Source organism: Diadema antillarum, unplaced genomic scaffold, assembly GCF_040938485.1.
Source record: "Diadema antillarum isolate AM-2024a unplaced genomic scaffold, OU_Dant_1.0 seq00000723_RagTag, whole genome shotgun sequence".
NCBI classification, from domain to species: Eukaryota; Metazoa; Echinodermata; class Echinoidea; order Diadematoida; family Diadematidae; genus Diadema; species Diadema antillarum.
This window is the reverse complement of record NW_027271626.1, coordinates 679,027-731,445: the sequence shown is the minus strand read 5'-3', so window position 1 is coordinate 731,445 and position 52,419 is coordinate 679,027. Positions and strand designations below refer to the sequence as shown.

The following is a 52,419-nucleotide window of genomic DNA, read 5'->3' as shown; positions in this document are numbered from 1 at the left end:
CTCCACCCCAAAGGGTGCCGGGTGTCATGTTTTCGGGTTGTCCGTACGTCCGTTCACACAGTTATATCATTACTATGATATATAAAGAATGTCTTCATGGGTTTTCATCAAATCTGGCTCATGAACACTCCATGATATGTAGATGATGTGATCATTTTTTTTATTCAATAATTTTATTAAGTTCCCACTTTAAAAAACAAATGTCCCCACTCTAAACACTGCATACAGCGTGTTGTCTCTGGAATGTATACACCGTCCTGTTATCAGGTGTGATGAAAGGGGACATTTTGTTAAGAATGTGAGACTACATTTTCTATGTCTGTTAGATTAAATGATTATATCAAGTCTCCACTTTACACCCCTCGTACAGGGTCATTTCCTCAGAATGTACAGTGTGGTGTGTTTAACAGTCACATTTGTTATATGATCTACACTATAGAAGTAAAAGGTGGTAGAAGTCCGGAGCTGCGCACCGTCTCCGGGCATTCTTGGTTCGAATCATGATGAGAAATGTCGTCTGTGCGCAGCTACGGACTGTTACCTTGTACTTCTGTTGAGGATATAATATATAATGAAATGAACTGTTGAACATACTAACATTCCGGGGACATGATCCTGCATTAGGGGTGTTGAGTGGATACATTTTCTGTTAAAAGAAGGACCGTAATTACCAAATAAGACAGACACCGAAAAGTATGTAGTTCATTATTTCAAAACAAAATGCCTCCTTTCCGCACACCTCATTTTACAGAACTTTTACAATTACTGAAAAAGACTCAACTATAAAACTCCTGGGGGTGGGGGGGGGGGGGACAAATGGCTCCAGGACTTTAAGCTCTCAAAATAGCTCTGGTAAGTTTGGGTTAAAATTAAAGTTTTCAGTTTTGCAAGCTTTACCAATAAAAGGAACCACATGCATGCTTTCAAGCAGGCAAAGAAACCAAATTCTCGATTGCTCTTTGGATGAAATCTTCTCCTAATTTACATATTTTGGGACTGCACGCTAGTTTCTAGCTTGCAGCAAGCTAGTTACTAGCATGCATGCTTGTTGCAAGCTAGCAACTCGCTTACAAAATTTTCTGTAAGGGTATAAGGCTGTGTACACTCCTTAAATATCTATTCAAAAATACTTTATCTTAATGGGTGTGTACAGTTCTGGTCGAAGCGAGGATTTAGCTTTTAACGTTTTGCGAGATATTCAGAAACCACTCTATGAGATGTCACAGAGCGTGCAATTCTTAGGGGTATCAAAAGTTTATTTTACGAAAATAGGTTTCGAAATGGCTGAGATATCAAAAAACAAGGTAAAACAAAGAGATCCTAATAAAATTATGGCCTGTCGCCTTTTATCATTATCACTTTTTTGGATACATTCCAGTACATTCCAGAGACAACAATCTGTAGGCCTATGTTGTGTGCGGAATAGGGATATTTCGTTATTGAAATTGGGTATGGGTATTGGGATGTGGAGATAGGGCACATTGCTTTTTTTAAAGTGGGAACTTAACACACTTGTAAAATTAGACTTCATAAATGAAATGAAAGTAAAACACACTGGAAATCTGTAAATAACTGGACAAAAAAGATTGAACATTGTTCCACTATACTCCTGCAGAAACTTATGCATGCTGCAAGCGAGCGACTAGCTGGCGGCTCGCTTAATAAGCAATCATAAGCTAGCGAACAGAACATACTTGCTAAATATTTGCTTATAACTAGCTTAAAATTTGGGCATGTCCTGTTGCATGCTTGCGAAGACCAATGCTGCAAACTGGCAAGCTTGCAAGCTATCAAAAATGTTATCTGCATGCCTGCAAGCTATCAAAAAATGTTTGCCGCATGCTTTCAAGCTATCTTAATATTAACTGTAGTGTAAGCTTTCAGGCTTGCAAGATTTGTCACTACATGGAGCCACTTGCATGCTTGTAAGCTTGCAAGCACCCGAAGAAACCAAATTCTCGATTGCTCTTTGGATGAAATATAACCCTAATTTACATATTTCGGGACTTGCACTTCTTTCTAGCTTGTAGCAAGCTAGTTACTAGCATGCATGCTTGTTGCAAGCTGGCAACTCGCTTAGAAAATTTTCTGCAAGGGTATAAGGCTGTTTACACTCCTTTAATATCTATTTAAAAATACTTTATAAATCTTAACTATGATTCTGCATCATACGAACCGTCTCTGACACCCGGATAGCAGTGATCACGCAGGGAGTGAGGCTTCAGTTGTCAGAGACGGTTCGTATGATGCAGAATCAGAGTTTAATCAGCCTTTTATACTGTAAAAATGTTCAATCCTTTTTATTCAGACAGAGTTGTGTGCACTCTTCTAGTGCATGTTTAATTTGATTTTAACTTATGAAGTCTAATTTTACAAGGGTGTTCCCACTTAAAAAAAAAAAGAAAGTAATGTCCCCTCCCTTCACATCTCATACAGAATGGTGACTCGGAAGTGTACACTCTCTCAGCATGTGTTTAGGTTGCGCAGGTCTAATTCAGTACACATACTGCAATTGTATTCTGTTCCTACGTTCAAAAAAGGAATGCCCCTCCCCCCCCCCCCCCCCCACCTCACAAAGAGTCATGTCCCCAGCTGCGAATATACACTTTCCAGCTGTGTGTTCAGTTGAATGTCAGGACTAATTCAATAATTTTTATTAAGTTCCTAATTCTAATGAGGAAATATCCCCATTCCGCACACAACATACAGATTGTTGTCTCCGGAATGTACACTTTCAAGGTTTGCATGTTTAATTTTATATCAGGTATCGTACAAAAATTGCATGAAGTTCCCAATTTTTTAAACGAATTGTCGCCACTGCACACATGTCATACAAAATGTTGTCCCCGAAATGAGCTCTATATAGTTTGAGTTAGTTTAATAGTTGGTCTTATCTTTTTCAATTATTGTAAAAGTGTGCTTTCTGGAGACACTCTCCTGTATGAAGTGTGTTGAAAGAGGACATTTTGTTTGAAATGTCGGACTACATTCTTTTCAGTGTTTGTTCAAATGATTAAATAATTGTATTATGTCTCGACTTTACACCCCTCGTACACAGTTATGCACTTGAAATGTACAGTTTATGTGTAATTAACAATTCGTTACGTTATGTCATGTCATATGCACTACACTACAGAAGTAAAAGGTGGTAGAAGTCCGGAGCTGTGCACAGATGATGTTTCTACCCACGATCCGGAACTAGAAAGACCGGATTATAGTAGAAGTCCGGAGCTGTGCACAGATGATGTTTCTACCCACGATCCGGAACTAGAAAGACCGGATTATAGTAGAAGTCCGGAGCTGTGCACAGATGATGTTTCTACCCACGATCCGGAACTAGAAAGACCGGATGATAGTAGAAGTCCGGAGCAGTGCACAGATGATGTTTCTACCCACGATCCGGAACTAGAAAGACCGGATTATAGTAGAAGTCCGGAGCTGTGCACAGATGATGTTTCTACCCACGATCCGGAACTAGAAAGACCGGATTATAGTGATGATACAGGGAGTGAATATGTTCCTGACTCCACACCATCTGAACCTGAGTCTGAATCAGACGACCCTATCACAATTCCAAGTCAAGTAGAACATCACGAAATCATTGTAGTTCAAGTCACTAAAACTAAAAAGGGGAAAAGGACATACGATAAGAAGTACTATTGCTACTACTGTCATAAGGCCAATGCCAAAATAGCAAGGCACCTAAGAAATGTGCATCCAGACGAAACTGAAGTCATTGAGTACTTAAGTGAATGTGATGCAAAGAAAAAAGAAAGCAAGCTCACAGTTCTTAGGAATATGGGGAATTACATTCACAATCGCGAGGTAGTCCTAAAAGGCAAGGGTGAATTTATTGTCTCTCACCGTCCTTCAGGAGAGAGTCGGCACAGTGATTACGACTACTGCAAATTTTGCTATGCCACGCTTTCGAAAAGTAGTCTCTGGAAACATTCCTGTCCTGTGGGGCCAAGTGGTCAGGGAGAAGAAGAGTGCGCAAGCAAAAAGAAGAAGAGAGTAAGAAAGGCGAGTAAAGTCCTACGCACATACTCTAAGGACATGCAAGATATGTCAGCCTTGTTAGATGGCATGAGACAAGATAAATGTGGACAAGAAGCACTAGGAGATGATCTGATCCTCCGTTTTGGTAGCCATTGGTTGGCAAAAGCCGGGGCAGATAAAGAACAGTTTTCAAACATTAGGGGGAAGATGAGACAATTGGGCAGAATCATGATCTGTGTGAAGGAAAAAGATGCATCCTGTCGCAAGTTGTCAGAATGCATGAAACCAGGAAAGTTTTCAGTTCTTCTTGATGCAGCAAAAGAAATTGCTGGGTTTAACCCAACAACTCATACGTACAAGACACCCAGTCACATTCTAAGATCAGGACAAAACTTAAAGAAAGCAGCCGAAATCCACCTTGCCCATTCGCTAGAAAGTGGAGATGGAACCAAAGCAAGTGAATGCAGTGGCTTGATGAAAATCATAGAAGTGAGATGGCCGGAATTGTCTTCAAATGCACTGAGAAACCTGAACGAGAGAAAGAGGAACGGGGTGGAACTCATTCCACTGACGAAAGACATTGTGAATCTCAATCAGCATATAGATCACAAGATTCAACAGTGCTCTTCGAAATTGGCTGAAGACCCGTTAGATGAAGATGCATTCTTTGGCCTTGAAGAGGTCGTATTGTCGAAGCTCATAACGATCAATAGGAAGAGGCAAGGAGAAGCATCGAAATTGAAGCTCCGTGACTGGGAAAAGAAGAAATGTGCCCAAGCATCGGAAGAAGTTCTCTCTTCACTGGATGAATGTGAAAAGCATCTTGTCAATACCCTAAAACGACTGGAAATCAGAGGGAAAAAAGGTAGAACAGTGCCCATCCTAATAACAAAAGACATCGAGAACAGCATGGACCTTGTATTGAGTTCAAGACATCATCACGTTCCAGAGTCCAACCCTTATCTCTTTGCAAGTGCAACCCATGGATCCTACATACGAGGCTCAGATTCTCTGCGCAAACATGCCATTGATTGTGGTGCCGAGAGGCCACATTTGCTGACATCCACCAGGCTCCGAAAAAGCTTGGGTACAATGACTCAAGTTTTGAACCTTAAAGATAATGAACTGGACCAAGTCGCTGACTTTCTTGGCCACGATATCCGAGTCCATCGCCAATTCTACCGCATGCCTCTTGATGTACTGCAGGCTGCGCGTGTATCAAAGGTCCTTCTTGCAGCTAATAAGGGACGCATCGGCGAATACGCGGGTAAAGGCTTAGATGACATTCACGTTTCGCCCGATGATCTAGTGGAGTTCGATGAAGAAGATGAAGAAGGGGAATTTGATGAGGAGCAACATGAAGAAAATGATGTTACCGGTGAAGAAAAAGAAGAAGACGTCAGCGTACCAACTGATGAACTCGAGGAAGAGATGTCCACCACACCAAGAAGCTCATCAGCAACTAAACGTCCCGCAAATTGTAATACTAAGAAAGCCGGGCTAAGTACAGACATACTAGTGACTTCAGAGCAGGATCAACCAAACAAGAAACGGCGTAAACTTACAAAAGTAACTAAATGGAAAGAGGCAGAAAAAAGAGCAGTGAGAATGCACTTTGGAACCCAGATAGCCAGAAATGAGTTACCTGGAAAGAATCAGATTGAAGAATTCATTAAACAAACAAACATGACTCGCACCTGGAGGAATGTGAAAGACCACATCCGAAATACATACATCTCTAAGCAGAGATAAGTGATTGGGTTTTATTTGATTTTCCATTTTTTTGAATGGATCAAGTTTACTTTTGCTGCATGTGAGATGACAATTAGCCAAAAAAAAAAAAAAGGTATGTGAATTCGTGAGACCATGAATGATATTTTCAAATGTTTTTATAGAACAACATTTTATGTTTTCAAAACGTCGTATTTAGTGAGAAAAATGTGTATGAAGTCATGATTAAGAAAAAGAAATATCGAAACCTGTATTAAGTTGGAACACAGGAGATCACTTAGCAAAAACTGAGGGGCAAACATCACATATATTGTTAAGAACTGATTTTGCTTTCTTAGTGTATTTGTGAGTCCTACCACTGTAATATTTCACAACAATGTTTTGCTTTCATACATACATATTTATCCAAAGGAGCATGACGAAATGATTTTTGTGTACTTTGAGTTACATTCAATGTCCTACAAGTTTCTTCATTTAGAAAAAATTAACATTTTGATACCTAAATATTTATCTGTTTACACAAAGTGAAAAAAAGAAAGTTGCACGAAATGACACAGACAAAAGGTTGAAAGGATAAAAAAACAAGTCTCCATTTTTCACAATTGTGGTCAAAATATTCTTAGGCAGATCTTCTTTACGTTTTGCTTTGTGAACGCAAATGATTGTTTTAACATTTAACGATCACAGGTTATCAAGCGTTAAATCATAAATATGCTAAGAGAGATTGAGTTACTTCATATTAGTCTCTCGAAATGAAAAATAAATCAAATGTCAATGTAAAAGTTGGACATAGAAGTGTTTTGAACATGTAAATTCCATGTTTTTCAAAAGATTGTGACTAAACTTACAAATCTAGTCCATATCACTTTCTCGAAATAAAAAAAAAATGGGTCAGCGGTCAAGATTTTGCAAAGAACAGAGTCAATATAAATTATTTCAACGGATTCAGATTTTTACCTGGCAAACGGGATACTACGTTTTGCGCTGTCCTTGTTACGTATAACTGAGGACGTTAGAAAATATTCAAATGGATGATGTGACACTAACTGGTAAAAATAAATTTTACTTACTTGTCATGTAAGAAGAGAGAAGAAAATTATGTACAGGACATTTGTTGTGGTCCTAATATCATAAGTCTGACATTGAGATGCACGATGTTTGTGTCATCGATTTTGCCTTGCCTATGCGTGTATATACAGTTATCGAAATTATTCATACCCTTGCCAGTTGAAAAAAAAATATTTCTGCTGTTTGGAAAACCTTTTTTTTTTTTCTCCTTAATATTATTCAAGTGCTTGAAAAACACATACAGAAATTATTACTCAAGACAATTTATGGAATTCCAATGTTCAGGGGTATTTCTTTAATCGTTTTATCAAAGATGACTAATCTATAATTATCCATACCCTTTCTTGATATACTTCAAGTCACAGTAATCTATGGGAAAGCCCTTGTTGGTGACGACGGCCTCCAAACGGTTCTAGTACTTGCCGACAAGGCTTTGGCACATCTCTACAGGAATCTTTGCCCCTTCTTCCTTGGCGTAGGTCTCCAGGTCTTTGAGGTTGCAAAGGCTTTGGGCATGAACTTTGGTCTTCAGCACTTTCCACAGATTCTCAATGGAATGAGGTCGTGGCTTTGGCTTGGCCACTCCAGGACATCCACATTGCTGTCCTCGAACCATTTCTTGACTGCCTTCACAGTATGTTTGGTGTAATTGTCTTGTTGGTACCCCCTTCTGACCCAAGCTGAAGACTCTCTGCAGATGGTTTGATGTGTTTTATTTTTTGTTTCTTAAAAGAATCTTAGGATGTATTTGTTCATGATGCCTTCCACCTTGGCCAGGTTGCCAGTCACACTAGTGGGAAGCACCCCATAGCATGATGCTTTCTCCTTCAGATTTCACAGTTGGGACAGTATTCTTTGGGTTGAAGGCTTAACACTTTTTGCGTCAGGCGAACGAGACATCCCTATGCCCGAACAACTTAATTTTGGTCTCGTCTGACCATAGAACTGATGACTAGAAGATTGGATCCTGGTCCTCATGTTTTATGTTATTGTTGTTGTTGTTGTTTGTTTGTTTGTTTTTTCTTTTTCTAAATGCCAGCCAAGCTTCCTGATGCTTACACAGGGTTACCCAGGTCTTTTCGACGCACTCTCCAAGCAAGATGAGGGGAAATCTTGAGCTTCTGACCACGCTTCCCAACATTCTTCACAGTGTGGAACTTCTTGTGTTTCTTGATGATGCTCTGTATTGTGGCAACATAAACTCTAAGAAGCTTGGACGTGGCTTCATAACCCTTCACATCGTTGTGAGCAAGTACAATGCGTTTTCGTTTTCTTCCCCGAGTTCTTTAATCTTTGCCATATCGACATTAACTAAGAAAAGCTGCAATACCTGAATTTCTTAAGTGCATGTATTCCAAAAGTAGAGCCCTTAACCATGACTTACCTAATTTCTTCCGGCTTTCACAATGACAGGAAGCATCACTGAATAGTTGCTAAACACATACAAAATATTAGGAATATCAAAACATATGTATCTTTGAAACATATTACTAAAAATGTCATGAATGGAGCAGGGTATGAATAATTCAGGAGATGTCAGGAAGTTAACATGTGGGCATGTCTATTGTTATCCAAATTAGGTGGAACTGCAACACCTGACCACTGGAAGCATTCAACAAAAGATAAATGTTTGCCATTTCACATTTTATGCAGTAAAAAGGACAATAAACTTAAAATTTACAAGGGGTATGAATAATGTTGTTGTTAACTGTATAGTATTGACTAATACCGATATGCATATTATATATGACTCTTAAAACCTGTACAGTATTAGCATGAGTATTAAGTCTGGCATTGTCAGAGTGTATCATGCACGCTTTTCTAAATTACAACTTTTGAAAGTGTTACCATAGTAGCCAATACAACCTCAACACAAATGAGGCTGTTCAATATGTTTCTCTTCATCATGTCCGTGTTTTGAATGTTATGATAGATTAATATTTCCTTGTCTTGTGAGAAGAGAGTTATGGACAAGACGCTTTGTTGAAATGTACACAAGAATTAAATCATTGAGATGTATAATGTTTAGTTTGTACTGTTACGAGTTTTGCTTTGTATGTTTTACTGGACAGTTCAAACATATACTGTTCTGGATAGTTTACTTGTTATGACAGTTTGAAATGTTATTCTGTCAAACTTCATATTTAGTGTGCTTTTTCTGTGCTACTGTACTGATAACACTTGCATCATTAAAATTTAAGGGACTAGTGCTTCTAGGCGGAGTGTATGATAGGGGTATTTTGTATTTCAGGGGATGATATTACATGATCATTTGATTTCAGAATTTTTATGTATAGGATTTCTGAAGAACATCATTTCCAGTAATAATAACGTGCTCCACTGAGTCTGATTTTCTCACATAATAGTAGGTTGTTGCTGTATCAACAATATCAAACTTTTTGTAGACATTCCGCTTAGAAGATAATGTGTTAGTATGAGAAAAAGGTGTTGCCATGGTAACCACTGATTATTGTATTTTACGTGTAAGTTTTGAAATTGGTCCATAACTTTGCACTGTAATGGCTTTTCAAAATCATTCCTGGGTGGTCTATGACCATTAATAATCTTAATCTTTTATGGGATCAAAGGTCAAGTACATAGGTCAGAGGTATTTTATGTTGTCAGTTCCATAACTATGCACCCTTTTGCCTTTTTGAAATCAAACTTACGTGGTAAAGCAAAACAAAAAGGAAGAGAGGGAGACTCATTACGGCTATCGCCTTGACTGTTCTACTTGTTATTGTTCTTGTTTTAAATACATATTTTCCAGTTGGAAAAATATATATAAATGACTTCTCCCTTTGATTTTTTTCTGCAGTTTATTTTTTTATCTTGTGATAAGAAACAATTGTACCTTAAAGGTAGGGGATCACATTTGCAAGTCACTGCAAATTGTCAACCAAAATTCTTCTACAGATGCCTTCCTACTTCAGAACAACACATGTAAAGTTTTAATTGCCAGTATTTCACAGATCAGGAATAAGAAGCAAAACTGCATCCTGAGGATAGATATGCCTTTGTTTTTCTTTACTCTGAATTTCGTGTTGGCCTAACATGAAATTCAAAATGAATCAATTTGCATAAATGATGTTACCAATACAACAGCTTAAGCTAAGGGATTTCTATAACAGTTCTCTGTCAATATTATCTTCAAAATGCTGCTAAGTTCAAACAAAATCAGGTTTCAGGCCTGCCAATGAGATCCTCTACCATTACGGCAAAACTTGTGTGTTTGTTGTGAAAATATGTTCCCAGTCAACTTTCAAATATATAAATCTTCCACTTTGCACACAATTATATACAAAGTGCACTCTAAAAATTGTACAATCTTCAATTCGTGTGTTTTGGGTGAAATACAGGTCCCCAATAAATCGTAAAACAAAATACCCAAATTTCACACCCCCCATACAGGGTGTATTTCCTCGGATTGCACATTTTACCAATGCGTGTGAAAAAAAGGGTCCCCAGTCAAATATCAAGAATGAATAATGTCCACCTTACATAATTTATGATTGATGCACATTCACAGAATATACACCTTCAGTGTGTGTGTGTTTTGTGAATCAGGTCCCGGCTCAGTTAAAGAATGTAAGATGTTTCCATTAGACACACCCTGAAATGCACTTTGTTATTAGTGTGTTTTTGAAAGGCCATCCAGATTCAAAATATGAATATAAATTATCCCTGCATTTTCACATTTCATCCATGAAATACGTCCCCAGATTGCACACTTTTTAGTCTGTATTCGAGTGAAATTCCCCAGTCTTGTCCCCAGTCAGCTGTTAAAAAGGCACACTTTACAGTGTGTACGACAGTGTTTGAAGTTAGGTCCCCAATCAGTACCAAAATATCAGACGATCCCTTTTTGAATTATAAGTCCCCAGTTGGATGTAAAAGTAAAATCATCCTCACTTTTTCACCTTTCATCCAAGATGCACGTCCCGAGAATGTACACTTTATGTGTGTGTGTTTGGGTGAAATTTGGTCCCCAGTCAACTGTTACAAAACAAGTTGTCCTCTTATGGCCCATTACAGGACACATATCCACGATGCACATCCCCAGAATGTACATTTTTCAAAAGATGTGTCGGTGTGAAATTTGTTCCTCAGTCAATTTGAAATAATCAGAATGTCCCCTTATAACACACACTCCCAGTTTGTGTACACGTGTATTTGTGTGAAATCAGGTCTCCAATCAGTCATAAAATATCAGGCGTCCCCATTTGACACACCCCAAATGTTGGGTGACTGTCCCCATATTGCACATTTTTACGAATGTGTGTTTTTGAAGTATAAGTTCCCAGATGGATGTAAAAATAAAATCGTCCCCACTTTTTCACATTTCATCCAAGATGCACGTCCCCAGAATGTACACTTTCTGTTCGTGTATCTGTGTGAAAATTGGTCGCTAGTCAACTGTAAAAGATAAACTGTCCCCTTATGGCCCATTACAGGACACATATCAACATATCAACGATGCATATCCCAAAAATGTACATTTTCAGAAGATGTGTTTGTGTGAAATTTGTTCCTCAGTCAACTTGAAAAAAATCACAATGTCCCCTTATAACACACACTTCCAGTTTGTGTACACGTGTATTTGTGTGAAATCAGGTCTCCAATCAGTCATAAAATATCAGGCGTCCCCATTTGACACACCCCAAATGTTGGGTGACTGTCCCCATATTGCACATTTTTACGAATGTGTGTTTTTGAAGTATAAGTCCCCAGTTGGATGTAAAAATATAATCGTCCTCACTTTTTCACATTTTATCCAAGATGCACGTCTCCCGAACGTACACTGTCTGTGTGTGTATTTGGGTGAAATTTGGTCCCCAGTCAACAGTACAAAACAAGTTGTCCTCTTATGGCCCATTACAGGACACATATCCACGATGCACATCCCCAGAATGTACATTTTCAGAAGATGTGTCGGTGTGAAATTTGTTCCTCAGTCAACTTGAAAGAATCACAATGTCCCCTTATAACACACACTTCCAGTTTGTGTACACGTGTATTTGTGTGAAATCAGGTCTCCAATCAGTCATAAAATATCAGGCGTCCCCATTTGACACACCCCAAATGTTGGGTGACTGTCCCCATATTGCACATTTTTACGAATGTGTGTTTTTAAAGTATAAGTTCCCAGATGGATGTAAAAATAAAATCGTCCCCACTCTTTCACATTTCATCCAAGATGCACGTCCCCAGAATGCACACTTTCTGTGTGTGTTTCTGAGTGAAAATTGGTCCCCAGTCAACTGTAAAAGATAAACTGTCCCCTTATGGCCCATTACAGGACACATATCAACGATGCATATCCCAAAAATGTACATTTTTCAGAAGATGTGTTGGTGTGAAATTTGTTCCTCAGTCAACTTAAAAAAATCACAATGTCCCCTTATAACACACACTTCCAGTTTGTGTACACGTGTATTTGTGTGAAATCAGGTCTCCAATCAGTCATAAAATATCAGGCGTCCCCATTTGACACACCCCAAATGTTGGGTGACTGTCCCCATATTGCACATTTTTACGAATGTGTGTTTTTGAAGTATAAGTTCCCAGATGGGTGTAAAAAATAAAATCGTCCCCACTTTTTCACATTTTATCCAAGATGCACGTCCCCAGAATGTACACTTTCTGTGTGTGTATCTGTGTGAAAATTGGTCCCCAGTCAACTGTAAAAGATAAACTGTCCCCTTATGGCCCATTACAGGACACATATCAACATAATATGTTGATGTTGATATGTGTCCTGTAATGGGCCATAAGGGGACAGTTTATCTTTTACAGTTGACTGGCGACCAATTTTCACACAGATACACACACAGAAAGTGTACATTCTGGGGACGTGCATCTTGGATGAAATGTGAAAAAGTGGGGACGATTTTATTTTTTACATCCATCTGGGAACTTATACTTCAAAAACACACATTCGTAAAAATGTACATTTTTGGGATAAAGTACATTTTTGGGATATGCATCGTTGATATTATCAACGATGCATATCCCAAAAATGTACATTTTCAGAAGATGTGTTTGTGTGAAATTTGTTCCTCAGTCAACTTGAAAAAAATCACAATGTCCCCTTATAACACACACTTCCAGTTTGTGTACACGTGTATTTGTGTGAAATCAGGTCTCCAATCAGTCATAAAATATCAGGCGTCCCCATTTGACACACCCCAAATGTTGGGTGACTGTCCCCATATTGCACATTTTTACGAATGTGTGTTTTTGAAGTATAAGTCCCCAGTTGGATGTAAAAATATAATCGTCCTCACTTTTTCACATTTTATCCAAGATGCACGTCTCCCGAACGTACACTGTCTGTGTGTGTATTTGGGTGAAATTTGGTCCCCAGTCAACAGTACAAAACAAGTTGTCCTCTTATGGCCCATTACAGGACACATATCCACGATGCACATCCCCAGAATGTACATTTTCAGAAGATGTGTCGGTGTGAAATTTGTTCCTCAGTCAACTTGAAAGAATCACAATGTCCCCTTATAACACACACTTCCAGTTTGTGTACACGTGTATTTGTGTGAAATCAGGTCTCCAATCAGTCATAAAATATCAGGCGTCCCCATTTGACACACCCCAAATGTTGGGTGACTGTCCCCATATTGCACATTTTTACGAATGTGTGTTTTTGAATTATAAGTCCCCAGTTGGATGTAAAAGTAAAATCATCCTCACTTTTTCACCTTTCATCCAAGATGCACGTCCCCAGAATGTACACTTTATGTGTGTGTGTTTGGGTGAAATTTGGTCCCCAGTCAACAGTACAAAACAAGTTGTCCTCTTATGGCCCATTACAGGACACATATCCACGATGCACATCCCCAGAATGTACATTTTCAGAAGATGTGTCGGTGTGAAATTTGTTCCTCAGTCAACTTGAAAGAATCACAATGTCCCCTTATAACACACACTTCCAGTTTGTGTACACGTGTATTTGTGTGAAATCAGGTCTCCAATCAGTCATAAAAGATCAGGCGTCCCCATTTGACACACCCCAAATGTTGGGTGACTGTCCCCATATTGCACATTTTTACGAATGTGTGTTTTTGAAGTATAAGTTCCCAGATGGATGTAAAAATAAAATCGTCCCCACTTTTTCACATTTCATCCAAGATGCACGTCCCCAGAATGTACACTTTCTGTGTGTGTATCTGTGTGAAAATCGGTCCCCAGTCAACCGTAAAAGATAAACTGTCCCCTTATGGTCGATTACAGGAGTGTGTGTGTGTGTGTGTGTTTATAAAGTAGGATCTCATAATTCATAAGAAACCAGAGAATTAAAATCTTGTAACACAAACGTTTCATCAATTTTTTTCTGTGATTTTCAAAACTTTGCATAATTCTCCTTTTTAAAAATCTCAGGAGTCCAAAGAGATAAAGAAAAAGAAAAAAAAATACCCCCTTTTCAAAAGGAAGCTCTAGCTACTGTAAAAAGTCAAATACAACAATTTCTTTTACAGTTCTTCGGCCAGATTTCGTCCTGAAAAAAAAGTATCCCTTTATCAGAAATTTAGGGAGCGCGCACGCAGTCCCTCATATCTATTCTCTCAACTGTATTTTCACCCTACAGAAAAAAACAAACACGAAAGGAATTAGAACATTAATTTCAGGACTGATATTTCCACATGGGTAAAAAATCATTCTTCTGTTGTAAAATGATGCAAGTACAATGCATAGTTCTTATGTGTCTCTGCACTTGGTCCATCCTATTCAAAGGCTATACTAGATTTCACGACCTGATAACAAGCAACAATTCAGGAGCAGGGGGTGTATCCTCTACTCCCTGTCAGGTGGTGTTATTTGGGTTAGATATCAGTTCAAGAGTGTATGGTGGCCTTAAAGTGCACTGTGCTGTAACATGGAGAAAGAGCTGACATACTTCAGTTCACATGTCATCACAAGGAACTTGTCCAGGTGCAATTCCAAAAGAAAATAAAGGTGAAATTACACATTAAAGATCTACCTTGAAGTACGATTTGCCCTAGTAAACTCTGAAAAAAAGAATTATAATTTGAATAATGGCAGTAAAGCAAAAGCATCATCTGAAATTCTACCCACATCACATACAAATTGGGAATGTGAATAAAGAAAATTAACTAACAAACGAAAATACTCGAGCTGAAATTTTCCATGTTACACAACTTTAATTGTTTTCGTCCCTTTTTGTAATAATACATAAAACATAATTGCTTTAGATTTCCCGAAAGAAATACACATGTCTGAAGACCACATTCTATTCGATCTCACAAATGATACGAAGTCAAGAAAATCATGACAATTTGCCAATAATCGTACTTTCCATCACAGATTGCATGGGCTCATCATTGAAAGATATTCCGGCCAGAATCAACGTACAAGACTTTAATTGTGAACAGTATAAACGATGCATAATTAGATAATAAACAAGCATTCAAACATCTACAAGTTTGATGTCATGTTTTCTTTGCAGGGTGGTCCATGAGGGGTTTGAGCATGTCGCTGCAACATCATGCTCAAATTCTTGTGCAACATCCTCAAGAACTGGCGACATGCTTAAAATAAAATGTAATCAAAACATGAGAAAAGCATGTGCAAAAACTTGAGAAATGTTACACTACTTAGAAAATTTGTGTGCAAAACATGACACAGAACATCAGACGTAAGCAGCACAACAGGAAGTAAGCCGCAAAATATTGCATGCGCTCCATGCACATACAGTTTCTGCAATATTCTCAAATTCAGACTTTGCAACACACTAAAATTTTAAGTTGTGGAACACCCTGCTGTTTGGCTAAAATTTCATCTGAGCTGCAACTTTGATATGATTATTTAAACTGGAAACATATTTTCCTTTGTGGTAGATGCATCTGGAAGCACCAATATAACAAAGGCCCAGACATTCAAAGGAAGTTCCATTTTTCTTTCAAGAGAGAAAACTTCAGCTGAGGAACAAGCTACGAACTCTCGACAACCACTTGACATCAACTGCATACAGGTTTTAGAAATGAGGGCTACTCCCTGAAACAAAACAGAAAATTACTGTGCCGTAGTGTGATTCATCCTCTTTTTAGCAACGACAATTGAACTTTAAAAAAGGGTCAGTGTTAAAAGGTCAAATTGCGACAAAGGCACATTTTGTACGTCTGTGCATCTCTAGGGTGTGTGGATCCGCGATGCAGTGAAGGCACAGAACCAATACTGCCCCACGAACGTCATGAAATTCGATTGAGTTTGGGACAAAATATCGCGTGATACGTCGAGACACCAGAATGATAAAGCGTCTCGACACGAAACATTTCACCTGACTAGGCCGACGAGTGATTGCCACGCTAGACGGATGAATTGCGGGCACTGAAAATAATTCTAACGCAGAACACGAATCCTCGGCTACTGTTTCCCCCCTCCACGATGGAAATAAACAAAGCGTCATCCGTGGACATGAATCACCTCACTTACTTTTTTTTCACGAATAGAAAGAGTAAGGTTACAAAGATTACAAAGATTACAATGTCAGATGCTTGAAAGGTTTCCATCATGTGAAGTCAATCCCCCCCCAAAAAAAAAAAAAAAAATGAGAAAAAAAAAATATTAGGCTTAGAATGGGATCAGATGCCATGCATTAATCAATAAAATCAATAGCATTCAAACAGCATTTTAGCTTGGCATATTCAAAATCAACAAGTGATTCTTTTTTTTTTTTTTTTTACTTAGCATCAGAAAGATAAGAAAATGACTTCCAGTGTATACTGACATAAGAACTAGGTCACATATATGAAATCTGGTGCAGAGGAAGAAAAAAAATTAATGTAGGGCTACAATGGGTAAATGGGCAGAATACTTGGGAGTGACGGTGATGTACGTGTATTGACTGTAAAGTAGGACCGCGAAACAGAGCAGAGCGAATATCTACGATCCTGCACGTACATCCAATCATGCCGAACGCGCCTATCAACAATCAGGGCATTGTTTGCATCTCTTCTTTTACCTCTAAACAGGCACATTATGACAAATTAGTGGCTCCTGCTATGGGATCACTCTGACTACAGATGTAATTTTCCACAGTGTGACTGCAATTCACAAACCTAGGAACAGTTTGGATAGATAAGAATCCATACACAGAGAGAGGAGTTTATATTGAATTGTAAGGGAGAATTTTTTTTAAATGTTTTGTTTCTGTATGGAGACCATAAGAGCTCCAGCATGGTGTTTGAACAAAGCTGACTGAGATAGAAACATGCTGAAGTTGATGCTATGATGCTTTTCCCATTTATTCATGGATTAGATAGTAGACTAGAAGCAGCTTTAATCACAATCGTCTATGCTGATAAGCATCAACTCGACATTAAGGATGCCAGCCTTGCGTTTTCCTCAAAGAAAACAGCGTATGTTAATACTTGTATGGTCTTCAAGTGCGCTTCTCTCACAACGAAGTCCACACTCAAAGACACGAAGTATGATATTTGACACAACTTGCAGGGGATGTGCGCATTTTTTTGTGGAAGTGACACCTTCGTCATTTTTGCATACGGTCTTCTATGATTGGGGGAAAACTACACCTGTACCAGCTCCAAAATTGGTGAGCGGGGGGGGGGGGGGGGGGGGGGGGGGGGGGTGAAAAAACAGGCATTTGAATGAAATCATAACGTAGCAGAAGAAATCTACCTTCCTCTTTGTCACACACAGTGCTGGCAAGCATGGAACCTTTCACCTATTATCAATCAGCCCCCCTTTGGCATCGTGCAGGGAGGGCTAGGTGGCGGTGTACAATAACCCCTCGTTGAACTTCCGCCCCGCGCCGGTGTTGAATGCATCTCACTATTGTTGGGAGATTAATGGCGTTAGTGAAGATCAACACATTTTGTCCTCACCTTTTTTTTTTTTACCCTATTCATTTTTTTTTTTTCTCTTGAAATCACTTCATATGGTTTTCCTCAGACTACTACAAGCTGGAATCATATCTGGCTTGGTTGTATGTTGCACGTAGCTCCATCCAGACGATCATTAGCGTCTTGGAGGTGTGATAAGGCCCAAAATATATTTCACAGCAAGGACATTATGTCAAACTGTGGCGGCAAATTGATTTTTCACCTGAATAAGATGATCAGTTTTCAGCTACACACTTGGGGTAACACTAAACAAAAGAATGGTGTCTGATGTATTGCATGAAATAGGTTCCAGAGCAGGTGGGTGCAGTCTGGGTGCGTATGACTATATGTAGTGCATGCTAGATTGGCAAAGCGGTTTACGAAAGGGCTTTTGAGAGGTACACTCATAGTTGTATAAAAAAAATGTGAATGATGCATAACGCAATTTCTCCCATTAGGAATACTGCCTCTCAGGAGTAATTCTTTGAACAAACTTTCAGTTAACCTGCATCATCGTAATAACGAATAAGTGCATACATTGTATATCCCTGCTATGTGTACACCCTTCACTTTAATAAGCCTCATCTGCACTGGGTATTCTGTCTCAAATGTTAATGGGCTATGGAACATTGACTTACGCAAGCAACTTCACTTTCCTTTCTACCAATCCTATCAAAATATAATCTACGGTGACTTTGAGTGAAGGAATGAAGTGATTAAGCTTCACTCCATTTGGAAAATTTGTGAATAAACCCAAACAAATGTAACATCCTTGATATCACTTCTACAGAATTGTAAAGTCAATGTTTTATTTGAGAAGATCAATAAATGACATCTTTCTCTGTGCATTCTATCTCGAGGTGTTTATAGAATGATGTTAGTGTTCAAATGATCTAAACTTTGTATCTTTATTCTTTATTTCAGTGGAAAATTCCATTCCATTTCTTGCATTGATTTCGTGGCTTTTATCTTCCTGCTTTTCATTCAAAGATAAGACATAATGGCACAATGACATCTCTCACTTATCAAAATTTGTTTACTCTTCGGACCTCTGGTGACATCTAACATCTCCGGAGGGACAAACACATGGGAGCCGTGAGCGTGGGATAGACAGGGAATGTACAAGGGTCAGAGGTTGAGAGGGCAAAGGTCATCTTTGCAGTGACATCAAACATGCCTTCATCTCCATGAGTTCAATGACATCCTCGTGGCTGTTGCCATAGTGACGTCTGAACAGCTCCAAGGCCCTGTTGGTAGCTGATAATGCTGGCTGGACTTCTTTCCTGTCATGTATGGATGAAAAGATATTTTAAAAAAATAATTTTAAATCTGACCCTTGCCAGATGGCCAAGTACTGATATGATAGGACTAGAAAATATGTTTTCACTTTGCCAACTGAATACAAGAATCTGTCTGTCCTTCAAGTTAGGAACAGTAAACTTATTCAATGCTTAAAAAGTGATGAAACAACTCTAGATGTCATATCCACACAAGTTATTGCCCCATGTACAAACCCTGATATGAATGGGATAAAACATAAATATCTATGCAGTATACCACATAATTTTCAATTTAAAGTACACTCAGCCTGATTCGATGCTAAGATGCAGGAAATCTAGAATACTTACAAACAAACAAAAATTACATATACAGCTGTATGCAGCATTTCATCAAATGTGTGTGTGTGTGTGCATTAAAATTCCATGATTGCTGTTAGACCGATCGTAAACAGTAACTGCTCTTGACTGCATTCGAGTATTCATCAAAGGTGTACATCTATATCTGACTCTCTTTTTTCATGAAACAGCATTCTCCTGGCAGTTATTCTTCAATTTTAGGGCCCAATTATGGGTAAAAATGAGCAAAGCTAAGACCTAGGCATTAAAACAGTATCACCATGATGGCTGTGTGAGGCGCCTGAACAACCATGAAAACATGAGCGCTATGCATGCCCTGTTCCGTGGGGTCACTTATTCACAGCATGGGACAGGATGGTGCAATTTCACATCCGATATCAGCACATGTGTAACGCCATCATGCCACTTTACGACCAACATCAAATGCGGCACGCACTTTTCACGACCTTGCCAGGACCCGCCCTTCTCATTTTGGATTAATGCGCATCGTTTCAGACCGAAATCAATTACTTTTTGCATGGCCGGGCTCAATTCGAAATGCTTTGCTCTGACAAAGGGAAGAATGCCACAAAGGAGGAAAAGAGGCGCAGATGATAAACAGATACACATAAACATATTTTACTACCACAAACACAAAAGGGCAAAGTGCCATGAGCGGAGCACGATGAACCAAGACAAATCTGTTTGTGTAAGAGAGATTAATGTCTGGACCAACCAAACTACAATATGTGCTTGTTTAACCTCCTGACTTTGATCCAACCATTCCACTAAAAGTCCTCTGGAATATGGTGCAGCATTTCTAAAAATCTGACAAAGTGAACCTAATGAGTCATAGCAGATATGTATTCTTGTGACAGTTAGTGGAAAAAGTTTTCATCAGTTGGGGTCGAGCAGCTAGGTCCAGAAAATCACTTCAGTTTAGAGTCTGGAACATAAATGAACAAAACAAACACTCTAAGGTTTTGCTTTAATAGTGTTCATCAAATGATGTGTCAAACATACATACTATGTATGAAACGAACTGGCCTTACTCCCCACTCTGAACACATTTCTATTTTCATTCGTAACTTCCTGGTTGACCAAACTGCACAGTGCCCTCCATCCTATCCGAGACGGCACAAATCAGATAATGTTTCTCTGTTGGCAGATTAAAAGACTTTGTTTGGAACTACGATTATATGACAATTACAGGGCAAATTATTATCATTATCTTATATTTTTAAGGGGGAGGCACCATGGATAGATACCCATCCATGTTTGATTCTATACAGTTTTAATGTATAATTGTGACTTGCCAAACACCCCAATGTAAAAAACATGCCTTCAGTTGTCCTTACCCGTTGAAGTGGATTTGAGCCAGTTTGAAAAGCTCATGGGCCAGCTCCACAGACTCACTGCCGTAAACTCTCTCCACAATAGGAAGAGAGCGAGACAACCATGTGCCGGCCTCGTGGAACTCACCTGTGGTTCAAGAAATGACGTCAGATAATGTGTGGGGAATTGCAACAATGTGGTTTCCACATAGAGAATGCTATCCAGACTTTCAGGATATCACAAGAATCAAACTACTGCACAGATAGTTTCATTGAAATCAGATTTCACGAGATAAGCCTGAGATATGTTTTGTGCAGACACTGAATGAAGAAATTCAGATTTGTGCGATGTCACCCCTCTGAATTAATAACTCTTTCTTTCATTCCAACTCAATTCCATTGTACCTTGTACAGGCATCATATATCTATATCTTTGTTTTTCAGGACATTGTGCATGGGTACACCACAGATTTTTCAGGGTGAATCTGCTTGTATAAGTCCTTGACAAATCAGAACTGCACAAGTAAATGTGAAATTTCCAGCAACATTTTGGCTGCCTATTCACACTTTGTAAGTACTTCAGTATGTCTCTAATTTGATTGATGGAGTAGTGGAGTGCCTAATTGTGCCCACTCACTGGACCATATCACTATCGCTGAATGGAATGTTTTCCTCAACTTACTGAGTGTTTTTTTGTTTTGTTTTGTTTTGTTTTTTCACAATAGCTGTGCAGAACCATATATATCTGATCATAGGAAAGAGAGCGTAGAGTAGGAAACATTTGGGGGTAGTAACCCTCATTTACCAGGCACATCTATGTCTTACCGAGGGCTGCATGGCATTTGCCGATGAAGTCGTAGGCCGTGGCAAGGGACATGTGATGGGGTACCAGGATGCCTTCCAACACTCCCAGGCAGGACCGTGCCTTGGAGATGAGATCTGCATCACCCATCAACCAACAGAAATATTAGAATAACAAAAGTAATAATGATAATAGTAGTGATGATATCAGTGATGAGGATTACATTGAGAACAAACAAACAAACAAACAAACAAACAAACAAACAAACAAACAAACAAACAATCCCAGTCAGCCACAAACTCACAGCCAACCAGATTATCACTACCAGGCATCAGAGATGTTTTGTTGAAACAAGAAAGTTGAAAAACTACAAACATCACTTCGCTTCGTAAATACACACACAGTTCTTAAAAGACACAATATGCATTACAGTTTGGAACAGACAAGACAAAAAAAAAATCATAATCAAACAATCCTTAGGATTCTTGCAGGACAGCAAACAGCAGAGCAGTGATGAAAGTGTTGCATTGATTCATTTACTAATCAAAGAAGGACATACATGTATGTTTCTAATATCATTCCACGATACACTGGACTGAGACAAATCTTTCAACAACAAAAAAAGAAACAAAAAAAGGAGGAGAAGAGCATCAAGACATGATGATAATTTACCTGAGGCTGTGCTTCAATGTTCAGTTTATAGGATGTATAAAATAAGCTTGGAGGTAGTTGATTTTTTTTTTTCCTTTTCATGACAACAGTACAGCAATAAAACAGAATAAGAGAAGAAATGACAGTGAAATAGTTTGACCATGTGATTCATCTTGAGGGTGATTTTGGAGACAGTCGCTTGTCATTTCAAGTGAAGTATGGCTGTTACAAGCTTACTCACCATGGATATGAGGTGGGTCTACACCAGACGAGCTGAAAATCTCGTCCAGTCTTGACAGGAGGGCAACGGCTCTATCTTCCTCCTGCCGATCATAAGGGCACAAAGACATCACAACTTTTGGTAGTCACTATTAGGACATATTTCATGCAAAGCATACAATGTATTACATTTACTGTTACTGTTGGCAACATGTGTGTGTGCATGTGAGTGAGTGTGTCTATAATAACCATGAGTGCACAGAGGTTTAATACATGCTTTGTCTTTGCATGAGTGTTATTGTTGTTGTTCTTCTTCTTTAGCGTGAGAAATCTTTCTGTTTGTTTGTTTGTTTGTTTTCATTTGAAATGACTTGATACCAGATTGTGCACTAGGCACAGCCTATTGTCTGATTCAGAAGAAACCTTTCATTGTGTAGCATCAGGCAAGGTTCAGTTAATTACAGTTATGGTAGAAACATGTGAATGTGAAATGTTGTTCTCTTCTACAATTTAGAATTACACTAGAAAAATAGCGATATATTTAGAACATGTAAATAGAATCAAAAGAAAATATTGAAATTAGTCAAATATCACATTTACACTTTAGAAATATGATATCTTTAGCATATATGATGCATGCACACAACCATATAACACTTACGTGCAGCATGAAGATGGTAGGTGTTGTTCTGGTTGTAAGCAGTACCTTGCTTTAATGCACGCATGACTTTCACTTTATCATACAATTGTAAGTTTTATGTGCTCAGCTTTAATAGCTTCAACAGTGGTCAGGCCTTGTTTTGCTTGATGTTGTGAAGCAATTATTATACAGGCTTATCAAACAGAAAGAACTTCCAAAATATTGCATGCATATTCTTAAATGATACTGGGACTTGCCCGAATTGAATATCTAATGATTTGATTCACACGCTTTGACCTCATCTTTCAAATTTGCAAACACTGCAGTAAAGATGGGGACTTATAATCTTGAATACCTCCATGGCTCTTTCGAGGGAAACCTCCTTCCCACAGGCCTCAGCTGTACACAGACCCAGCCTGGAGTGAGCCGTGGCATCAACGTACAAGGGGTGCCCGCAGCCGGGACACTTGTACAGTGTCTCCATCTCCTGGCTGAGAGGTTGCTGGTCCTTGGAACAAGCCTTGCAGTCGCAGCGGAAGCCGTACTGATCAATCAACGCCCACTGCCTTTCAGCTGTGGGCATGCGACGAGCGTGCGGTCCTGGTCAACATTTCATGGAAAGAATGCGGGGATAAAAAGTTTCAAAGGCTTTTGATAACACTGGCTTTGAAAGCTTGCCTCTTCATTGAAAGGCAGTGTTTGCAAGGGGTGACACTCTTTTGACCTTGCCTCATTCTGTGGTTTTTCAGACGCAAATATTTATTTCCTTGCATGCATTTGTCATCCAGTAACTTGACTTCACGAGTTAAGAAAAGAGATATATGATTTTTCACTATTTCTGGTCCATGACTTACTACCTACATTTGTACATACCATCAACTCATGTCAAATGGCTTTGAATGTACAATATTCAAATAATTCACATGAATGTCATGGTCAAAACTTGAGTTGAGGAAGAGGTAACCACAACTTTTTGAACTCTGCATAACCTACGAAAACACTTGCAGGAGCGTTCTTTCAACAGGATTTATTCAACTGCACTGAAAGTCAAGGTAAAAAGGGGAGACTGACGCTTCCCTTTTGAATAAAACCACTGAGATCTACTGATGATAATTAATGATTGTAAAAGCTTTCTCTATCATCAAAAGACAGAAAGCAACAATCATTTCAGTATGGCGCTTCATGTGTTTAACAGTCAAGGTAATGTGGACCTAGACAAAGTCACAGAGATGTAAAGATTGTGAGCAATGACATTGAAAGGTTTCGCCATCACAAAAATATCAGACAAGAAGTAAATGGGAATAAAAATCACTGTGGCTCGTCATTTGTCTAACGGCCAAGGTTGCCGTGGGACTACTAGACACAGGCTCATTGCAGCAGGATAAATTCCTCGGAGCAGTATCAAAGGAGAGGTAATGATGGAGAACAGAATGGAATGCAGTTCTTTCAAAAAAAAGGGATTTTGACTACGAGTCTTTCTTCTGTTGCACGTAGTGCACGAAAAATTCTACGAAACACAGTCTGGGGGTCAATAAACTGTCAAAGAGTCAAAGTTCATGTTTTACCGTTAAGTTGTTGAGGACGGGCAGACTTTACAACAACACACATTTTCCATAGACCCCTGCCCGAGTATACTCGGGACTCATCCTCAATGAGTTTGAATTGGAATTCACTCTATACGTTACGGCATGTATGCGCTGGGAAAAGTACCATATAGTTCAAATACTTCTTGGGTCATCAGAAAATATTGCACTTGCACGAACTAAACTGCCCTTTTCTGCAGTTGGGGCAATATGGTCTTTGATTTTGACCAAGGAATATATGGTTATACTGTCCCCGATATGCCAATATAATATAAACATCTTTTTCTCTCACCATAGCAGTGCTGAATCTCTTCCCCTCTTGAGATGTCTCTGGTTGTACGGATGGAGACTATCCCCCTGTGAAAGCTGGGATAGAAAACATAGATGACAAATCACCTCCATGGACTCCTGTAGAAAACATTTATGTTATCAAACCTGGTAAAACTCATATCTTGAAATAATCACTTGGATGTCTTCTTATTTTTTCTCTTCTTTGTTCTTTTTTTTTTTTGCTTTTACTGAAAGTGAAAATAAAAGTATTTTGTTGGCAAAATGCCTAAAATGAGACACAGAAGGCTCCATACATGTATCTATGTAAAATGGCATTGTCAAGTTACACCTTTGATTGCAAATTGAGAGTGCATGCATGGGCTCAGTTTTCTCAATGTATTTCTCTGTGCAACTGCAGACGACAACATAAATACATAGACATAATGACCCCTTTTATGCATTAAAGGGGCATTCCAGGCAATTTTCATAATTTCACATCATGTAGTACATAAATCAACAGCTCCATGTATAGATTTGTGGAAATTAGCATGGTCCTTGAGCAGAGAAACAATACTTAAAAAAACCTTAGATGAATTACACTGAACAAGGATGATGACATAGAAGGTTCACATATTCCTGAAATGTAGCGGTGTAATTCCATTACAATCCCGCTTGCTTGCGAGTTCACCTGTGTATAATCTATGCATGTCTTCTTCTTTTGTTCTGCTTCCTTGAGCCCCAACTCATGCATTCTTATGGTGACCCTGCCATGTCATCATCCTTGTTCATTGCAATTTGTTATAATGTAAATTTCGAAAATTTTCTTATTTTTCATCCCAATTATCATAAATTCTGAAACTCTGTCCTCAGTATAACTAATTTATAGTGGTTCAGGTGTAAAAATCTGAAAATCATCCAAAGGTCTCCTTTAAAGGCATACAATCGTGGCGAGTGGTTTGTGCGGCGCGGAGACGAACGCAACACGCTGCCTCCACCATTCTGTATCAAATGTAGAGACACCGAATGAGAATAGCGCTGGCTCAATGGGTCAGCAAACAACATTCTAGACTACAAAAGTTCTGTGCTACAAATCTCCTGACCCAAAATGGCTGTCCGAGTGAGCCACGAGAGCTTCCGAATGGACGCATACTCTCAGTGCGCATGCGCATGAAGAGAGGCCAAAAGAGCCACGCGTCTTCTGGCCTCTTTCCTCCAATCACCGCAGCTCGCGGTCACAATGTTTGTGTATGATGCGTACACACACACGTGTCTCAGTGGAAGCATTGTTCCACACATTTATGGATATATAGCACCGAGTCTGGCATTGCGCAATTGCATGCACAAACTTCGGTCGTTCGGAGTTCACGTACCATTAGGGATGACGATCGTCCGCCTTTAACATCAGTTACAATAAATGATTATTAGTTACAATAAATGATCATTAAAAATTTCTAAATGAAACACTTTCAGAATAGGAATTAATGATAAAGGAGCATAACTAAATGATAAATAAATGACCCCATTTATGTATAATGATGGTCCGAATTAGAAGTCGATGATATGGATCACTAGATATAGTTGTCAGTCTATGATAGTTGATAAAGAAGTCCTGATAAACGTCACTATAAGCAGGGAGGTGTTAGAAAAGGAGAGACAACTCTTCGTAATTCATGCAAACACATGTTTTGGTTCAAAGCGTTACAATGGGATGTCTAGCATTCCACTATACGCTTTGAAGTCATGCTCTGCACCGCTCTAGTTGCAAGGCAGGTTCGGAGACGAAGAACGCATTTCACCTTTCGTTGAATTACATTGTACAAGCTTTATTTCCCCATAAAATTTTAAATGAAATACTCGAATTGATTAAGAGTAGTTTAGGAAAGAATTCATTATTATAAGCATGTATTTCTAGTTTCTTCGTAATGCGCAAATTGAAATGAAATGAAAATTAGGCCATCTTAAAAACCTAATATTTTTCTATAATGTGCACATTTCCGCATGTTAGTTTTCTATCCTTTAATCTGGGATAATTTGATCTTTCAAATAAAGTACTCCGCTAAAGCGAGTATCAGCGCGCTTTTAACTATTTGCTGTTAAAATTGTCAATTTTACACTGCATTTTGATTTGCTGCTCCAATTCAAGGTACACAAATTCATTGTTGCCATCACATTGAAAGAGAGAGAGAGAACGAAATGCAGTAGGGGCAAGTATTTCTAGATGTGAGAGCGCTAGTCCCGATTATTGATGCTCTCTTTTGTCAAAGCACCTGATTTCCACCTGTAGTTAAGCGCATAACTTCTCTGTGGTGCCGCGCATGACTTCAAAGGAGAGCAGGAGTTGTCTCTCCTTTTCTAACACCTCCCTGCTATAAGTTTGGACATATCAATTTGCCAAGTTGCCTTGGGCAATTAGAACTTGGTCTCTGGAAAGTACAGTATGATGTGAAGGCACTTCCCTGCAAAATGGGCTGCAGGTAGACAATTGCCTGATTGCCCCACCAAATCAAATGGGAAGAATATAATTTTGTAATGTCCTGCTCTTCACACAAAACATGCATCTGCAGTGTCCTGTCACTGTTTGTTGAAAAGACTGTGGTCCACTTTAACCTTTGAACACTGGAGAGTATAATGACCAGTTCCATGACATTTACTTCTGTGACAATTACTCCCATGAAATATCTGCATGCTAAGCCAGACACAAATACATTTTTGAACTACCCACAAACATCATTGTAACCCTAACTCTAACCCTAATCCTAATCCTAATCCTAATCCTCACATCAAACTAAACCATAAACCCTATCCCAACTCTAACGCTAAGTCCTGGGAGAAAATACGATTGAAGCCATTGTCGCAGGAGCAAATGTGTACGTGTCACCATACATTGTAATAACCATGCTCTTCTAGTAAGGCTAGAAGTCTGGCATTGAAGGTGTAAAGACAGACTTAACACCCACCTGGCAATGACATTTGGCTCACAGGCATGGTTCATAAGGCTTGCCGTCGGGTAGACCGCGGTGCCGACGCGGACCTGGGAGGTCTCCTGCACAGTCCCACCCACAGACTTTCCTGCTGGGTTGCTGCCCTTGCCTGACACCACCTCTGTGATGGCATGGGAATTTATCTTCAGCTGCCTTGCATGGAGGAAAAGGAGCTGAGCCAGTCTGCTGATGAGGTCATCCTCTGACAGGGTTTCCATGGCAACAGGAGAGATAAGTTTCTGATGAAAACATTTTGCCAAGACGATTGATGTCTGCAGGGGAAAAAATGTACCATCGTACCGGTATATATGAAGAAAGGAAATGTCCTGCTGGGTTTCAGTTTCAGATCTACAGCAAGAACCTTGTCTTACCACAAGACAACAATAAGAGGCAGCAAAAATTCACATAATGATTGCATCCATCACTCTACCAGATGTCCTAAGTTTAATAGAAAGGGGAAAAAACGGATTTTATGAAAAATGCATCAATTTATAAACAAATTACAGTTGAACCTCTGGTATCCGGACAAGTCGGGACCGGGGCTCATCCGGATAAGGGATTTGGCCGGATACGGGAGACTCAATGCTTTATACATGTACATATACATACACATGTACTGATGTAGCCCATTGTAGTACCACATGTAGTAATGTGTATACCGCAACCTTTTCATTGTTACACTCAGTAACAGACCCCAAAATAGAGGTTCGTGTTTGCAAGAATGAAATCATTTTCTTTTATAAATTCTTGGGATGATTTACCTAAATAATTATTAAGAAATGTATCAAGTATATGTAATTCATGTGTGTTTGTGTAGGAGTTCTCAAGGAGTTGTGAATCCCCCTTTCCTCCCGTAATTCTTAAAAAAAGATAAAAAAATCACGGCGAGATTGCGTCCGGATAATAGAGATATCCGGATAAAGGGAGGCCGGATAATAGAGGTTCAACTGTAATAGCAAACTGACAAAATTATCCACCCTGAAAATACATACATTGGACACAAATGATGCACCAAATGATAAAATATACAAGAAGTAAAAAACAAGAAAGTTTCATTATGCAGGTGTTTTGTATCAAACAAGATACACAAAGACTTGTGACACTTGCAGTGACAACTTGAATTTCAGAAACTCATCCTTTCTAGACGGAACCATTTCATAAATTTTACACTAACACACTAAGAATACACACCCAAGTGGAAGCAAAAAACAAATAAACAAACAAACAAGAAACAGTTCTCACCATTGCATGATGGCACAGCTCAGCAGGTTTGTGATTGGCTGATCGGGCCTCAAGGTGACACACTGAGTGATAGTCGGCCAGGTAAATGCCATCTGGACTTAGCCCCAACATTTGTGTCGATGAAGGTGACGATGATGAAACAGACAATGATGATGACGATGATGAAATGGATGACGATGTCGATGATGGCTGTGGGGGGTCAGCTAATGATTGCACTTGCCGTGATGCCTCGTTCTCTGCACACGATGAAGTCGACGACGACGACAGGGACGCAGAGGATGAAGGTGAAGAAACATTTCCAACAGTGACCTGCCGCATTACCTCTGCCTTCCCAGCCACTAGGAGAATGCGAAGACTCAACCGACTAAATTCATCTAGCTGGCCATGGAAAAGACAAAAACAAAACCCCTAAATACTCAAATGGGAATCTGCTTTCAATCAAAACAAAAGAAAATAAAGAGGAAAAAAAATAAGAGGAAGAGATTGAGCTTATGAACATATGCTGAAAAATCACGCAATTGAAGTCATAGAAATATCCTGTAATTGATTTCTACTTTGCTACTGAAATATATAGCAGAGATTACAAAATTGAGTGATAAATCCTTTAAATTAAAAGACACCAGACTGCCCTGTTTGACAATGTATCAGTGAGCTGAAGCAGACACACAATTGCCACAACCTTTTATAAAGGTAATTCACAGCTGTCAGTTTGCTATCCCTGATGATGATATTGATGTTTAGTGAGTACTCGTATGAAAAACATAGTGGCATGATATTGTCTCTGAAAGATAACTGTTCAAGCGGCAGTTTGACATCTGCTTTTTTTAATGATACAAACCCTTTCTGCACTTTGCAAACCTGATTAACAATAGGTACATGCAAAGTGCAACCTGGTGTAATTATGTCACACAATGTAACTTCATATAGTTTGGAACACATCAAATTATGCTATGATCTCAGGCAAGAAAGGAAATGAGTGATACCATAAGGGTATGATTTACACCTGACAGGATGGTTTCAAGTTAAAGAAAGTGAGAGAATGAAGATTGTTTGAGTTTGTGAGAACATTGCAAAAGAGGGTCTTATGTGATGCAACTAATGTTTTAAGATATGGGTCTCCATACCTGTTCCAGTAGATCTTGTGCCGCACATTCAGAGGAGTGGTAGCTATCCCATGCCTCTGTTCTACACTCATTACAGCAATACCTTGCCCGTGTGCACTGCAAGCATCTAAGAAATAAAAAGAAAACAAACTAAATTGAGACAGTTTAATATTTTAGCAATTAAATGAACATAGGAATAAATAAATCAAGAATTGAAGTAACAGATGAATGAATGCATTAATGATAAGTCAATTAATCAATTAATCCGTGTTCACAGGTACAGAACCATTAAACAAATTGCCTATAAAGTCATTCCATACAGCAAATTTACAAAGAGGCATTCTGTACACAGAAGAATCAAGCTCTGTTTAGGTGGCAGTTTCTAGATAGATATTTTCTTCAAAGAGCAGTGCTTTGATTTCTATCATGATCATACATAAAGATCAACACAGCATTATAATGACAATCAGGATATAAACCTGATCATCTCTTGAACTCTTCTGTATACAATTCATATATATTTCACCTAACCCAATTTATGTTTGAAGCATCAGCTTCATAATTTGTTCCACAGATATTTGACCTTTTTCCAAATATTGTAAAGCTACAAATTCTAATACTGGAATAGATTTTATTCCACATTAATTGCCACATTAAATCTATAATGAATACGATCAAATCATGTTTTTATTAAAGGCAAAACAATGAGTTTACGTTCATATCATGAAGTATAGTGTGAAAGTATAGTGTGCACTGCTGAAAGCTTTGTAAACTAAAAAGAAAATTTGGCTCCTGCACACTCACTGCAACACCTTGGGGAACTATAAGTTGTATGTATTTCGTAAACTTTCTTTTCCCTGCAAAGTTGTTAAGAGTTGACTCCCGTACACTGCTACTTTAGGTATTCACAGAAAAAAACAAAAACAACTTAAACCATACATACGGAATCGGTGACAAACATCGCACATAGCAGCTGTGACAGTGAAAGTCTGCCTGGTCCTTCAGCACAACAGATGCAAAGGGTTTCTCTCTGATGATCAGTCTACCAGCTGGTATGGCCGACTCTGCCTGGTACGGTTGGGATAGAAGAACATATCGCACTGTTTGAAGTTTGTGATTCAGGAAAAATTCAGTTTTGGACCAGTCAATGTATATTTGAACGATAAATGTAGCAAAAAAATATAAGACCATGAGAGATATTCACTAAGGCATACATGTGGAAAGCCGATGGTCAGTTGACATTCTCTTTCAGTCTCTTTACACACCCAAGAGGGATTTGCCGGGAAAGATTCACTTACAAGTCTTTAAAATTTGCTCATTTGTAATAGTCTAGTTTTTTCAAGACAAAGTACCAATGGATTAGCTCATTTCAGTATGCAAGGAAGAGAAAGAATATGATTGCAGAACTCATTAGAGTAAACACATAAACATTTGAAAAATTTTGACCGACAAACAATTTCAAGGAACACTACAGTCACAATGAACAGCTTCCATAGTATTTAAAACACAATGAGACATAGACATTGTGTTCTTTAAAAACATGTTCCGCAGTGCTCCCCGTTTCAAAGTAAGACACACTTGCTCTAGTATTCAGAAGACCTTATCGGTAAAAGAGAATATACAGGTTGTATATTTACATATAAAGATATCTTGAGGTTTTCATACATTTTTGGCTTGATATGGGTTAGTGATAACTAAGCTGTCATTAGAGTGGGCAGAGGAATTCAAACTGACATGTTCATATAAATGCCTGGTCATTAAAAAAAAAGTAATGGAGAGAAATTCAAATGTTGACTTTACCACAAGGTATCTCCCTCTTTCCTTCTGGTATCTGATTCCTACAGCTGCTGAAGCATTCACAAGTTTTGAGGAACACTCGGCAATTTTCTCTGTCATAGACTCATTAGGCTCATAGTATGGAGGTTCAAAATCCAGCATGTTACTGTCATGAGTTTGAAAGAGTGAAATACATTGGCCATTACCAGAAGCCGCACTTATATCATAGCAATGAACACATTTCCTTATTGTTTTTTTAATGTACTGAAATGAAACACGTAACAAAAACACCACTTGAATCACACATGGAAGTATGTCATCTATTTTACACACTAAAATAGGAATGTTTCATGTTTTCATAAATTTGTCCTTATGCAAGTTCCACACTTATGATTGAGCATGATTTGTGGTAATTACATTACTTGATAGGAACACTTGTAATTGTTACATGGTTTGACGCAGTTCTATATGTGAAAAGCACAAGCATTAATCTTAGAATTGCTTTGATACACTACTTTATGTGAAAAGCACAAGCACTAGTCTTAGAATTGCTTTGATTCTAAATATCTGCAAACTACACAAACAAACATATTTGCCAATGAAAAGAATTCCACAAACCTTGCTTTATTGCATTCCTCCAATAGTGACTTGATTTCTGCAATTGCAAATAAAAAGAATTTATTACTTAGTATGATTATTTCGACTGTGAGAGTAAATACCAGGCATAAATATTCTTCTTTTAGTGAGACAGGGGGATGATAGACAAGGATAGGTCGAAAGACTGAATACTACTTCAGCATCGGGCACAAACAATGAATGCATGGAATCATTGTGTGCATACACAAGTAAAATGTTTGAGGAAGTTCAAAAAGAAAGTGAGTGAAAATTGATAAAAGAAGTACATGTACCATGTAATAGATATTTCTGTGACAATACACACCCTGCTTTGATGTATCAAACTCTATAATAGCGATGACTTGATGAAAAGAAAAGAAGAAATTTGTAGAGGGTTTTTTTAACAGGGGTACCTGATTTCTTTTTATCAGCAGTGGGGCCATGTTCTGGCAGACAAAGCATCGCTCTTTCAAACTCTGTGAATGAAGGAGAGAGAAGAAAAGGTCATCACACAATGCAAACAAAATAATCCATTAATAATATGTCATCTCCACATGAGGAAACATTCTATTGGCAGTACCTGGCATTCAGTTTCTAAAATTTGATTCAGAAATCAGAAGGAAAAAGCCAGCTTGAAGGAAAAAAAAAAACTGAAATGTGCAAGTATGGTTCAGGAGCAGTAATATTTTTCAAGATCAAGACTCTTACAAATCAGTCCATAAAACTTTGTTTCACATCTCTGAATGCCAGTTTGTCACTTCGTCACTCTATTTGCATGCATGTATTGATCACGTTGAGAAGATCTAGGGTACAGAAGTGTGTATGCTATAGAAACATTTCCATTGTAGAGAAACAAGAGTGTTCTTTATGTAATACCCACTCTACCAAGAAGGTATGGCATTTATTCAGCAGGTCGTACACACAAAAATAATGACATTTCTTTAGTCATAAATGAATGTAAGATTGATGTGTCCTCACATAAAGTGGAATCCTAAGTGTAATCTTGAAAGGACTGGAGAATTGCATGAAGTTAATGTATCTGGCAAGATAACATTTGGGGAGAATAACTTTTGGCTGGTCAAGAAGGTGATCTGGTCAGAGTCTCTGTCTGGTGAGCTTGTCAAAATAGACACAGTGCTCAATTCATCTCCTTCACTGCTGCAGACTCAGAAGCATGACACCATTGTTGGGAGTATTAACAGATTCCTTTAGTCTGGATATCAACAAGATTTACAGAATAATCATTGTGTTTTGCCTTAGCATGCTGACAGGCTGGAATAAATGACAAGTATAAATGCCTGGCCTCTTCAATAAGATGAACACATATCGCCAAAATTGAAACTTTTAACAATAGCGCATGTGAGTATTTAAACAAAAATTCAAAATCAAATAATTCTTCCTGAAAGCAATGCTTAAGGAACATTCTGATCCCATCATTACTTCTAAGGCTACATTCATATATAACAAATAAAAAATGTTTTGTTCATCATAGAGAAGATAAGAAGTAAATCCTCACTGTTTTACAGACAATTAGAGATGAGGAGCTTGCATACCTTGCTTGGCTTTCGAGTATCTGCCAAGCTTCATGAAGCACTGTCCCTTGCGTGAGAGAACCTTAAAGCGCTTGTTGGTCGGATAGCAGTGTGCTAGGGACTCATCAATGTCGTTAACGCATGGCTAAATAAAATAATACAGAAGGAGAAAAGTTCAACCTGAAACTGCTTTGTAAATGCAACTAGGAAGTTAAAATAAAGGTTTCTAATACTGAGTATGAGCAGATTTCCACTCTATTCTGAAAGCAATACAATGCACTCCCATTATAACAAACACAGTTATAACAAATTTTTCAACATAATCAAGTACAAAATCAGGTCCCAAATCATCATTTGTACATCTTTATACAAATTCTATTGTTTGGCTATAAGAAATTTTGATATAATGACGTTTTGATATAATGAAAGAAAAATATTCATTTCCACTAGCACAGAGGTACCTTATTTGTAGTGTGTCATCTTAGGTGATGATCACTGCTTCTGCAGGGTTTATTCTTCCTGGAATGCTAAAAGGAAATGAGTGTGTTCCATTGCAAATGCTTGAATGGGCTGAGATGGACAGGCATAGTACAGACAAGCCTAGAGATACCACTCGGACTAAATCTTAATCATGAAATGAACTTCATGCCAACATAAACTGGAGAAACTCCGCTCTTCATCCTCGTATTATTATATAACGATACCCACTTTGTACTCCCCGAGGTGATAGAGGGCAGCAGAACGATTGGCGTGAGCCAGAGCGAGACTCTGCGACCCCTCAGACTGGTGACATGGTGCATGCTGCACACTCTGCAATGCAATGCACACACAACAATATAAAAAATAGAAACACATGAAATGCACCATTATCCAGTAGATCAAGGATACACTTGTAATAGATTGCATTATTGCTATCAGTTAGATAGAAAAGTCAATAGATGACAATGACTATAATAAAAAATGAAAAGATATGTTTGTTACAAGTTAGTCAAAACTTCAACTTGGTTAGTATGTACACTCAAAAGAACACTTTTTGAAGCTATTTTCAATTTTCTCAAACTGCTAAGTAATGCAGTACAGTTGAACCTCTATTATCCGGCCTCCCTTTATCCGGATCTCTCTATTATACGGACGCACTCGCCGTGATTTTTTTAAAAAAATAATTACGGGAGGAAAGGGGGGATTCCCAACTCCTTGAGAACTCCTACCCAAACACACATGAATTACATATTACTTCCAATATGATTAACATACATTACATCAAATTTCCTTCCAAATTGCTTACCTTCAGACATTTCAACATCCCCAAACATCCCCAAATGTAACAATGAAAAGGTTGCAGTATACATATTACTACATGTGGTACTACAATGGGCTACATCAGTACATGTGTATGTATATGTACATGTATAAAGCATTGAGTCTCCCGTATCCGGCCAAATCCCTTATCCGGATGAGCCCCGGTCCCGACTTGTCCGGATACGAGAGGTTCAACTGTAATTTGAAGATAGGGGTAAATAAGTGTAAGAGAGTAAATCATAAACAAACAGAAATGATAATAGGTTTCCAAGCATTATCATAAATAAAAAGAACTTTTCTGAACAGCAAAACATTAATTTCATGAATTTCAATCAGGCAGACTAGAGTGATATAACTTGAGAATCATTTTCACACAATTCACTGCCACAGGAAAGCATATTTTTTTCATACCAATTGATACTAAACTAGTGCTATCTGGACAGTACAATATGCCACATGATGTAGTTAATGCATTGCTGCTCTTTGCTGCTTCTGTTATGGCGAAACAAAACTAGATAAACTTTCATTGGCCTCAGTGAAGAATGCACTAATAATTTCAGTAGGTTTGATGAGACCATTTTCTACAGATTCCCAAGAGCAGACTTGAAATGACAAAGTATATTCATTTCCATAAAAATTATCCTTGTACTTCCACCTGGAATACATTTCATTATGCTCTACGGTAACCCTGTGAAATTTCACACAATCTCTATTTCAATTTGATAGTATCTACCGAGACATGGCGATATGAGAACTAGGAGTGCCCAGTACATTTTACTTTCTTTCTATCAGGGTCCACCTACCCAATTCTCTTGCTTGCATACTTGCTTTCTTTTTCTCTTTTACTTTTCCCCTCCCCCTCTTTTTCTTCCATTTGACCTCTTTTATATGCCTGTAATGTACATGTGTGAGTGCCTGTACGTGTGTGGGTGTGCATTGTATGTTGGATGCGTGTGCATTGATGTTCATCATAACTTCTTTACCCTTGTATACTGCTGCAGAGCCCCGAGGTAATCCTTCTTCTGAAAGAGTCGGTTGCCCTCATTCCGTGCTGCTTCAGAAGATGCTGCTGATTTGAAGGGAGATGAATGTGTAGGATCTGTGATGGAACCATTGCAAAGGCTTATCATCTGAGTGATTCTCTCCTCTCTGTAGAAAAAGAAAAAAAATATCTATACTCTTATATTTACATTCATTTTTCAATGTTTCAATGCTATTATGAACTGGGAGAGATATGCATTTTAAAGCAGTGGCGGATCCAGAGGAGGGCGCAACCGGTGCACACCAGTCGCGCCCCTCCCCCTTATTTTTTGTTTAAAAAAAAAGAAAAAAAGAAAGAAATGAAACCCTAAAGTGGCACCAGAAATATTAGTTGCATCCCCCCCCCCCCCCCCCTTTACAGAATTCCTGGATCCGTACTGTAAAGTAAAAGTCATCTGCACAGCATCTCTTACCATGCACATAAAATGAGCCTAAGAGGTGCTTCAATACAATACAGTTCGGGAAACCCACTCACAAGGGGGGCCCCTCCTTATAAGTAACCCGTCCCCCTTATAAGTAACCCGGTCCCCCTTATAAGTAACCCCCGGGGCACCCCTTATAAGGAGTCTCCACGCTTTTTTGCAATGCAACGCGAAAATGAAAGGACTGCGGCAATTCGCTTGATTATGTCCATAAAGCTTCACGAGTTTCCTAGTTACTCACGAAATTTGAGCAAAATCGGTTTGAGGCATCATATCTAAAATCATGGATTTAAATGCGATGTCAAACGACCCATGCGAATGCTGAAATGCGAGCGATTACTGGCATGAGTGTCGCCAGGCGCGGCGGCGCGGCAATGCTCGAGTGCAGACGTGGCGACTGAGTACGAAAGTCTCCGTACTCTGTCGCCACGTCTGCACTCAAGCATTGCCGCGCCGCCGCGCCTGGCGACACTCACGCCAGTAATCGCTCGCATTTCAGCATTCGCATGGGTCGTTTGACATCGCATTTAAATCCATGATTTTAGATATGATGCCTCAAACCGATTTTGCTCAAATTTCGTGAGTAACTAGGAAACTTGTGAAGCTTTATGGACATAATCAAGCGAATTGCCGCAGTCCTTTCATTTTCGCGTTGCATTGCAAAAAAGCGTGGAGACTCCTTATAAGGGGTGCCCCGGGGGTTACTTATAAGGGGGACGGGGTTACTTATAAGGGGGACGGGTTACTTATAAGGAGGGGCCCCCCTTGTGAGTGGGTTTCCCGAACTGAATAAGAAACTGCAAAGAGGCAGTTTCTTACTTACACCACCAGTTGCCTGGTCTATATACACACTCTGTCATATAACTTTCTCCATGGCCCTTCTGTTGCTCTACGTGCCGCTTGCAAAAAAAAACCAACAACATCACAACAACAACAACAACAATAATAATGATAATAATAATGATAATGATAATAACAGTGGACATTTATATTGTGCAGCTACTATGACAGTATACTCTACCGTGCATTACAAAGTAGTTGTCAAAGAAACAAAGAAACAAACATGAATTAAACATACAAATTAACCCTCTGGGGATCACTACCTCAAAAATTTCATTATTATTGTACACATCAGTCTTGTATTTCTAGTATGATGAATTGGAAGAATCTTGAGGTAAAATCATTGGAAAGACACAGGTTTTTTTGTGTTATACAAATATAATTTCAATTAATTCTAATGAGTCCAAGAGTCAAAAGTGTGGAGGATTCCTGTTAAATTTAATCCCCCAACTGCCCGAACTGCTGCTTGTTGGGGCAGCAGTTCTCAGGATCGTGCCATCACTCAGCTTAATGCCAATAGTCAGCAAAAAAAGAATTGATAAAAAGTTCAGAACTAGACTAAAGGCTCTCCAGCCTACGGCTGGCGGTTCGCGCGAATTGCAGTGGCAACGTGACGGTGAAGGATAGATGGAGACATTAAAATACCGGTACCCTATTTGCATATCATGATTTTATTCACTTTCTAAATAAATTACAGCTGAAACTGACATTTCCAGAATGTTCACAGAAAACCACTGTGCACAAACATATTGATACAAGATAGGACAATCCTGGTTTTAGGGGGCTAAATCATCTTAGGCTTCTATCATATTAGTTCTAACTTCTTCAGCTCAGCACAGCCATAGCCATAGGGCCTAAATATTATAGCTATATGCAGCCCCACGCTAATAAATTGCATACACAATATAGAGTATGTGGGACTGGATTTGACCACCTATTTGGGTGATTGGATTGGCAGCTTGATAGTGGGTAGATATTCCGGAAACTTTCACCGATTCTGACAAATACTCACTTTAATTTCACCAGTTCCAGTCCTGCTCTAATTATTTCTCCATCGATATCATCCCATCTCGAATCATGGAACCAAGATTTTCGCGACTGCTCCTGCAAATCGTTGGAGAGAGATCGCAAAAGCGTGGAAAAAGCATCAAAAGCAGCCGCCATAGTTATCAACCTCTGTTCCACAAACACTACTCGCGATCACATGCCTGAACTAACTGCCCCTGAAAAACGAGAAAAGCCCTGTGTACACTGTCACTATACCAAAGAGCGTACACTCACTCGATTTTGCGTAGTACGCTCACACGGACAGGTGCGAGCGCCATTTTAGGAAGCAAAGCGCTCGATAGCGGGCGGAATTTTAGAATTATAGTGTTATAGAGAATTTTAGTGTTATAGGAATTTTAGTGTTATAGAGAGGTTGGAGAGGTATCTGCCTCCCGTTTTCTCCCTTTTAGGGAGGCATACAGGGTAAAAGAAGAACTTCGGACCTCATTACGGCCTTTATAAGTATCAGCCCTGCCTAAGAACGAAATATAAATGAAGAAATGCTCTTTAATATCCAATTCTGCAGTCTCTCAAAATTTGAGCTAACTCCTAATAGGGTGTATACCTAAACCATGATGTGTGATATGCATGAGGGTGCTCACAACTTCAGAGCCTTCTCTCCCCCTCCTCTCTCTCTCTCTCTCTCTCTCTCTCTCCCCCCTCTCTCTCTCTCTCTCTCTCAACTCTTCTCTTGGTCAACGATGTAGGCTAATATACTAGTACCATGATTTTCCCTAGAACAACCAATAGAAATCATTGTATAGGCGGTCAATACACCCCTTTCTATTTTTTGTACAGTCGTTTCCAGAAAAGCTGCAGAACCCTCTTCTATATTCTTCTTTTTGGGGGTTGTCTTTCTTTCTTTCTTTTTTGTTGATGGGAGGGGGGGATATCGTGGATGGGGTAGTGTAGTGTAGACATCTTGATCTTTTTCGCTGTGTTGTGCTTTTAAAATTTGTGAATTTTATTTCTCTTTTTTTTTTTTGTACTGATCATAGTCATTAACATAGACATGAACATAATGTATCCCTGCATATGACCGGGTCGCTGTGTTTTCAATGTCAAATTTCACATATTTCTTTGTACATTTTGTTGAAAAGTGAAAATAAAATCTGAATTTAAATTCGAATTGGAATTAGAATTAACATGGACAAAACGAATACGGTGCATGGTATCATTATTATCTTTTTTATTGTTATATGATGCACGGACATGAGGAACAGCCCTTTTGGCTGAATCATGTGGTCCTGGAGTAAGAGTGAAACTAATAAAAATTTATTCTTATCATCCATGACACTCTTCTTATGAATTATATATTGTTTACCAGAATATGTGATCTTTGTCGCCATCACCTATACATTTTCACATTGCTGATTCCTGAAAACAACGTCTCTTGTTATTGTAACAAATGTCGATTATTCTTGCCCTAATAATAGAAAAATATTTCTGGGTAAAGTGGCCGTGTATTTAGGTATAGTGATGTGTGTGTTGGGGGAGGGGCGTTGAACGGACACTAATTACCTTTCTTGGCAGTAATACCTTGAGATCGTCTCTCGGCCGCAAATCTCAGGTCTAATCTGAAGACTAAAGTCTTGTCTACGCCACTCGGAGCTAGCTTTGGGATTTCTCAAGAAGAATTCATCAGTCTTTGGGGTGCCCACTTTCGTGGAATGATATTTAATGTGATGGTACAGTATTGGTGGAGATGAGAATTGGGCTTTTAACTTTTTGCGAGATACCAAGCAAATACAGAGCATACCATTTTAAGAGGAATTCAAAGTTTATTTGATGAAAATCGGGTTTGGAATGACTGAAACATCCAAAAACAAAGTAAAACAAAGCGATCGTAATAAAGTGTGGGTCCCACGCTTTATTAGAATCGCTCTTTTTTTTTATATCTCAGCCATTTCAAAACCAATTTTCATCAAATAAACATCGAATTCCTCATTATTACATGCTCTTTCATATTTCTTGAAAGGTTTCTCATTATCTCACCAAGGGTTAGAAATCTGGAATTAGGTCTCAACCAAAACTCTACGATCCCTCTAAAATGTTTTTAATCAAAGAGATTCTGGGACAGTGATTGGCTGAATCATGGTATCTGTCACCTCTTGAGCTATCATATAGTTGTCGGTCTTGACGGTGCACTCTGTCATGTGTGTTGGGAGTCGACAGTGGGGTTCGGGGGATGGGGGGGGGGAGTTAGAGGGTTTGTCTCCCTCCCACACAAGGGAGCTTTTGTATTCTCAGAATTGATATGACCTGGTGCACATTTTGGCGTAATATTTGCAATCTTTAATTTAAAAAAGAGAGGAAATGTAGGGGAAATGTGGCTAAATTCGTTACGGTTTTGCGACCTCTTTATCCAAGATTGACATAATATGCGAGTCTTTATTGTGTAAGAGGTGGACCGAAGGGGCCGGGGAGGGAGCCTATGTATTTTCAGAATTAAAATTCAACCATGATTGTGATGCACACCTTTGGTGGAATATTTGAGAATTTTCAATCAAATATTTGTAATCTTCCACATGTTCGCATTGCAGATCATCGTGACAAGGTCTATCAAGAGTTCTAAAAAAAGAGAAAAATATGAATACTAAGTTTGAAAATACAGGAAGGATGATCCTCAGAAAAAAAAAATCCAGGGGAAGCGTCCCCCCCCCCCCTCCCAAAGATGTTTTAAGGCCAAAAGGGCAGGGGCGAAAGAGGGAGAGAGAGAGAGAGGGAGAGATGGAGAGAAAGGCGTTTCAGTAGCTCGAACTTTGAGGGACTACAGATTCGAAAATAATGGACATTTCTTCATTTTTTTCATCTTTTGGCATAAATGATACTTTTAAATGGGAATTTGAGGTCTCAAACAAAGCAATATCGCTGTTTGCCCCCTTATATCTCTCTAAAAAAATAGAGTGAAAATATTCACTCTTAAAGGAGTGAATACAAAAAAGAGTGAATTTAGAGTCAAATTGGAGTGAATTTTGAGTGAAAATGTTAGTTTTCACTCGTTTTAGAGTGACCTCAGGGATCACTCCAAAATCTTCGAGTGATCCCTGAGGTCACTCCAAAATGAGTGAAAATGAAAATTTTCACTCAAAATTCACTCCAATTTCACTAAAAAATCACTCTTTTTTGTATTCACTATTTTAAGAGTGAATATTTTCACTCGATTTTTTAGAGAGTACAAGGGAGAAAATGAACGTATTAGACGCTCGCGATAATCCAGCGGTTTGCTTCCTAAAATGGCCGCCGTTGGGCTCCATGGTGTACTACACCTGTTTACGTGTAGAATCGCGCGAGTAGACCCTCTTAGGGTTGTACGCTCTTTGGTCACTACCAGAAGTCGCGGATGCAGAGTTCTGCGTCTGGTGGTCGGGCTATCTAACCAAAAACGTAAGAGTTATAGACAAAAGCCAGGGAGATGGGAAGAGAGAAAAGATGCAACAATGAACATTAGACCATGAAAGGGGGTAAGGGAAGGGAATCAGGGTATTAAAGTACCATTCAGTGACCGGTCGAAAACTGGTGTCGAAAAATCGAATATTGCGTGGAAATCCCGTCGCCCGTCGCCTATTCCAACGGAAAAATGAATAGAATATCAATATCCTATTTTCAACTGAAAGTGGAACACGGGATAATGGATTTGCTCTGAAATCCTGTTTTCCGTGTTTCATTATGATGAAATGGCGGAAAATGACTCAAAATCCTATTTTCTCAATATTTCATAAAATAGGAAATGGAAAACAGGATATCGGTTCGATATTCGTTTTTCTATTTTCCATTTGCAACGAGCGACGGGATATTGAAGACCGCCCCCAACGGCCACTTTGTTTCGACACATAAATCAGTGGTAGCGGTTCGGGATTATTCAGCGTCTAGAAGAAGAAGACTATACCTTGGCTACGATATGCTAGGCACCTCATCAAACTACCAGCCGGGGGTCTCTCCCACCTCCCTGGGTGTAGCTCTTTATAGCAACGTGCTCTGCTGCGAAACGACAAGTTTGTAGAGACTTCCGACCGTAATTATGCGATATTTCCATCTACTGAAAACCCTTTTCTTCTCCGACTGAAACTGAGATGAACTAAGAAAATAGTTTTAGATGAAATCCTCGAATTTCAACAACTTCACCAATCATAATGTCGGTGAAAACCGTGAGAAAGGAGGACAACAGGGAGAATAGTACCAATCATAGCTTTTCTTGGGGGGGGGGGATGGAACTGGTAAATTATTCAATGTAGGCCCTTCTCATTTCCAAACCTATTCAGCAATTCTATATAATCATAGAGACTCTGTTTTGAATTTGTTTGTTATTTATGACCAGACCATTGCGCTACATACTTCATTCTAAGTTTTTTTTTTTCTTATTATGCAAACATCTAAGATTAGTCTAAAAAATTTATAATCATATTCTACACAATGTATACACCGAGTGAAATCCTCTGTTGGTTATGATTCACCTCTTTTCTCACCGCATGTTTCTTTACCTGCCCCTACTTTCCATGCTTCTCTTTGAAAATCAGCCCTAACTTTAGCTTAAAGGGCAATTTCTTCCCATAAGTGGAAAACGAATAAATAAAATAAAAGATAATAAAGGGGAAAACTGTCTTTCTTTGATTATGTATGCGCGCTTGTGAGTTAATTGTCTCGAATTCATTGTTGGACATGTATCTTTGATTGAATCAGTTTATGTTTTTCTATAAAAGGTGCTTTATTAACGGTATGTTACATTGAATTTTCTGTCATGACCAGAAATAGGTGGACAGTCCATAAAACAAAATATAGAATGTAGTCTCATGGTCCACCTAGTGGTTACTTCTGGACATGCACCATCACATGAAATTGAAATGGAATGATCACATGAAAAAGCAAGAAAAGAAGGGGCACCTAAAGAACTTAATGGTGAGAAAAGGGATGAATCATAACCAACAGAAGATTTCATTTGGTGTATGTTTTGTGTATAAATTTGTGAATCTAATCTTAGATGTTTGCACATTTACAATTACCTTAAGGATACAAGATGTCAGGTTTTCCCTGGTGGTGAGCTTCCCTATGTTGCCGGGTTGGAAAAAAGCAATCAAATTCAACTGAAGGAAGCACGTCAGGAAGAACTTGAAGACACACACATGAAAAATAATAATAGTAGATAATAATACAAATAATTTCAAATTGAGCATGTACACCAGGTGAATTATTGTACATAAAACTAGAAATACAATTGTGGGGAATGGTATTCGTCCCACCCCCCCCCCCATAAAAAAGTCACTCCAGTATAACCAAAAAAAAAGTGTTATCAGAGTACATCTCTGAAAAAAACCCACAAAAACAAATATAATTGCGCACTGTTAATTAATAATATGTTCTTAGCACCCAAATCCTATCCGATGACCCAAAACCTCTGCCCCCACCCCCCAAATAAAAATCACCGTCAGACAAATTCACGGTACCAGGTATCATCAACGTACCCAAACCATCTTAGATATACACAATAAAAATAAAAATAAAAAATGATTTCAAAACCTTAGCTTCGTGTATCGTTAACCTGAGACTCCATTACCCAACGTGTTCTCTATGAAAATCCTTATGTGGTAATACATACACCATTGTGCAATTAACAATGTATATGCACCGAAATTCATAAATACTATTGGGTTTTGAGAAGAATGACTAAAAAAAAAAAAAAAAACCCAAACCCCCCCCCCCAAAAAAAAAAAAAAAACCAAACAAACAGTGAAATACTGGATCAATTATATGTATGTCCTACACATAAAGTCTGAAACCCAGGGACAAAAAGGTTGGATCGGAAACAAAATTAAATATAAATCAATCAATCATAAATCAAAATGTATAAACAATTATCTTAAATTCAATTCCATTGTACCTACGAACTGAAATATATCAGTCATGTGAATGGTGTTCGCCCCCCCCCCCCCCATAAAAAAATTCTGTGTGTCATAGTAACCAAGAGCAGTCATATAAAGAGTAACAGCAAAAACAAAATCACAATCCTGGGCCCCATTTCATAAAAAGTTTATATGATGACAACTCACTGCTGGAATGGCAATTGTCATGGTAACGACAAGAATCCAGCTTCTTGATTGGCTGTTTGCTGTGGGAAGTTGTCATTCAGGCAAGAGTTGCCATCCTAACATCTTTTATGAAATGGGGCCCAGGTCCTAGCACACTGAAAAGGGAAACGCAACTCCTCTCTCCGTTTTCACCGACATTGTTATTGGTGAAGTTGTTGAAATTCGAGGATTTCATCTGAAACTATTTTCTTAGTTCATCACAGTTTCAGTCGGAGAAGAAAAAGGTTTTCCGTAGATGGAAATATCGCATAATTACGGTCGGAAGTCTCTACAAACTTGTCGTTTCGCAGCAGAGCACGTTGCTATAAAAAGCTACACCCAGGGAGGTGGGAGAGACCCCCGGCTGGTAGTTTGATGAGGTGCCTAGCATATCGTAGCCAAGGTATAGTCTTCTTCTTCTAGACGCTGAATAATCCCGAACCGCTACCACTGATTTATGTGTCGAAACAAAGTGGCCGTTGGGGGCGGTCTTCAATATCCCGTCGCTCGTTGCAAATGGAAAATTGAAAAACGAATATTGAACCGATATCCTGTTTTCCATTTCCTATTTTATGAAATATTGAGAAAATAGGATTTTGAGTCATTTTCCGCCATTTCATCATAATGAAACACGGAAAACAGGATTTTAGAGCAAATCCATTATCCCGTGTTTCACTTTCAGTTGAAATTAGGATATTGATATTTTATTCATTTTCCCGTTGAAAGAGCAGACGGGCGACGGGATTTCCACGCAATATTCGATTTTCCGTCACCAGTTGTCGACCGGTCACTGAATGGTACTTTAATACCCTGATTGAAGGGTCCGTCAAGCGGGGGAAGGGAGGGAAGGGGGAGGATACGGAGAGGATGATCTCGGAGGGGTCAGCCTCGATCCCCCCCCCCCCCCCCGCAGCGAAGCAGGGTCCACTTGTCAAAATGCGAGTACAATCTTTCCAGAACGTAATTTTGACACCCCCCCCCCCAAAAAAAAAAGAAGAAGAAAAAAACAAACAAACAAACAAACAAACAAACAAACAAAACAAAACAAAACAAAAACTCGTTACAGACCTGCAAATGTGATGCACGTAGTGGGTACACCCTCGCCAAAAGCACGTCAGAAATGGACCCTAAATGGCTTAGAACTTTATACCTTGTAAAACATCCCCTAAATTAAACAGCATCACTCAGGGACATCACATAGGCCTACCATGGTACCGGTACTCTAAATGCCACAGTTTGTTACGGTGCAGCTGTGCCCCGGGAGTGTTGCATAAAAGTATAGAGATCAAACATAAGGCCTAAAGTGGAACAATCATAAGTCTGTCAATACTCTTCAATTCTGATCGATTTTCTGACTTAGGTGTGATTATAGGATCCTACATCTTTTTATGCAACAGGGCACTGCATGGGTATAGTCCAATTAACCTGGATATTTAGTACCCTAGGCCTAGATGCTTAATTCTTGGAAAGAGTTAGAGAAAAAAAGAATAGATGTCAGAGAGATTAGAAACTTATTACAACCAATCAGCAACACTTAAATGTAGTAGCTATCTCCATTTCTTTTCAAAGTTTACCCTCCCTGAATGTCAAAAATCCACTCTTATTTTTTTTTTAATGCCATTGGAAAAAAAATCCCTTTTTAGGAACTGAATATCAATGCTGTCATAAAATTATGTCTAAAAACAGGTCTTTTTAACACTTTGATGCGGGCATGCATAGCAAGTTATTATAGACAACAACCCCTCCGGTTTCAGATCACCCTATTTTTTTATTCTTCCATTTTTGGCGATGTTCTCATTGAAAGAAAATTAAGGGAGACAAAAATATAAACGGTTATAGCATTGTGACAACATTTTTCAATTCCTAAGTTAGACTCTTATCATGTTAAGCCAGCTTATCAGGAAACATATTACGCCTACAGGCCTACGATATTTAATTCAGTTTCATAATTATGAACAATGTCACTAGAGTGGAGAAAACAACACACACACACACACACACACACACACACACACACACACACACACACACACACACACAAATACTAATTTAAAGGTGCCATACGTGCGTTTCCATCTTCTGAATTGCAATCCATCGATAAAAGAAATATGTTATTGCTTATACCGTCTCTTTTCCCTGATAACATCGGTCACTTATCGCGGCAATCTTTGTACAGGGTGCCTTTTTGCGGCAAGGGCCATTTCATTTGGTTGCTGTTCGTTATTCCAAAGGTTCACTATTCCGAAGGTTCGTTATTCCGAAGGTTCGTTAATCCGAAACACACAAATTCCCTATAGGCCTACCTATAGAGGTTCGCTAATCTGAAAATGAGAAAGGATTCGTCAATCCGAACACTTGTGGCAGAGCTACCAAGTCTCACGCATTCTGCGTGAGACTCAAGAATTTAAGGGCCATCTCACGATCTCACGCATGACATCCATTTTTCTCACACATAGGGCGAAGTCTGCAACTTGGGCCTATAATAATATGATGAGCACAGCTCAAAAGATTAAAGTGATAGTTGCAATTGGAGGTATATTTCCCTTTTGTCTTTCAAAATAAGTAAAAAATAATCAATGAAGTGTGCACCTGATCGCACCATTAACGGCTAAAAATTGAAAAAAAAAATCCCTATCGTGGGAGACCACAGGAGGGAAAAACCCTCCACACCCTCGCTCGCGCGCACATTCGCGCGCCGAGAAACCGAGTCATGAAAATCTCACTCATAAAAATATTATTGTTTGAACTTGGCATCCCTGTTGTGGCATTATTCCAAAGGTTTGTTATTCCGAAGATTTGTTAATCCGAAAATGATATTCAGGATAATGAACCTTTGGAATACAGTAATGAGTCTTCGGACTGAAGAGCCTTCAGAGTATGAAACGAACCTTCGGGATAAATGAGCTGTAACCTTTTATTCACTAATGTAAATGACAACAACACTTACAAGTAACTTTTGTTTATAAATCGAGACAAAGCACACATGGTGTTATTGGTGAATGAAAGTGCCCCTGTCAGAAATAGGCGCCGTGCCGCAAACTGGGTTGATTCCTCTATTTCTTTTTTTCTTTAACAAACGCAATATTTTTTTAATGTTATTCTGTTTTTCTTTTGTAGATCTTATGTTATTTTATTTAACAAAAGGTAAACTCATGGGCATGAGGTTAACATGATTATGATCGATCACAAGTGATTTTTAATCTGTTTTTAAAAATTTCCCCAAGATCGACCATTCTCCATGATAGTTCTCGTTTCATCGATCCGCTCAAAGCGATCATCACAACCCCCACCATATACCCATACTCTACACAAACACTACGATCGAGCGATCGAGCAAGTCGCTAGCTACTCTATCCACCGGTACCGTACCCACGGCTTTCCTGTAGCTAGCTACTCTATCCACCGGTACCGTACCCACGGCTTTCCTGTAGCTAGCTAGCGCTAGCTCTTAGCTCAATTCGCTCTGCATGCATGCATGCCATGCTGTGACTGCGTCTGCGATCGCGAGCTACGAGACGTGTTGTATCTGTAAGTATGTATGCGTTTTCTGCTTCGATTTCATGTTTTATACGTAACTGCAACATTCTCAAAATCCCCGTCAGTGTCTGACCTTTCATATGAGGGGAATCACTATAAATCTGAAGTTTCACGGTTCTAGTGCAAGTCAATGAGTCGAGGTCGAGCCACAGACAGAGAACTCTACTTCACTTGACAGCCACCGGCACCCACCCTGGCCTGTCGCCTGGCCCACGCAGCGCCCAGCGGCGTGACTTGCGTTGTATGTGCGACGCGTACCCGGTCGGCGGCGGAAAGGTGAAGTCCTCCGCACATTCTTACTCTTTCACTTCAGTAGGTGACAACTCGGTTTCGATTTCGCTGTTTATGCCGCGGTCTTTGAAAGATTACGTCTAACGTTAGGTTGAGGGTTTACAAGTAGGTAGGATGGTAATTTACTTTAACAACACTTGATAGTGATTTGAAGGCAAGCCTAAAGTCTACAGGTCAATAGTCAATAGCCTCTCACTGGTCAATCAATGCTGGTAGGCCCCTATTCATTCAAACTCGTCGAGGAAACACAGCAATCACATACAGTATGCGTGTCCAGCCAAAAAGACATAAAATTTACTGCCCTAGCCTTGATAGTTTTTTTTTTTTTTTTTTTTTGGAGAGAGAGAAGGGGGGGGGGGGGAGAAAGGGGGAGAGAGAAAACCAGGGAGGTGGGAGAGAGAAACCAGGAAGGTAGGACCCCGTTTACAGTGAGTGAAAAGGCCGAGCCCGGCCTTCATTTCACTGTAAACACGTAAAAGGCCAAATGCGGTACAAAAATCAGGCGCACATTTGGTCAAGCTCTGGAGGTAGTCTTGGGCGCAGCTCGGGCGCGGCTCAGCCGCGGCCGAGCCTGGGCTGTATTTACTGTAGACGCAAACGGGGCCAAATGCGGTACCAAATTTCGACCGGCGCGCTCCCAATAATAGTCGTTTTATTACAAGCAGATCGCCACTACGACAAAATATTGAAAGGTTTTGATTCAAATGACAGGTCGAGCCCTCTACTGTAAATGGGCAAAATTGCGGGGTTGAGTACCGCAATTAAGGCAGGGCTCGGTCCAGCCCTGCACTGTAAACGGGGTCTAAGGGAGAAACCGAGGCGAGCAACCCTTGAAGTATACTGTCAGGCCTACACTACACACACCCAGTTGACATGACAGTCCCAATGGCAAACCACCTTCAGGACTGGAGTGGGGGATCATGTTTAATAAAGATACTCAGATAAGGTGTCATCATGTTATCAAGGCCCAAGGGGGCTAAACTACTTGGTCTTGGGTGTCTATTCTGCTACAGGTAATTTACTTAATAGAATAACAAAGTGTAAGCAGAAACATTAAAATGCAAATTTATAAGGCAATTGCGGTGGAATACAGAGAATATGCAAGCATGCAGACCGAACGAAGAAAAAGATTGAGAATTCAGCAAACATGATTATCCTTGGACCTTTGTAAATAGTTTGTTGAATGTCGTTCAATCAGTTAGTGGTGCTTTGTGAGTTTGAAAGAGATGTCATTCATGGGAATGTAAAAATGTAACGTTAAATGATCATTTCAGGTTGGAGAGATGTAGATCTAGTATCCATATCTATGGCAATTTTTCTGCTATTGATAAAACACAGGAAGGAATGGATACAATCTCATGAATTTTGATACAATCTCACATTGAAAGTTAGTAGCCAATGAACTTGTAAAAGTAGACCTCAGATGGCTTTGTTTTCAATCATCCCAAGTCATACCAGTATTAATGGCAGTGGTCAACACCTCAGTACATTAACTATACGTTTCCTAGGTAGAGTGCCTAGATCTGGGACCTATTTCATAAAAGAAGTTAGGATAGCAACTCTTGCTGGAATGGCAATTTCCAATGGCAACAGCCAATCAGGAAGCTGGATTCTTGTTGTTACCATGACAATTGCCATTCCAGCGCGAGTTGCTATCATCAATTTTTTAATGAAATGGGGCCCTGGAGACAGGGACCCCAGAATAGAGATCAAGCTCAGAGCATTGACTGAAGCCTGAAACTTTTCCAATGATTCCATTGATTATTGACCAGTGAATTCTTATTATATTTTCTTAATACATCCTGTTTTCAGACTGTATAGTTGACTTCTTCCAATGTCTGTCTTTAAAAAGTACACTTGCATACTTTGTATAGTTAAATTATGATGATAATGATAACTGGTTAGTTGTTATTCAATGTATTATTATTATTATTATTATTATTATTATTATTATTATTATTATTATTATTATTATTATTATTATTATTATTATTGTAATTATTATTGTTAGTATTAGTATTATTGTTATTGTTATTATCATTATTATTACTTTTTTTACTAATTATGGTTATCATTTGTGTTAATCTTATCATTATTATGACCGTTGCCTTTATCATTTCTGTACAAATTTTGTGTCAGATACAATGCAAAATAAGTTTCTCATACCCCTTTTGATGAACAGAAAAAAAAAAAAAAAAATCTCGCAATCTTGAACTTCGCAGTCTTTTCCCAGTGTGACCATTGCTAATAAAAACAGTGTTCATTTAATGATTTACCTGAAGAGGAAAGGGTATTTTTGGCTAGTTGACTTTGATGATCTGACATTATTTCCTTTTTGGTAATAAATCTTTTGTCTTCTTCTAGAATATTTGAACCAAGTAGAACTCCAAAATCACTGAGTATAATGATATATTCATGCCAAATCACCAGATAGGAAGGGGGTACTGCATTTGTATATCATCTGCCTGGCAAACAGTTGCTGATATGGGATGTCTGGAGGATAGATACAATGTAGAATGCATCAAAGCAGGTGTTAGTACAGGCATGACAATTTGATATTTTGCTTTAAAAACATTGTAACGAGGAAGAGGTACAATTTGTATACGCCTAATTTGTGTGTATGTGAGTGTCTTTAAATTTTGGTTGCAGCTACACAATGATGTAAATTCACCCGCAACTTTATCTTCCAACACTTTTGTTATTTTGCAAGTGATTTACATGAGAATTGTACTGTTGTTGTAATATTATGCTGCTGTTGCAAAACTCTTCACTAGGGTAGGTGTTCTTTACTGTCATGGTTCTTACATACAGCAGTTTCTACAGTGTAGAATAATTTGATGCACTAATGTCACTCAAATGATGGATAGCATTTATTTTGATTCTAAATACTTAGTAGATCATAGTCCTACATGTGTACAGTGTAGTATTACGTTAGCATTTCATGCCGTGTAAGCCAAGCTGTTCCATTGAACTTCCATCCATTTTCTAGCAGTGTGAATGAATGCGGTCATAAGTCAATAGTCATTGTGTGATGGAAAGAAGGGGTCAAAGTAGAGCGAAAAGTAGTCCTTGGTATGGCTGAGGATAGAGAGTATTGTTATACCATGGAGCTACTAAGTTAGTAGCTCCATGGTTATACACTAGCTGATGATTTATGACCAACAACAATTAGCCTTTGCACCCTGTCCCACCAATCCTTGTAGGTCGGTGCAGTAGGGGATAAGAGTTTCATCACTGATGGCTTGATTGACGGCACATGTGAGTATAGGGGAAAGAAGGAGAATGTGTAGTCTGTTGCAAAGACCGTATCATACAATTTTTTTTTCATTGTGAATACTCCTCTACTATTAAAGATAAACAGATCTATGATAAACTACAATGTCGACATATCAAAGTTGAACTTTCGTCTCTTTTTTTTTGGGGGGGGGGGTGGCTGTACACAATCATGTACATGGACTTTCAGAGGTACACCATGGAACATCAATATATAATCCGATTTTATAACCTACTAAATTTCTTTGAGGTAGGAGGAAATTAGATATGGCTCCATCGCAGGAAGAGTTAACGATAACATGACAAAGGTCATGTTTTGGTTTGCATTATCTAGCAAAGGAATTTAATCCAGTGACTTTTTTACAGTACAGAATGTTTCCCCAGAGATGTACAATGTAGGCCTACAATGTAGGCTTACACCTGTATTCATGAAAGCAGTGGAACAAAAACTTGGCAGATTAATGAAAGACATGATTGAAACAAAACAAGTGCAATGGTAGTCATAACCATCTTAATGACAAGGCATGTCACATGCAGTGCTGGAAAAAAAAAGTCCCATAATCATTTTTCT

General features: G+C 38.9%; 1 protein-coding gene across 1 annotated transcript; it reads right to left on the bottom strand.

Moving 5' to 3' along the window:
- Nucleotides 1-18,822: 18,822 nt before the first annotated feature.
- LOC139738133 (SET and MYND domain-containing protein 4-like) lies at nucleotides 18,823-36,465 on the bottom strand. The gene is made up of 14 exons (XM_071648794.1): nucleotides 36,319-36,465; nucleotides 34,745-34,846; nucleotides 34,058-34,181; nucleotides 32,918-32,980; nucleotides 32,508-32,544; nucleotides 30,135-30,240; nucleotides 29,011-29,388; nucleotides 27,745-28,040; nucleotides 24,810-24,883; nucleotides 23,290-23,534; nucleotides 22,317-22,398; nucleotides 21,448-21,561; nucleotides 20,647-20,770; nucleotides 18,823-18,955 (listed from the first exon to the last, which is right to left on the bottom strand). Exons 1-14 carry the CDS (start codon nucleotides 36,463-36,465, stop codon nucleotides 18,823-18,825), a joined length of 2,025 nt encoding a protein of 674 aa, XP_071504895.1.
- Between the last annotated feature and the right edge of the window lie 15,954 nt (nucleotides 36,466-52,419).

What these genes read in the sequence shown, in the direction of transcription:
- LOC139738133 (XM_071648794.1), bottom strand. Translation starts at nt 36,465, where the DNA reads ATGATAAGCCTTTGCAATGGTTCCATCACAGATCCTACACATTCATCT. An exon ending in CTCTGCAGCAGTATACAAGG is followed by an intron (nt 34,847 to 36,318) that starts GTAAAGAAGTTA and finishes ATTGCATTGCAG; the next exon opens with AGTGTGCAGCATGCACCATG. An exon ending in CACAAGATCTACTGGAACAG is followed by an intron (nt 29,389 to 30,134) that starts GTATGGAGACCC and finishes TTCCATGGCCAG; the next exon opens with CTAGATGAATTTAGTCGGTT.